This window comes from Hakea prostrata, unplaced genomic scaffold (assembly GCF_041222555.1).
Source record: "Hakea prostrata isolate BN-2017 unplaced genomic scaffold, UWA_Hpros_2 contig_22, whole genome shotgun sequence".
Classification (NCBI taxonomy): Eukaryota; Viridiplantae; Streptophyta; class Magnoliopsida; order Proteales; family Proteaceae; genus Hakea; species Hakea prostrata.
The window spans coordinates 128139-200227 of NW_028291141.1; the positions used below are offsets into that span (position 1 = coordinate 128139).

At 40.1% G+C, this 72089-nt stretch overlaps 3 protein-coding genes across 6 annotated transcripts; all 3 read right to left on the reverse strand.

The window, feature by feature from the left end:
* Positions 1-4988: 4988 nt before the first annotated feature.
* On the reverse strand, positions 4989-22760 carry LOC148999226 (ATP phosphoribosyltransferase 2, chloroplastic-like). Of its 4 annotated transcripts, none has more exons than XM_089141355.1 (13): positions 22540-22760; positions 22231-22341; positions 15752-16020; positions 15592-15651; positions 14285-14398; positions 9609-9674; positions 9342-9449; positions 9126-9209; positions 6429-6530; positions 6173-6286; positions 6013-6093; positions 5639-5758; positions 4989-5252 (listed from the first exon to the last, which is right to left on the reverse strand). In XM_089141355.1, the coding sequence occupies exons 3-13, from the start codon at positions 15986-15988 to the stop codon at positions 5157-5159; spliced, it is 1182 nt and encodes a 393-aa protein (XP_088997481.1). In that variant the 5' UTR covers positions 15989-16020; positions 22231-22341; positions 22540-22760; the 3' UTR covers positions 4989-5156. The 4 variants fall into 4 exon arrangements, with proteins under 4 accessions (XP_088997481.1, XP_088997480.1, XP_088997483.1 ...); XM_089141354.1 differs by having other exon boundaries at positions 15752-16027; XM_089141357.1 differs by having other exon boundaries at positions 22211-22341.
* Positions 22761-54336: 31576 nt separating this feature from the next.
* LOC148999227 (uncharacterized) lies at positions 54337-54852 on the reverse strand. Its single transcript, XM_089141369.1, has one exon. The coding sequence runs from the start codon at positions 54850-54852 to the stop codon at positions 54337-54339; it is 516 nt and encodes a 171-aa protein (XP_088997495.1).
* Positions 54853-56930: 2078 nt separating this feature from the next.
* LOC148999228 (uncharacterized) lies at positions 56931-57951 on the reverse strand. Its single transcript, XM_089141370.1, has 2 exons — positions 57769-57951; positions 56931-57704 (listed from the first exon to the last, which is right to left on the reverse strand). Exons 1-2 carry the CDS (start codon positions 57949-57951, stop codon positions 56931-56933), a joined length of 957 nt encoding a protein of 318 aa, XP_088997496.1.
* Between the last annotated feature and the right edge of the window lie 14138 nt (positions 57952-72089).

Sequence of the window (72089 nt, forward strand, 5' to 3'; positions counted from 1 at the left end):
TTTTTCTTGGACCGAGATTATTAGCTATACAGTGGTATCTTTTGTCTACAGATTGCAGATTGGGCTGTTATTTTTTGGAGATCTTCAGTAATGAACTTTTTTCAAGCTCTCGTCCAACCATTTCCCTCCACCATAGCTTTGCCGTCCCGGCACATGTATACAGTAGACTCATTTTCGTATTTACCCCCTCATGCATCTTCTTTTAAGGCGACACTCTTTTTTCGTCCCAATAACATCTGGAGAAATGGGTCCCCGAGAGAAATGAAGTTTGTCTTGGATTACCAAGTATGGGTCACATGGCTCAAGACACCTTAGAAATTCTGAAGGTACTATTTTTATTGTCTCGATTTGACTTTCGGCGATTGTTTCTCTGGTTTTACTAGATGGCTCTCATTCATTCTTCTAACATTACTTTGTTTTGAAAAGGATTTCCAACTCTCTGTCAGGCAGGTAAATCCTCGACAATATGTTGAAGCAATTCCGCAGGTGCATACATAGGTCCAAATAGAATGGTAAAGCAAAAGAATAATGTCCTATGTATGCACTGCCGGAATTGCTACACATACATTGTTAGGAGAGCACATAATGCTCCCCGTTCAAGGAGATAATCCACACTCGGCTTTTTATTGGGTCTTGCTTGGGTCCTACACATTAAATGCGTAGGACCATCAAGCCACACATTTCGGCGGTTGGATTGGAATTTCTAACTAAATTTCGGCTTGACGTTAATGCGCATGACCCAAGCTTTTTCTAATTTTTTATTTGATGGAAATAGGGATATTGTATAATATAAGATAGGTTTTGCCTCTGGCCTGTTGGCCCTGAGAAAATTTGAACTCTGACCTCTTACTCAAAGTTATTTGCTTTTTTCCAAAACCAACCCTAGGATTAAAAGAGATGGATTTTACCCGTTTTATATGCGTCACTCCTCGGTTGGAACCCTTGTAGACCATCGTATATAAAATATTCATCGTGGTTTAATAGAAACCAACCGTAGAGATTTGAAATCAGAACACAAGATTCACTACTTAGCGGGATATAAGCAACGACTTCTAGATGTGCTCAGTTGGTTTTCTAGCTTTTCCTCCTCAAGATTCTTTAATAGATGATATGCGGATTTACACGAGAAAAGTCCATTCTTTGCTGCCCCCCACACCAACTGATCATCTTGATGGAATATGCTCAGCCTAATTCCTTGAATTGCCTTACTTTCCTCGAGAGAAAAGAGTGAATTGAGTAGATCAATCTTCCAACATCTGTGATCTTGGTCAATCAGTTCTGAGACACGTTCAATTGAACACCCTGATGACCGCTTGATCTCCAAAGAAACTCTCCTCCCTTCCACTGGTATCCATGGGTCTTCCCACACCTTTATATTGACCCCATCTCCCACTCTCCATCTGAGACCTTTTAATAGCATGTTTTTTGCTTGGATAATCCCTCTCCACGCCCATGAAGGGTTTCCCCCAACCTTGCAGATAAAAAATCTAAATTTGGATAGTAAATCCCTTTCATCAACTTAGACCAGTAAGATTCCGGATTTTGAAAAATATTTGAAAATGTTGTATGGAAAAATATTTGGAGCTGCCAGACACTTCCAAAGATTAGATATTTCCTATGGAGAGCGTGTGCACGGGGTGTAGCAACGGGTGAAGAGCTGGTTAGAAGGCAGATTCAAATTGATCCTTCATGTTCGTATCGTGGGTGCAGTCTGGAAACTATGGATCACATTGTTTTTGAATGTCCGATTGCAAAACAGGTATGGTTTGGTAGCTCACTTACATACATTCCACCTGAGGAAGCCCCATTACTAACAGAATGGATTAAAAGTTGGTCCGCTATAAAAGGGATCGGAAAGGAGGTAACCAAATCAATACTCAACCTATGTTCCTTTATTGTTTGGCATCTTTGGATTGCAAGAAATAACATGATTTTTGGGAGAAAACAAACTACCCCAAAAGAAATTATTGAGGCAGCCCAAAAAGAACATGCTGAATTTGAGGCAATCAAGACAACAGGAGGTGGGGAAGTGATAAATAATATTCAACTGGATGAGAATCAACAGCAATGGGAACCTCCGCCTCAAGGTAAATTAAAGTTGAATTCAGACGTGTCTTGGTGTAAAGGAAGTGGCAAAGGTGGTGTCGGCTATGTTCTGCGAAATCATAAAGGAGAAATTTTACAGGCAGGCTCTAAACCGGTGCTATGCAACTCAGTGGTGGAAGGGGAAGCTCTAGCTATGAGAGCTGGATTGATGTTTGCACTTTCAGAAGATTGTAATCATCTTCTGGTAGAATCTGATTGTAAAATACTGGTCCAATACATAAACAGTGCTTCTAGCTCCCCTCCCCTATGCTTAGCTCCTCTGGTGGAGGATATTAGGGAGTTAAGCTCATCTTTCCTCTCATGCTCATTTTGTTTTATTCCAAGAGCGATAAACGCAGTTGCGGATGCTCTTGCAAGGAAGGCCCTGTCGATCCCGTGTACGACAGTTTAACCTATTTCCACTCCTTGGCTTCAGGAGTTATGCTCTCCAGTTGCCTAAGGCTGTTTCGCGGGTTGTTTTTTTTTCTTTCTTTCAGTTAATGGAAATTTCTTACCAAAAAAAAAAAAAAGACAAAAATAGGCACAACAGACCATGTATGGAGAAATGTGTTGGAGTAGGTGAGGTGTTTGACAAATTGGCTGGAAGAGATTTTCAATCAACGCACTTTAACTGAAAGGCACAATTGACTTATCTCATCCTCTCCTAATCTTGCCTTCCAACTTTCTCATTTTTTGTTACCTCTTTTGTCCTCTTCTATAAGACTATGAGGAAGAGGACCCAAGTCAAGCAGACAATTGCAGGGAAGCTTCCTATGGATATATAGACGGGAATTGGCAAATAAAGAAGATCTTGTGATTTTATTACAAAAAAAAGGCAGCAGATGAATATGTCAACAAAATTCTTCTCCCATCCCCTAGCACTCTTGATTCTCTCCACTTCTGCTCACCTTCTCTTCATCCTTATAACTTGCCCTGCAAGGACAATCGGGACCCCAACTCCTATTAGGTACCACCTTACATCCACCATTTTGTCGATCGAAGCTAAAAGCTAAAAACCCTTAAAAACCATCTGCAAAAGCTGATAGGAAGTTAATATTTTACTGATACACTACGAGCAAAAACCCAAAACCCTCTCTCTGTCTAAAAACCATAGATAACAGTAGAAATTCGGGTTTATCATTAAACAAACGAAATGAAAAAAAAAACAAAAAACAAAAAGCCCAAAACCCTCTGTATCTCAAAATCAAACGTAACAGTAGAAATTCGGGTTTATCATTGAAAAAACGAAATGAAAAGAAAACAAAAAGGATATGCTCGATCGAACTTGATCGAAGAAACAAGATTTACCTGATGGAGTTTTTTTTTTGCTTCCCGAGGTTTAGCCGAGGAAGTCAAAACGAGATTACAAAAATTATAGTCAAAATCCAGTAGGTTCAAGGAAGATAATTTCGCGAGATGTCGCATTTCGCCGGTTGCCGAAACTGGTGAATTGGGCAGATTTCGCCGTGCATTATTGTTCTGCCTTCTGAGATGTACTGTACACGGTTATAAAAGTATTATTAATTATTTCCATTCACGTAAGAATGTAGCAAACACATACATCTCTCTTCATTAATTGCTTTACTTTATCATTTTTTTTTTCTTTTTCAAGTTTGTCAATTGTCTTACACTCTTACCACACAACCACGTGTGTGGTTAAGAAAGTTGAACTTAGTGTTTTTTTTTTTTTGGTTGATACAACAGAAAATAATTACAGAGCAAATGTATTTGATTCAATCTTTCATTTTAATTTCAAAAACTAATCAGTTTTAGATTCAATCTTTCATTTTTTTTTTCATTTCTTCCCGCAGGCAGAATGCGGTGTTTTGTTTTTCTGTTTCAGACGACCTGCTTCTGTGATCGGAGCCATCGTCATCAAACGACCATCGCTGTCGCCGTCGCCATCTCCGGCAACTGTAAAGTGTGAAATAGCGTTTTCTTCAAGCCTGTCTGCTCAACCATTCAACGAGCTCTTCTCAGTCTCTCTCACTTCTTTTCTCTCTTTATTGTCTGTTTTGATTTCTCTCTATCACTTTTTCTCTGTAAATATGGTAAGGAATTCAATTGATTTGAGGATTCGGTCAAAAACGAGAGACACCGGTGACATTCTGGGGTAATTTTCGGTATATTTTCTAATTCACCGTAAATCGCGGCAATTTTTGGAAAATATCGATTTCACCGGCCATTTCGGTTCGCCATTCACCGAAATGGCTCGACGAAATTTTGCCGAAATTATCTTCCATGCTCTGGTTTACAAAAAATACAAATTAATTTGTATAGTTCGAATGTGCTTTCCACAGAACAAAGCCCAACGGTACCATGATTGTTGAACAATTATGGGGATCACTTGACCAAGTATCCATGAACGCTCTGGTTAGCTAATCTCGAACAGTGAAAACTCAGGCTTCAACGAGGAAAAATTAGCAATACTACCAGCCTGTCGGGCCATTTCTATGGTCAACATAAATGCTCTTTCGAATTCCAAGGAGGGAAACCTGTCTTCAGGTGACATGGAGTTATGTCGCTATGGGAAGCTTACCCACAACACTTAACACAAGATAACCTTCAAAAAAACCCAGTGGGCTTCTACACTTACATTGAATCAGGCTACAGGGAATTCCTGCATCTGCCATTCAATTCAAAAATCAAAACCCATTATGTATATCATAGACAAACTAAGGTTACAGTATGTGTTCGGATTCACAAGTTTCAAGCTAAGCCCTAGTACCAAACAAAGCAGATTCAAGCACATTGGGCAATAATGAAAGCCCTCCAGTAAGCACAAGGGAGACAACCGTCCCCTCCAACCTTAACCAACCGGACCCCTCAGGTCCCCCACCCACCCGAAGGAAACCCTTTCTGAAACAAGAGAAATTAAGAGAAAGGGATATGATGCAGAGAAGTATAAAACCTCTGGCTACCAATAATAGCGATGTCCAACCCGTACAAATGGGATAAATAAAATGTCTCTAATGAACTGTTGGTCATCCTCCAAAGCATTCAACTGAAAACACTTAGCACTAAAACTAAAATAGAATGTGCATCTACAGCAGTAGCACATCTCCTAGAGATCAAAGCCCAAGCTTTGTAAGAAGTGCACGCCACCTTGGAGGTTCTTCATCAAAAATATAAGTCAGAGGAGAAACCAAAACTCCACTGCCTCCAACCTACACAAGTGAGGCCAGGGGATGCAACTGAATCAAGAAGCTTGAAAAATTCCTTCAAAAATGAGACAAGAATGTGAAACTTAAACTGACGACTCCGACACAGACACGATTACTGATGTATGACACAAGACATAAGGACTAGTATTGTTCCCTCCATTATGTGATCCAGGTTAACAAACAGCTATAAAAATAGTAAGTAGATATTTTTTTTTTTGGGTACAAAGGGGCTTCATTTTTGTTTTTATTAATACTGGGGATATTAATATGCCTTAGCACGAGTTGAACCCACAACCACTTCACTAAGAGGTGTTGGTTTCACCACTAGAACAGCTCTGCATTGGCAAATAGTAAGTAGATATATTAAAAGTAAAATGAGTCTCTCTTACGGTTCTCAGCTGCTGAACGGCTTTGTAGAGTTCCTTCTTTGGAACACAAATGACGATCGCATAATAGTCTACAACAACTTTACCATCACGTTTACAAAAGACTGGACTTATGGTAGGTCCCTGCATATATGTATTACATCAGAGAAACAAAGTCATAATAGACAAAGGACATCTAGACAATTATTAGTTTTTGTCCTCAATTTTGTCATAAGAGTAGATTCAAAAGCACATAAAGAAGCATCTCTTGAATAATTAATGCTGCCCTCCAAGTAGGACAAACAGACTAGACCAAAAATGTAAGTGTGAACAACTGAAGGGTAAGGGGAGAAAGGAGGGGTGGAGCATGTTTAGTATCTTCAATTTTGAAACCTCACCTGCAACCCAGTTAATGATGTCTGGTTTACAATTCTTTTAGCCACTTCCTCTTCACTAGTTCCCCTCATGTTAGCAACTACCTGCCATTAAAAGCATAAGCAAACACAGAAAATTGCAACGGAGAAAATTAAATTATCTTGAGTGGCAAAAGCTACCCACAGTGAATTGACCAGCTGCTCTCAAATGAGCCTCCAGTCTTTCAAGCACTTCATGAGTAATGTCTAAAACACCTTTACGGTGAGTCAGAGATTTCTTGCTCGCAATAAGAACAGCCTGGAGAACAGCCGTACACATTCTAGTCGTGAGTGTGAATTGTTACAACATTAAAAATGAATATATACAATACTAGATTTCAGGTGCTTTCTTGTATGTTTGACTCTACCACTACATGGGTTCCAAGGATTAGAGAATATACCTGGCTTTCTAAAACAACTCCACCTTCAATTTCTTTTAGATTATTTTCACGCAGTGTTGTTCCACTGCTCACAAGATCCAAAATAGCATCTGCTATCCCCATCTAGGACCAAAAGAATCACAAATGAACAAAAAGTCATGAAAATCGTTCTCTTGGGTAAGAAAACATGAAGTGAAAAGAAGGCATGCACAAACTTGGGTTTTGCCAAATTGAATCACCTTCTCCTTGGGGTGTGGAATTGGATAACTGAAGGGAAAGGGTGACCCATCTTTTTTACTTGGGGTGAATTTTTTATGTAACTTAGGCCATGAATTCATTATTATGTTTCCCTTTCACACCCTCTTGAAATATTCTAATCATAGTTAAAATAGCAAAGATTTCTCTATAAACAGTAAGCCTAGAGGTTTTCTACAGCCTGGCACCAAGATTTGCTACTTGGAAGGGTGGTAAGGAAATTTGATAAAATGAATATCTAGAGCATGGTTAGACTGGTCAAATGTTAAATTTCCATGTGTTTCCATTTTTGGGGGGTATTCTCCATGGTTGTCAAGCTGATAAGGCGACCAAAGAGGTTGGGGAAGGTGACAATATGGCAACCAAGGCGTTTTCGTATACATTTTTTTAATACAAGTACTTTATGTGGCACAAGTAGTATACTAAAAATTGATCTAGTTTTATTCTAAAAAGAACCATAATTATGAAAGATTATCATAAAAAGACAAATATAAGTTCATATCATCACAATACATATACAATAGCAATTAACAACATGATCCTCCCATTGGTATTTGCAACTATTGAGTCTACAACAACAATTGAAAGGAAAATTGTAGTTAGTACTCGGAGGTGTAACAAGAAAAAAAAATCAGTATACCCCATAATCCATATACAAAATTAAGAATACAAAACAAAGGGGGAAAAAATAGCATAACATATTCCAAAAACAGAGAGTATAATAGATTAACAATAAAGAAGAACAAGAATAATAGATTAACAATACAGAAGAACAAGAATAATAGATTAACAACAAAGAATAACAAGAAAAGACGAAAAAGTATTACTTGGGTGTGCAATACAGGAAGAAGAGGAAAGCATGTATATCTGAATTTAAGAAAAATAACAGGTTAACATTACATTACGTGAAGGAGGAAGTACAAAAGAACACCAGCCTACCCCACCACCACCACCACCACCCCCCCCCCCAAAAAAAAAAAAAAAAAAAAGAGGGGCGGGGGGGGAGGGCGGGCGGAAGAAGAGGGCCTAAAGTCTTAAACAATACCTTGGCTTGTTGAGTACAGAACAGAGGAAAGAGGAGCAGTTGAGTCATAGTTTTCTCATACAAGTGTAGAACAGAGCTGCAGCTGCAATCACAAGGGTTGGAGAATGAAGCAAGTGAAAAAAAGATGCAGCTGCTATCGTAACGGCTGAGGGCTACTATTGCAAGGGTTGCTGCCGCTCCATTGAATGAGTGAACCGAGAAGAAGAGTCGATTGAATGAGTGTATTGGGAAGAAGAGTTGATTATAAGTTTGTGATCTGGACTTTTGGAAAAGCCACTTTCAATTAGGCTTTGGTAACTCCCCCCCCACCCCCCCCCCCCCCAAAACAAAACCCCAAAAAGAAGAAGAGATCTCAATACTTTTTAGTGCATGGGATCATTACCGACATTATATTACTTAATTTTATTGCTTTTATACCAAAATTATATTTTCATGACTGTTTTTACCATGATCAGTATTAGCTCCATTCATACCCCAAAAAAGGGTCTTTTTGCTGCATTCGATACGCATCTCTGACATAAAACAACATGTCTCCATAAATTACTTAACTGCATACGATACTCAATTCTGATATTTTAAAGTTCAAACCTTGACTTACCTTTACCTATATATTACACATAGTTATTTAATTGTTTGAGTAATTATTTAAGGAACAAAATGTCAAAAAGTGACTGATTTAGTGCTTAGGCAGCAATATTGCACACAAGGTGGCAGCACCTAAGCAATAAAGCAGCCAAAATCTTGCATGTTAAAAAAAGTCTCAGCACCTAGGGGTCAAAAACCCGCCTAGACATCTTGGCCAATGCCTTGATAACCATGGTATTTTCAACTGCCCCTTCTTTTAAGAAAAAATTTAGTTGTTCACTTGATTTCTACAACTTTATTTTGCCGCCTAGGAAACCCTGCTTTCTTTATAACTTGACTACTATAGAACCCTAGTGTCTACCTATCAACAAAATTTCAGCCCCACCCAATATGTACCAAATATTTGTGCCAGTCTAAGAAACCCCCTACTTGGGAGACTATAAAATTTTCCTGAAATGACATAATAAAGAAAACTTGCGAATCAAAATAATGTAGATGGAAATCTACCTTGAAAGAGCAACCAAGGCAGAATGCAAGTCCTATGATGGTCAAGTGAAGAACCATAGTGTTTTTTGGGTACAAATGCTAAAAGGCAGAATATTTAAAAGAGCTTCAATACTTTAACAATCTAAAAAGAAAGGACAAAAAAAACTACTATTGAGCGAAATTAAAAGGAGACTAAATGCTGCAACCTTTTTAATTGAAAACTGCTTGCAAACTCTTCGAGATGGTTCCTAGACTACTAGTATGAAATGATTAAATAAAAGGCAGCATAATAATAAAGAACATCACAGGATAACACATGAATAGAGCAAAGCCAAAAGAAGTCTCACCGCAGGCGCTGCTTCCAAAGCTCCATCTGCACTTGAAAAAGTGACATGCTTCACTCCCTTCTCCTTCATGAACTTAGGACCCAGCTGTGCAGGCATGGGAAAAGATCAGATCACAGAGCACCAACCAACTTGAGATTAATATGCAAGTGTATTTATAAATCAAAATACAACAAATAGATAATTAAAAACAATAATAGAGTCATCAATATAACATACATAAGTAAAACCCGTAACAACTCGCAAAGGCTTCTCATGAGTCCATTGAGACATTTGGGCTAGCTCGCTCAATGAATTTATATCCTCAAAAATTCCATACTTAGGAATCTGAAAAATGATGACACAACTAACAGGCTTAAATTCATTACCCAACAAAAAAAAAATAATAATTAAAAATATATTAGACTTTTACAGTAGAAACTAGATTGCTATAGGTAGGATTCAGTGCCACTTCTTGTAAACCACAATAGCAATTAAGTTACTCACTGCAACAGATAAACGGCATTCCCCATACTCAAGTGCATCATGAACTATGATCAAATCTTCATTCCCCTGCTCAAGTAGTTAGAAAAAAAAAATGTTAGTGACAATATATATTATGATGATCAACCTAAGCACAGAACTACCATACATCCTCAGTCTAGAAATCAAAAGAAGACTAATGAGAACTTTCTTGGGAATTTTCTGAAACATACTTAGTTACTACTTTTAGGTTCTGGGCATGCATCCATCTCAACATCTTTATTGCTTCTGCATGATCCTCAATCCCTATGAAGACCATTATTTTGGTTACGGGTTTCTAACTACCATAATGTAATCTAGACTTTAGGGTTTTGAGATATGCAATTATTTCCCTAAAATTAGGGTCACTCCAAGATCCTGTCCTAACATGAACCAGAAAATTAAAAAAATAAAAACCTGGGAATTAATGGGATGGGTTTGAGTGTGAAATTTGGGATGGTTAGGGTTTTGGCAGAAGTTCAGTTAACAAGACGTAAATGGGCTGGGGAAAAATTGGATCCATGATGTTAGGGTTATAACCAAGGTACGAAAGTTCGACAACTTTCGCCAGTTCGCTCCTCGGCGAACCTAGTGAACCAGCGAAAGTTTGCCGAGATTTCGTCAATATGGAGACAAAATTCGCTGACATAAAAGAGAAATTAAATGGGTTTCTTGAGTAAGATGATATGATTAATAGGGATTAGGTAGGGAGCTCGTCAGCCTAGATTTTGAGATATGGCCATATGGGCTGCTTACTCGGCTCCCAACGCAGAAAAAATCATTAAATATTTGTGTGAACAGGACTTGTGTGTCATTTTCCTAGCCATGCACTTGTGTTGTTTCATTGTTTGTCATTTTCTAAGCCATTAAATGTTTGCTCATAAACGTCTGCCTTATCTATTCAAGATTGACTAAACAATCAATCTTGCTTGAGTGAAGCATTGAAACTTCGAGACTCCATGGATGAAGATTGAAGAAGGTCTGGCGTAAGATGCATCAACGGCGTTTACCCTTGTTGAAGATGACAAAGGTGAATACGAAGAACTTTGAAGTCCGCCGTGTTCCTCTTTCTCTTCTCCTCTTCTCGTCTTCTGTTCTTCTCTTCTCTTCTTGCCTATCTTTGGAGCATAGAGTTTTTTTTTTCTTTTTTTCTTTCTTGTTTTGTGCTTTGGAGTTAAGAAATGGCATCATGGACTGAAAATCCCACCATTGCCAAAGAAGAGAAGAAGCAGTTTTAGCAAAATATCCAGGAAGCATATTTTGGTGTCAGCGAATATCTCTAGATTTCGGCGATATCATGCTGAAAAGTCGCCGAAATTGCGAGATATTTGGCAAATTTCGCCCGAATTTCAGCAAAAGGTATAGCGTGGTTATAACAAAGAATCATGGGATGTTAGAGATACCCAGACTTACCCTATGATGAAAAGAGAAGCCTGCGGTTGGGCCTAGGGAGGGTTAGGGGTGACCTGGGATGTGAACCAGGGTGACCCCCTGGCTGAAACCCTGGTTTGGGTTATCAAGGCCTCACCAAGGTGGTGCATCTAGGGATGGCTGAACCCTAAAAGGGATAACTTTGGTCTATTTCAGCCCTAAATATTTGCTGGAATTCAATTTTTGGAGTCCAGTCTTATCTAAAAGTCTTAGTTGATTTGTTAGTCGAGTTCTTGAGTTCTTAGGAGTCTTTTCTTTCAAGTAGGACTCTTATAAATAAGTAAGTCTTCTATTTCATGAAGAGTTCTTTTAATTACTCTCATGATACAGCACCAGAAGATAAATCTGCTCTTGCAACCTTTAAACCCAGTCATAGTTCTTCTGAAGGACAAGGAACAAGAAAGAATGCTAGTACTGATAATTCAAGGCCAACCAAAACCTGCCATCCTTGTGGAAAACCTGAACACATTCAGCATTTCTGTTTGAAGTTGCATAGAAATCCATCTGAGTCATAGATTGCTAAAGTACTGCATTGGACAGTTAAGATATCAAAGGCAGACAACCTACAATTTACTCAGTTTCAGGCAGCTCAGTCACAGACCCACATTCATCCATGCCTACTTTTGTCCAAACAAGTAATGCCACAGCATGTCTTTCATCCACAACCTACCCTTTGGTTATTGATTCAGGAATATCTAACCATATGACAGGTAGTTTCAGTACCTTCTCTTCTTTCCATCCATCTTCATGCATTGTCACCCTCGCCAATGGGTCCCATGCCAACGTCACAGGCACAAGAACTGTCACCCTTACCCCCTCCTTGTTATTATCATCAATTCTGTATTCACCTGACTGAGAATTTAACTTATTATCTATTCATAAATTTATTATGACTTACAATTGTTCTATCACCTTTTTCCCTAGCTATTGCCTGTTTCAAGATCTTTTGATGAAGCAGATGTTTGGTAGAGACCGAGCATTTGGGGGACTATATTTGTTTAAAGACTTCAACTCTGTGGCTTGTTCGGGCATCTCCAACCCACATCAAATTCATTGTCATTTAGGACATCCTACACTAGAAAATACAAAATTTCTAGATGAAGGTTTTTGTTCTATTTCTACTTTACCTTGTGAAGCCTATCAATTTGGAAGCTCCATTGTGTGAGCTATCTCCCACGCCTTAATAATGAATCTAATCAACTTTTTTCTTTGGTCCATTATACTTGGGGACCATGTCCTATTTTATCCACCTTAGGTTTTTCATATTTTGTTACATTAGTGGACAATTATCCCAAGGTCACCTGGCATTATCTAATGAAATTGTGTTCAAATTATTTAATATTTTCTATGGTTTTGTTGCTGAAATGCTTACCTAGTTTGGGATTATGGTTAAAGTTCTTCGCAGTGATAATGCGAAAGAATATTTTGCAGCACCTTTAGACTTCTCATGGAATTCTGTACCAATCTTCTTATGCTGGCACCCCTCAACAAAGTGGCATGTCAGAAGGGAAGAATTGCCATTTAATGGAGGTTACTCACTCTTTATTATCTAAAATGTGAGTGCCAAAACCTTTTTGGGGTGGCGTAGTGTTAAAATAGGGTGGATGAAGTGGAGAGGTGCATCCAGGGTCTTGTGTGATCCACGTATTCCATTAAAGCTTAAAGAAAAATTTTATAAGACCGTTGTCCGACCAGTTATGATGTACAATGCAAAGTATTGGGTTGTTAAAAAGAATCAAAATAGATAAACTCAGTGTAACAGAAATGAGGATGCTAAGATGGATGAGTGGCAAAACCAGGAAGGATAGAATAAGGAATGATCATATTAGAATTGGTTTGGAAGTTGCTCCCATAAGTGATAAGCTTTGAGAAAGTTGTTTAAGGTGGCACGGCCACGTTCAACGGAGACCTATAAATGACCCTATATGGAGAAGTGACATAATCCAGATTGAAGGGACTAGGAGAGCTAGGGGTAGACCTAAAATAATCCTAAGAGAAGTGGTGAGGAAGGATATGCATAGCTTAGGCCTTGTATCTAGCATGGCCTCAAACAAAACTGATTAGAAGGCAAGAATCCATGTAGCCCCATTTAGTTGGGACAAGGCTTATTGTTGTTGTTGTTCTTGTTGCAGTGTTTAACTGAATGTTACCTAATTAACGGACAGCCTTCATCTGTCCTAAAGGGAAGTATTTCTTACTGCATGTTATTTCCTTCTAGACCGCTTTTGTGTTGCCACCTCATGTTGTTTGTTGTGTTCGCTTTATTTGTGACCATTCTGTAACCAAAAAGGATACTAAGAAAAACCATTAGAAAGGGAATCATTATCCAAAATTTGTAAGGTCGACTTTGGCTGATTTTGAAACTGAAGTGGGTTCCCTCATAAATCAGCCACCAACTGACAAATATTATCTTTACGAACTCACAGAAATTTGAGCTTCATCTCTCTATCTGAGAGGGATACTTTGGTGCAGTAATTAAAAACCATGAGGTATGGGTTGCCTAGTAATTTAACAATCATATACTTATCCAAATCAGGAGAAGTGATCTACTCCAGATTGAAGGAATTCAAAGAACTAGGAGGAATACCTAAGATAACCTTCGGAGAAGAAGTGGTGAGAAAGGATATGGATGCTTAGGCTTTGTATATACCATGGCCTCCAATAGAGCTGATGGGAAGGCAAGGATCCACATAGCCAACTCCATTTAGTTGGCACAAGGCATGTGGTGGTGGTTGTTGTGGTGCAAGGATCCATGTAGCTGACTCCATTTAGTTGGGTTTATTCATCCAAATCAGGGAGTTTGCATAACAATTTCCCCAACACACATAATGCTGCAGACACACAGAAAGCTAACCCAGACTCTTTTATGAGGGATTACATGGAATTCAAGTGATTACAGTGGTGGTTCATCAAATACAGTCTAAATTAGGGGGTTGCATGTAAGAAACTTTATATAAAATGATCTATAAGTGTGGAAGTAAAGAAACAAAATCAACCAGGAAGAATGCAAGAAGCCCTATTTTTCGCATCCACATTTATCATTTTATATATAGTTTTTCAATGGGGTGATGAAATGTGGTCCAAAATTAGGTGGTGCACGTATAACATTCCATATAAAATGATTTACAAGTGTCGAAGAAAAAATGCCATATCAGCAAGGAAGAAGGTCAAAACCTCTTTTGTCTACGAAACTAGCTTGGTAAGTAACATATCAAAACATTAATGCTTACCTGTCCATATTCACTTAGTATATCTAGACCCACAATACCAAGGTCTAAATCACCTGACAGCAATTTGCGCACAATATCCTTGGGTCGTTGAAACCAGACTTCTAAATTTGCAAGCTGCACAAACCTTAAACAAATAAATATTGAAAAATCTAAGCATATTGACGTCAATTGCATTACACACATGCATGAAGATGGTAGTTACAACTGCTTACAACACTCAATACATGCTTATCATTTAAAATATTTAATGTGTCAAAAAATTAAGTAATTTACTTCAACTCTTGTTTAAACTCTCATATGCAAATATGAATATAATATTGCTTTTGAAAAATCTAAGCATATTGACGTCAATTGCATTATACACATGCATGAAGATGGTAATTACAACTGCTTACAACACTCAATACACGCTTATCATTTAAAATATTTAATGGGTCAAAAAATTGAGTAATTTACTTCAACTCTTGTTTAAACTCTCATATGCAAATATGAATATAATATTGCCTCTAGTTTAAGAAGAATCCTAATTGTTGCACAAATTAGGGGTTAAAAAATGGTTTTCATGCAGTGCCCACATGGGTCACATGGTCTAGATAGACAAGACAGTGTCAAAGTGCGAAACACTTTGTTTAATGTTAAAAGCGTATATGAGAATCTGCCAAGGATGGCATAGCAATCTTTTCATCAAATACAAATGCCACACATTGAGAATGACATTACACATCAGCTGAATCCAGCTAACCTGAAAAAAGTTGACCAGAAGATGCCCCAGTCATAGACAGACAGAATACAAAATGGATTATAACAACATGAATAAAAAGAATCAAATCACGTCAGTGCAGTCAAAGCCTACCAACACTGAACATATTGGCAGGTGCCACCAAAGCTGCAAAAGGGTTGGTTAACATAATGGAATCCTAACAAGGACCAATAACATACACCCAAAGCATATTAGTACATATTCAAAAGGGAGTTGATCACACAACAACATTCACAGTGTCATCTCCAACATATACTATATAACATAGGTGAAACGTACTTCTAAGAAAACATCATACAAAAGCAAAAGGAATGCACATAAGGACCCACCCCATCATAAATTTGACAGTAGATTATCACAGCAGAAGTGAGTTGCAGATGCCACAAACAAATAGACACACTCAAACATGAACGCACTAAGCCTCCACCACCACACCACACACAAAAACAATTAAGAAAAAAGTACAAGCATACAGAGTATTTTATTGGAAAAAAAAAGCATCACAAATAGAATGGTAAACCAAAAGAATAATGACCTATGTACGCACCTGCGGAATTGCTGCAACATATTGTCGAGGATTCACCTGCCTGACTGAGAGTTGGCAATCCTTTTCAAAACAAACTAATGTTAGAAGAATGAAAAAGCGCCATCTAGTAAAACCAAAGAAACAATCGCCGAAAGTCAAATCGAGACAATAAAAATAGTACCTTGAGAAGATCTAAGGTGTCTTGAGCCATGCGACCTTTACTTGGTAATCCAAGACGAACTTCATTCCTCTCGGGGACCATTTTCTCCAGATGTTGTTGGGACGAAGAAAAGAGTGTCGTCTTAACAGAAGACGCATGAGGGGGTAAATACGAAAATGAGTCTACCGTATACATGTGTAAAGACGGCAAAGCTATGGTGGAGGGAAATGGTTGGACGAGAGCTTGAAACAAATTCATTGCTGAAGATCTCCAAGAAATAACACCCCAATCTGCAATCTGCAAACAAAATATGTCAATTTATAGCTATAATCTCGGTCCAAGAAAAGAACTTTGGAGAAATTTGTCACAACCCCAGTTTTCACAAGCTTGGTGGGGCCCACATTATGGACATTTAACTAGGGCACGTGACAGTTCATTCCTTTATCAACCTGTTTATAACTACTAAAACAAAATGCTAAACTAAACATTCTCAAGAACAAACAGACAACTTGTTTGACAGTTTGACTCATAAACATATGCACACAGTCTAAAGTCCTGTCATGTTTACATTTGACCTTTCCACAACGTCTAGTATAGTACATACAGTCTCAAAGAAATATATACATTTACAGTTCAGTTAAACCACATCAGTTGCAACAAAAGAAAAAGGTTTCCATCTTCAACTTTAAAAGGTACTGTCAGGTGGCAGCACCTTTTCCTTTATCACGTATCTGAGGACCTGTCAACATTTTCAATAGTGAGCTTTGCGGCCCAGTAAACAATATAGACAACCATGTAAGTAAGTCAAGCAATGCATCATGTATCAATCATCACATCACTGTCATATAACATCATGTATTCCAATTTCCTTTTCATTTTCCTTTTTCCTTTTCATTATTAAACCAGACCTAAGCGCTACCTGTAGAGAGAGCACCATCAGTCTAAACCACACAAGTGGCATTAGTCTCAATCTCAGTCTTAGAGGTTCTCATGAAGAGATTTTCTTTCAGTCTTTAGGCACCAGGCCAAGTGTTCTCTACAGAAGGCCATCATCAGTCTAGTAAATCTTTCCACTTTTCAGTCTCGCTTCATGCCCTCCCATTTGGGTACATAAGTACCAGAACTTACAGAAGCCATTAACATTTTATTCTTTTCACTTTTCAGTCTCGCTTCATGCCCTCCCATTTGGGTACATTAAGTACCAGGACTTACAGAAGCCATTACATTTTCTTTCTTTCTTTATTCTTATTATTTCCTTTCTTTTCTTTCCACTTTTCAGTCTTGCTTCATGCCCTCCCATTTGGGTACATAAGTACCAGGACTTACAGAAGCCTTTAACATTTTATTTCTTTTTCTTTTACTCTTTTTATATTCAATTTCAGTAGCATTACCATGCTCTGTCTATTTCAATGTACATTTTTCATTTCAATCATCATTCAGTCTCATCTGAACACTGTTCATGCAATTCAATCATTTAAATATGAGAGCATAATAATTCCACATCTGATAAGCATAAAAATCATTTCAAATTCATAATTAACAGTTCGAGAATACTATCAGCATTCCAATTCAAGCAGTTCAATCAAGTCATTAATCTGTCATCCAATATCATGCATTTTTGTTCAATACACAAAGGCATATATCACGCACTTTCCATAAATTGCATCAACAAATAAACAAAACAGATTTCATGCTATTATATAAATGCTACATGTCTAATAAAGGGAATCACCCACTTAACATACATAGGTTGATCAATATCACTTACATATCTCTGTTCCATGTGTGTGTTTTGACCTTGGTTCAGTTAAAAATCCGCTCTCCCTCCTGTACTCCGAACAATTACTGGCTATTTTAAATACGAGAGAACCAACAGGAGATTTTCCTCCTTTTTTTATTATTTTCTCTCTCCTCCCCACGGTTTTCTTCTTTCTGCTCTCTTGTCTTTCTCTTCTCTCTCTCCACTCCTCTCTCCTCTTCTCTTCTCTCCACTCCTCTCCTCTCTTCTATTCTTCTTCTCTCTCTTCCTTTAATATTCTGCAAACACACGGTTATTCTCTTTCTCTTTCTTTTCTCTTTTTCAATTCTCTCTCCTCAAGGCCTTTAATGGCTTCTTCTCCTTCTCTTACTTCTCCACTTCTTCTCTCTCCTCCCTAATCCTCTTCTCTTTTCTCTCCACTCTCTGTTCTCTCACTTACCTCTCTCTGTTTCCCCGCAAATATCACTTTTCCCTTCATTCTCTCTTCCCTCTCATACCTTAAAACCTAACATATGATATATGATTAACACCTCATGCATGCCCCCTTTTGTGAGAATAGTACCACGTAGGTGGGAGAGAGAGGGAGGGGAGAGAGAGAAGGAGAGGATGACACCTCCCTCTCTCTCTCAGTTAAATTATGCTAATTTTTTCCTTTCTTCGTTGTCTTCCTTTCTCATCTATGCTATTTCTCTGAAATAAGATTAAGACTTTTAAGCCAAAAATTTCATGGCTTTAGAAGGCTAATCTTTCATTCTTCACGGCAATCAACATTTTTACACCTTATGAATCACCCACCACCAAGTATTTACCTTTTCCCTTCATTATTAAAGACTTGGAACAGAGAAATTGAAAACAAACAGTAGACGCAAGAGAAGTGTATTAGGAGGAAGACAATAGGTTGAAGAAAGCAAAAACAGGGTTTGAGCTGTCTAGGAACAGAGAAATTGAAAACAAAAAGTAGAGGCAAGAGAAGATTATTAGTAGGAAGACAATAGGTTGAAGAAAGCAAAAATAAGGTTTGAGCTGATGAAGTAGTTGACAAGAGCATTTAAAGATGGTAAGAGCTGAAAATTGCATGTTTTGCAAGACAATTTTTATGTCGTTTTCTTCATTTTTTTTCCTTCCTCAGTCAGATTCAAGGGGATTTCAAGAAGACGATATGTTTAAGAAAATAAAAACAAGATTTGCGAGTTGCAAGGCTAAGGCAATTTGAAGGGAAGGAGCTCATAGAACTCCCAAAACCCTTCTTCCAAACTAAGAAGAGAAACCAATACCTCTATTTTTGTTGTAATCTTTCATGTTCCTTTCTCTTTCAGATCTTCTAACACTACTAGCAGACGCGAGAAAGAAAGAAGACGAAAGACTAAGGCGAGGGTTGGAAGACAGAAGGGAGAGAAAATCAAGAAGACGATATGTTTAAGAAAATAAAAACAAGATTTGTGGGTTGCAAGGCTAAGGCGATTTGAAGGGAAGGAGTTCAGAGAACTCTCAAAACCCTTATTCCAAACTAAGAAGAGAAACCAAGACCTCTATTTTTGTTGCAATCTTTAATGTTCCTTTCTCTTTCAGGTCTTCTAACACTACTAGCAGACGCGAGAAAGAAAGAAGACAAAAGACTCAAGGCGAGGTTGGAAGACAGAAGAGAGAAAATTATGACAACGGTAACCTTGGTTAGAAAGGGTTAAGTGGGTAATTAAATTTCTACCATACGATTAAAATAACACACGCGTAAAAAATCCAAGGGCCCACTCTGAGGAATTAAAATTTCAGAGTGGGCCTTGAGTCTTTCGTCTTCTTTCTTTCTTGCGTCTGCTAGTAGTGTTAGAAGACCTGAAAGAGAAAGGAACATTAAAGATTGCAACAAAAATAGAGGTCTTGGTTTCTCTTCTTAGTTTGGAATAAGGGTTTTGAGAGTTCTCTGAACTCCTTCCCTTCAAATCGCCTTAGCCTTGCAACCCGCAAATCTTGTTTTTATTTTCTTAAACATATCGTCTTCTTGATTTTCTCTTTCTTCTGTCTTCCAACCCTCGTTTTAGTCTTTCGTCTTCTTTCTTTCTCGCGTCTGCTAGTAGTGTTAGAAGATCTGAAAGAGAAAGGAACATGAAAAATTACAACAAAAATAGAGGTATTGGTTTCTCTTCTTAGTTTGGAAGAAGGGTTTTGGGAGTTCTATGAGCTCCTTCCCTTCAAATCGCCTTAGCCTGCACCCGCAAATCTTGTTTTTATTTTCTTAAACATATCGTCTTCTTGAAATCCCCTTGAATCTGACTGAGGAAGGAAAAAAAATGAAGAAAACGACATAAAAATTGTCTTGCAAAACATGCAATTTTCAGGTCTTACCATCTTTAAATGCTCTTGTCAACTACTTCATCAGCTCAAACCCTATTTTTGCTTTCTTCAACCTATTGTCTTCCTACTAATAATCTTCTCTTGCCTCTACTTTTTGTTTTCAATTTCTCTGTTCCTAGACAGCTCAAACCCTGTTTTTGCTTTCTTCAACCTATTGTCTTCCTCCTAATACACTTCTCTTGCGTCTACTGTTTGTTTTCAATTTCTCTGTTCCAAGTCTTTAATAATGAAAGGAAAAGGTAAATACTTGGTGGTGGGTGATTCATAAGGTGTAAAAATGTTGATTGCCGTGAAGAATGAAAGATTAGCCTTCTAAAGCCATGAAATTTTTGGCTTAAAAGTTTTAATCTTATTTCAGAGAAATAGCATAGATGAGAAAGGAAGACAACGAAGAAAGGAAAAAATTAGCATAATAAACAACTAAGGGTGTCAATTGGTATGGTTTCAGTAATTCGGTACGTTTTCGGTATGGTACCAACTTTGAATACCGAAAACAGAACCGTACCGTACCGTACCGAATTTAAACGGTACGGTACGGTTTTGGTATTTGGCAAAATAGTCCGGTACGGTTTTGTTACAAAATCAATTTCACGCACCAATCAAAATAACTACTGAGTACTAACTATAAGTATTGAGTCACCAAATGACCAGACTAACAAACTCATGGTTATTTGATTTAAGTCACTCACCACAGATAACTACATGTAAATAAAAAACATGAAACTGTAAGTCTGGTCATTTGAAACTCAAATGAAATTTCTTTTTCAACCCATGAGATTGAGAAACTGTTAAATTCAAGTATTGTAAACAAGGACGAAGATAACAAAAGAAGCAGACAAACCTGAAATGAAATTACAATTTACAAGAAATAAGGTTCAGCCACTGATCTAACATTGAAGTTGAACCAACCCAAGACACGGGTTTTGCTGATAGGAGGAGAATCTTTTGTAAGAGAAGAGAACTAAAGATGAGCCATTGAAGTTGACGATGATGGGCTTCCTTGGTGAGTTCCAGCTTACATTTTACATAACAACCCAGAAAAGGAAGAGCAGGGAAGAATTCAAAAGGGAGAATACCAAATACCAATTAACAAGAAAATACGATTAGAGGGAGAAAAAAGGAGGCAAAAAAGAGAAAATAAACCCAATGATTTCAGACATAGGCAAACAAAACCACATGAGAATACATCAATATTTAACTCAATTAACAAGACAATATTTACAATATCCCCCTCAGGAAGCATAGAACAAAATTCCATCGAAACTTGCGAAATTTCCACCGAAATTTCCCATTTTGGAAAATGCGAAACGAAACTCATGAGGACCAAAAAAAGTCCTCAATTTCGATCGAAACTGTCGAAATTCCGTCGAAACTTGTCGAAACCTCGAAACCTGTCAAAACTTGGTTCAACCCAGTTGGACCAGCTGGTTCATGAGGAACAAAATTCCCAAATTTCGTGGGAAACTTGGGAAATTTCGTGGAAACCTAGGAAATTTCATGGAAACCTGGGAAATTTCGGGGAAACTCGGGACTTTTTCCTGTAAATTTTGTAGCTTTCCCAAATTTTCAATTTTTTTGTTTATTTCATGTTTCCCCAAATACCATGACAAATACCCCCTCCATCAGGACTTCCCTATCCAAAGTGCGTATTCCCTCAAGTTGGTTATTTTAAGCATATTGATGACCAAACTCATAAAGTTACAGTTGTCGATTAACTTGACAACCATATGCATAAAATGTCAAGGGATGTCTATGTTCGTTGGTTGGAGGAGAGGATGTTACAAGCATAGTACTACTCAGCTCACAAGATGAATCCACTCTTGGCACTCCTCTTAACACTAAGTTGTATTTCCCTTTTATTGTCAACTATTTTGAAGTTAGAAATTATATATTGAATGTTATGAGCTTAAGTAGTTAAGTTTATAATGTACTTTTTGGACAACTCTACATTGATGTTATGTACATTGAATGACATATCTACATTGATTTTTTTAGCAAAATACTACAAATGTATTCTTTATACTCTAATTAGCTTAAATACAGGATCCCACCCCAAAATACTCTTTAAAACCTGTCGAAACTTGTACGGAAAAGTCCTCGGTTTCCTCGAAATTTCCCAGTTTCCACCTAAGTTTCCCATTTTCACCTGGTCGAAACTTGAGTTTCCCTCGAATTTTTTATCATGTCAGGAAGTAACATACAACTATAGACAGGACCTTGATAAAACCAAGAACAGCAATTGTTTATCAGAAATAAAACTAGCGAATTCTTTTCTATAATTAGATTGGCCAAAATTTGCAACTATGTTTTCAAAAGCCTGTTTATTCTGGCTGCTACAGGTCATTGCTGTTACTGGCAATTTCTTGACTTACTGTACAATTGGGTTGCTCACCGTTAACCTGCAATCTCAGCTGTCTGTAGTCTCACAAACTCTGTAACCGCAGCCCTTCGCCGAGAATCTGATTGCAATTGAAGCCTTACTGCATAATTCTTCACAAAGGAACTGTATATCACATTCAAGAAAATTCTATAATTTGTAAGAGCCCAATATCTTCCTCGAACAATTTGGGATCAACAACGCGTCAAGAGATTAATCAGAGAAACAAATTCGAAATCAAGAAAAGGATAGATTAACACTTAACAGAGATCTTGAGAAATTTATCAAAAAAAAAAAAAAAAAGAGAGATCTTGAGAAACTTACCCCGAAATTCGTTTAGAAACTCTGGACCGGAGCTTCTCCTTCTTATCTCGCTGGATTCAAATTTGTGGATTTGAATTCGAATCTGAGATGAAGAGTACTACATCTACTGAGTGAGAGTGAGACGAAGAGAATAAGAGAATGAGAGATGAGTGAAGGCACTGAAGTGTGACTCAAGAGTCTGAAGAGTAAGGCAGTGAATGAGAGATTGGGAAAGAATCGCAGGTAGGGCAAACTAAACTGAACGAACAAAATCACAAATTACAATATTAACCATGAATTTCCGTACGGGAATCGGTACCAGCGGTGCATACCGCCAGTACACGAATTTGGTACGGTTCCAGCCTTTACCGTCGGTATGTGCAGCTGAAACCGGTACCAGACCGAACCGAATTTCCAAATTCGGTTTCGGTCCGTACTGTACTGAATTTTAAAGGTCCAGTTCGGTCTGATACTAGGCGGCACGATCGAATCCGGATCATCACCCCCGACAAGAGCACTTTGTGCTCTCCGATGGTTTTTCCACCACAAAAAATGGTGGGCCCCACCTGAAAAATATTAAAAAAAAAAAAGAAAGAAAAACCCTCCCATCACCACCCCTGGCCCCCCCTGTTTTTTGTGGTGGTAAGCTGTCGAGCAGCACAAAGTGCTCCCCGACGGGATTGCAGATCCAGACTCAGCACGATCAGTATAGTTATATGGTACCGGTCCATAGTTGACACCCTTAGAAAAAACGACAAGAGAGGAGAGAAAATTATGGCAGTGTAAAGAGTAATTTTTTTCTTCTTCAATATACCTGAGTAGGAAGACAGTAACCTTGGTTAAAGTCGATAAGAGATAGTTGAAGTTTTACCTTACGATTAGAATAATACATGGGTCAAAGATCTAAAGGCTTACAGGAGGAAACTGGAGCCTGACAAAACTGGAGCTGATAAAAATCCATTAAAATTAGCCTAAAAAAAAAACACCCAAAACTCACTCGTGAGGTATATTCTACTCCAGTTCCTTCGTCTCTCTCCACACATGGTCTGTTGTGCCCTTTTTGTCTTTCTTTACTTATATCCCACTGAGTAGTGAATCTTGTGTTTGGATTTCAAATCTCTACGGTTGGTTTCTATTAAACCACAATGAGCATTTTATATAGGATGGTCTACAAGGGTTCCAACTGAGGAGTGATGCTTATAAGACGAGTAAATTCTATCTTTTCTTAATCCCTAGGGGTGGTTTTGGAAGAAAAAAAAAAAACTTTGAGTAAGAGGTCAGAGTTCAAATTTTCTTAGGGCCAGCGGGCCAGAGACAAAACCTATCTTATATTATATAATATCTCTATCTCCATTATATAAAAAATCAGAAAAAGCTTATGTCATGCGCATTAACGTCAAGCCGAAATTTCGATCTAACCACCCGAAATGTGTGGCTTGATGGTCCTGCGCATTTAATGCGCACGACCCAAACAAGACCCTAGAAAAACCCGAGTGTGGATTATCTCCCGGAACGGGGAGCATTATGTTCTCTCCTAACAATGTATGAGCAGCAATTCCGCAAGTGCATACATAGGTCATTGTTCTTTTGGTTTACCATTCTATTTGTGACCTATGTATTGTTGCGTCTAGAACTTCTTCGAGGGCCGGATATTGAGATGACCTCCTTAAGAGCTCTTCAGCCAAGTCGGAATAGCCAAGATGCCTGCACTCACAAAGAAAACAGGAACGGTCCGGCAAAGTTTTGGTCGGGAACCGCCTCCGACGCCCAAGTCAGCCTAGGCAACAATAAGAGTTCTTGAGAGAGTTCTCAAGAACGTAATGAATAATTTATCAGATGATTTCTCGTACCTTTCCCCATGTAGGAGGTGGGTTTATATAGAGGTTACCTAGAGGCGGCGCTTCCTTGAGTTTCGGATCGACAGTTGAGGAGTGAGTGGAATATCTGGAACAACGGCTCCTTCTTTGTTGGACCAGATAGAGCCGTTATCTGATGACTCATCTCCCCAATTCTCGGAACGACCTTACTGAGTAGTTATCTGTAACTAACTCTCTTTGACATAGTCCAGAAGGTCTTCTGGAACTTGCTTCGAGCGTGGCTTTCCAACGAAGAGATACACCAGCCCAAGTGGCGTGTGTATCTCTCTCGAGGGGGGAACTTGGGACCTTTATGAAGGAAGAGATACACCAGCCAGAATGGGGTGTGTATCTCTCCCGAGGGGGGGGGGCACTCGGGACCTTTATGAAGGAAGAGATACACCAAGCCAGAGTGGGGTGTGTATCTCTCCCGAGGGGGTCACTTGGGACTCTTGTTCTCCACGACAGAGCCCCCCATTCCGTGCGATTGACTTCTCGAACATATGGAATGTTATTCTCAGGCTTTTTAGAAAGTCTTCTTCTTCTGGAGAAATTTCAAAGCGTCGTCTTGAATGATTGCCATCATTTCTCTAAAGTCTTCTTAAAAGTTGTGGTTTGTAACTCCCAACCATTGTATTAATTCACCTTTATTGCAGCTCCTGATATGCCAACGGTTACACAATCTCAGCCATTGAGATACCCGATCGTAGACCGTTCGATTGAGATCTTGAGCCTTCTCAATCTCAACCGTTGTGTCTGTTCATCGCAGGTCGTTGGATCGTGACCTTTCATATACCAAATCTCAACCGTTGCGTTGCTTGATTTCTAACCGTTGGATGTGTCTCTTCATCTTCCTCCTCCTCACTATAAATAGAGGTTCAATTCTCATTTTCATTTTTTTTGCTTGCAAATTCTCTCTGGAGTCTCCTTCATCGTTGCTAGCTCATTGCTTTCTTCAACTTGCTATTCCAACTCTTCAACCAGTAAGTTATCTCTAACTTTTCTCAATTTCTTTCCTTTGTCATTTCTGTATTATGGATAAGTTAAGAAAAGGCAAGGGATTAGCCCGAACTACCTCCCGACTGGAGGTCCCGACCACTGAAGTCTCTAATCCTGAGGCATCCTCCCGTACTCAGTCTATGTTTTATTCTAGTTAAGATGACCTCTCTGATTATTCTAATTCTCATATTGTGAGGGCAGCGGCCAACTTAGCTAGGGATGATCCTCTTGATCAAGAACCCCTGTGTTCTGACTTAAGGCCTGACTTAGTTGATTTTGGGCCTTCCATGGATTCTTTTCCTGAGCAAGAAGTTGATATTGTTAGTCAATCTCTTCCTGCTCAATTTCGAGTTGTTAGTCAGAGGCATTATTCGCCTCGTCCGCCCCTTTCTCGTCCTCAAGACTGCCGAAATCGTTGGCCACCATTTCTCCATACAGAGTTGCTTTCTAAAGAGGCTACTCTTGAAGAAAGGAATAAGCCAAAAACCCCATCTCACATTGATTATGACCTTAAGCTCTTGGGTCCCGAATTCTATCCCGGAGATCTTAACCAAAACCATCTTAAGCGTTTGAGAGATTTCTGTGAGATTCCAAAGGATTATTCCTTCTTGCTCCCGTCTTAGTCCAGTCAGGTTGGAGAGCCCCCTGAAGGGGCCTTCTCCCTTTATTATGATGCCTTCTTAGGGGGTCTTCGCCTTCCCGTCCAGAAAATTATTGAAGACCTTCTAACGCATTATGGAATTTCTCCTTCCAACCTTATTCCAAATAGTTGGAGAAATGTCACCTGTTTTGTTGGTTTCTGTTATAATGTTGGAGTCAAACCAACATTCCCCCTTCTTCAACGTTTCTTCGAAGTTAAGAGTCAGTCCAAGGGGGGTTGGCTCTCTCTTCATCGTCGGGCAACTGACGCGGTTGATTGGTTGGGCAACATCATTTTGCCGGGATCTATGCCTACGTCCACCAAGGGGTGGAGACATCACTTTCTTTTCTGCAAGCCCCCAGTCCCACCACCATTCCCGACCACATTTGTGAAGAAAACTAACTCAGATCTTGAAGAACCCAATAATCTTATTGAGTTGTCCGCCGCCGAAGAAGTGGCTTTAGAAAAGATTATCCAGGTTGAAGGAGATTCAGCCGCAGTTCACGGATACTCGTCTGAGTATCCTTCTATTCTTCAGTTGTGGGGCTTCTCTCCGGGTGAGCCCCTTATTCATTGACGTTCTTCAGTTTTGTGGATTTTCTTATCTTGCATCTTCTAATCTTCTTCGTTTGTTGTCGCAGTGGCTAACAAATTGGACATAAATGCTCTTCGGGCTATTACAAGCGGGAACACCAAGGAAGCTTTTGCCCGAAAGCCAGTGAAGAAAGGCGGAGCCAAAGAGACTGGTCCCGTCATCCAAGCCCTCAATGCTCCTGACTCGTCCAAGCCTTCGGGCTATTTGAAGAAGACTGCTAGGAAGAGTTCTTCAGCTGGAGGAGGTCCTCCCGAGATAGCGTCCCTCAGGCGTCCCCGTCCAGCCGCTCGGGTAGACCTTCCAAGAGGCTTCGGGATGGCGAGGATGCTGCCAAGGGGGACTCCCGAAAGTCGCCAAGGTTTGTTCCCAGGTGGGATTTAACTTCAAGTGATACGGTTCTGGGGGATCCTAACGCTGCCGGAACTTGGCTTCGAAGGGATGATCCCATCAGCTCGTCAACGTTTGAAAGATCTCCCGGATGACAAGTTATATGCCTATGCTTATAGGTAATTCTCTTTCCTTAGTCCTTTGTAGCTCTCTAAGTAACTTATGTAATATGGTATTCCAAATTTTCTTCAGGTATTTCTCGGGAGGGCAACATTATATGGGAGAATGCATGATTCGTTCTAAGCATCTGACTAATCAGCTTCGGGAGGCTGAGGAGGCTCATGGACGATGCACTGCTGAGCTTTCTGAATCAATCAAAAAGGTTGATTCTCTGAAGAAACGGGATGAAGAAAAGAGTCTAAAACTGAAGGAGGTGTCCAAGAGAAAGTCAGCCCTTAAAGAAGAGCTTTCTCAGACGAAGAATGACTTGGATGAGGCCCTTAAAGATAAGGAAAAACTGGCACGCGAGAAGGCTGAGATGGAGTCTATTGCCTTTGAGCTTCATTCTGAAGTTCGGGCAAGGAAACTTTGCGTTAGTGCCGACGAGGTCCCCGACGTCGTCTAGAAGGAAATCATCGCTTCTTACCTTGGCACTCCTCAGTTCAAGAAACTTCAATTGGCTCTCTCTGCTTCGACCTACCGCCTTGGCCTCAATGATGCTTTCACTGAAGTTCTTCGACGGGTTGATATTCCTAACCCGAAGGAATTGGCTGGGATGCTGGACGGTAGAATTTATGAGACTCTCGAAAGAGCTGTGCCTGAAGGTATTGAGTGCAAGGAACCATTTAGCCCTCCTGATCCTCTTCTCTATATTGATGAAGATGAAGAAGTGGGCTCTGGAGAGAGTCTCGAGAAAGAGCGTCTGGATGAAGAGCTTCCCGAAGGAGAGGATCCTCCTGAGAACTAAAAACTTAACTTTTCTTTGCTTCTGTAACTGAGAAACTTGAATGCTTGAATTTTTGCTTCTTGCTTTTGTCACTTGGAATTTTTATAAGTACTGTTGACTTTGCTTTTTCTGTAATATTGGTCCTCGTGGAAAAGTATTTTGAATAGTAACTTGTAATTGTTTGCTTCCAACTGAGGCATTGTGCTTCTTTGATTAGTCCCGAGTATCTACCCGAGTCACTCCCTTAGCGGAATGCCTTAGAGGTTATGATGCGCTGAGTACTCCTGGCTCTTTATTCCAGATGGTCTGCTCGAATAAGGTCTCGAGCATGAGGCCTTCGAATAGAAGGAAACGCCTTGATTTTCTCCTGACGTTTACCTGAGTGAAGTCCCGAGACGAATGCATTGGAGATGACTTGTCTTATGAGTGCCTTTTTTAAACTTTCATAAGAGGTAGAGAAATTCTCCCAAGTGGCTACTCGAGTGAGTTCCCGAGTGTGACGCCTCTAAGAAATTTCATCTCATGAGAGTCTTCTTTAAACTTTTATGAGAAGTGGAGAAATTCTCCCGAGTGGCTACCCGAGTGAGTTCCCGAGTGTGACGCCTCTGAGAAATTTCATCTCATGAGAGCCTTCCTTAGACTTTCATGAGAAGTGGAGAAATTCTCCCGAGTAGCTACCCGAGTGAGTTCCCGAGTGTGACGCCTCTGAGAAATTTCATCTCATGAGAGCCTTCCTTAGACTTTTATGAGAAGTGGAGAAATTCTCCTGAGTGGCTACCCGAGTGAGTTCCCGAGTGTGATGCCTCTGAGAAATTTCATCTCATGAGAGCCTTCCTTAGACTTTTATGAGAAGTGGAGAAATTCTCCCGAGTGAGTTCCCGAGTGTGACGCCTTTGAGAAATTTCATCTCGTGAGAGCCTTCCTTAGACTTTCATAAGAAGTGGAGAAATTCTCCCGAGTGGCTACCCGAGAGCGGACCCGAGTGTGACGCCTTTGAGAAATTTCTACCTTTTGTGGATCCTTGGTTAGGTTGCTTTGAAGGGCGCTCCTGGGTTCTTAAACTTATTAAGAACTCTCCTGGGCTCTTCTTAAGAACGCTCTCGGGTTCTTGAACTTGTCAAGAACTCTCTTGGGCTCTTTGTTGCTCTGAAGGGCGCTCCTGGGTTCTTAAACTTGTTAAGAACTTTCTTGGGCTCTTCTTAAGAACGCTTTCGGGTTCTTGAACTTGTCAAGAACTCTCTTGGGTTCGTTTTTGCTTTGAAGGGCGCTCCTGGGTTCTTAAACGTGTTAAGAACTCTCTTGGGCTCTTCTTAAGAACGCTCTCGGGTTCTTGAACTTGTCAAGAACTCTCTTGGGTTCTTTTTTGATTTGAAGAAGTACTTGTGCATTTTTGAGAAAAAGGATATAAAAAACGTAGACGTAGATTTTATTGAAAATCAAATGGTCTTTCGACTTGCTTGCAAGTGCTACATATCTTGACTAATTCTACTGATAGAATTTTTGAAGATTCATGGAATTCCAAGTTCGGTCTATCGTCTCGCCTGTGGCTAAGCTTTTTAGCTTGTAAGTCCCTGGTTTTGTCTCTTGCTCGACGAGATATGGCCCTTCCCATGTAGGTGAGAGCTTGCCTTGGTTTCTTGGGTCTGATGCCGCAACTTTGCGGAGCACTAAATCACCCACACGATGTCTTCTATTTTTTACCCGAGCATTGAAGTATCCAGCTACTCGGTTTTGATATCTTTGATTTCGGTATTCCGACATGCTCCGCACTTCGTCTATTAGATCAAGGTTGCTCTTCAAGCCTTCTTCGTTTGCTTCTTCATTAAAGTCTGTATATCTTTTTGACTCTGCTAATACCTCCACCGGGACAAGTGCTTCTGTGCCGTAGGCTAGCCGAAAAGGTGTTTCTCCCGTAGGAGTTCTGGCCGTGGTTCAATATGACCAAAGGACGCTTGGTAGTTCTTCTACCCACTTGGCCCAACTTGTCTCCAGACGCTTTTTTATTCCATCCAAAAGCGTTCGATTGGTTATTTCAACTTGCCCATTGCTCTGCGGATACACCACGGATGACGTTCTATGCTCGATATGATATCTTTCACAAAAATTCTTGAAGTCGGCTCCGACAAATTGTTTTCCATTGTCGGTCACAAGGATCTTTGGAATTTCGAATCTGTAGATTATCCTTTCTTGAAAGAACTTCTGCATTTGTTTCTCAGTAATGGATGAGACAGGTTCGGCTTCCACCCACTTAGTGAAATAGTCGATTGCCACGATCAAATATTCTCTATTGTTGGCGGCCTTAGGGAGCTTTCCCACCAGATCCATTCCCCACATGGCGAAAGGGATTGGACTAGAGACAGATGTAAGAGGGACAGCCGGAGTCTTCGGAACAGATGCATGAAGTTGACATTGCTTGCATTTTCTGACATAATCCACGACGTCTTTCTGAATAGTTGGCCAATAAAGGCCTTGGCGTATTATTTTGTGGGCCAAAGCTCGACCTCCCATATGTGCTCCGCATATTCCTTCGTGTACTTCGGCTAAGGCATATTGAGCTTGAGAAGGGCCAACACACTTTAGGAGAGGCTGTGTGACTGATCATTTGTAAAGTTGATCTTCTATGATGGTGAACTTCACAACTTGATTTTTAATTGCCCTAGCCTCCTTGACGTCTTCTGGAAGGATATCATTCTTCAAATATGTTATAATCGGGTTCATCCAACTTGGCTCTTCTTCAATATCCATTGCCTCGGCTTCCCGAATGCTAGGAATTTCCAACTGTTCAATATAAACGGCTGAGCCTAAGGTTGAGTACTTGGATAAAGCTAGCTTGGATAACTCATCTGCTACTTCATTTTCCTTTCTCGGAATTTGCTTTATTTTGAGATGATCGAAATAATGGCGACAATCATCAATTTTGGCTAAGTAATTTGCCATTCTTGTTTCTTTTGCCTTGTACACGCCGCGAACTTGATTCACGATTAACTGAGAGTCACTTCAGACTTCCAATTCTCGGACTCTTAGGGCTCGGGCAAGTCTTAGTCCTGCCAGAAGGGCTTCATACTCGGCCTCATTATTGGAGGCTTTGAAATTGAATCTTAAAGCATAATGAATAGTAAATCCATCCGGGCTGATTAGCATTAGCCCTGCTCCACTCCTCGAAGAGTTGCTCGAGCCGTCGACATACAAAGTCCATAACTCCCGATCGGGTGGAATTTCTACTCCCGAATTGGACATGCTATTCTCAAGAACAAAGTCAACCAATACTTGTCCTTTTATAGCCGGACGAGTTCTGTACTCGATTTGGTATTCGCTTAACTCGATGGCCCATGTTACCATTCTTCCTGCTAAATCTGGTTTCTGTAGTATCTTCTTCAACGGGAAGTTGGTCAAGACTACTATTGGGTGTGCTTGGAAGTATGGCCTGAGTTTCCGAGATGCAATTACAAGGGCTAAAGCTTGTTTGTCCACATCCGGATATTGCGTCTCGGCATCTACTAGAACATGACTTATGAAATAGATAGGGTTTTGCGAAATACATTCTTCTTTCACTAATACCGCGCTTACTGCTGATGGAGAAATGGCTAAGTATGTGAATAGTTGTTCTCCTATTGAAGGTCGGGCTAAGAGAGGTGGTGACCCGAGCTTCTCCTTCAACTTCTCAAACGCTTTCTGACATTCATCGTTCCAGAGGGTATCCTTTGTCTTTCCGAGGTCTTTAAGAGCCTGGAAGAAAAGCAAACATTTTTCACCGATCTCGAAATGAATCAGTTTAAGGCAGCTACTCTTCCGGTCAGGCATTGAATATCCCTAACCGTTTTTGGTGACTCCATCTCGAGCAAGGCTTTGATTTTTTCTGGATTGGCCTCAAATTCCTCGCTGGGATACCATAAATCCAAGGAATTTTCCGGAAGAAACTCCGAACGCACACTTCTCTGGATTTAGCCTCATCTGATATGTTCTCAAAGTATCAAAGATTTCTTCAAGATCTTCCAGATGACTTCTTCGGACAATACTCTTGATGAGCATATCATCCACGTATACTTCCATATTTCTTCCAATTTGGTCTTTGAAGACCTTATTTACCATTCTTTGATAAGTGGCCCCAGCGTTCTTTAACCTGAAGGGCATTACCTTGTAGAAGTAACTTTCTCGATCTGTCATGAAGGCCGTATCCCGCTCATCCTTGGGATTCATCATAATCTGATTGTATCCCGAGTAAGTGTCCATGAAGCTCAAAACCTCGTGTCCCACTGTGGCGTCGATCAAAAGGTCGATGTAGCCACTCCATAATGCATTGTACGCCACCGTATCATCCAAATCTTCTACCTCGATAGCTACTTTATCGAATCTTAGAAGATAGTCTCGAACAGACTCATTCAGTTTCTGCCTAATGGCAAAAAGGCTATCTGCTGTCTTCTTACTCCCGATGCAACTTCGGAATCGGGCAATAAATTTTCTCCCGAGCTCTCAGAAGTTTCGGATGGATCTTGGCTGTAGGTAAGGGTGTCAACTATGGACCGGAACCGTCAAACCGTACCAGACCGCGCCGCCTAATACCGGACCGTACCGGACCGTTTAAAATTTGGTCCGGTCCGGACCAAAACCGAATTTGAAAATTAGGTTCGGTCCGGTTTCGGTTTCAGCTGCAAATACCGACGGTACAGAACCGAACCGGACCAAATTTCTAGGTATTATTTTAATTTACATTCCAGTTAAGTTTGCCCTTGGTGCGATGATTTCTCATTGTCTGTGACTTTGTCATTCACTCTTCCTCTCGGCGTCTTCGCCTCTTCAGAGTCTCAGACTCTTCAAGTTCGAGTCTTCAGGTTCAGACGTTCAGTCTTCTGTCTAAGTCTAACTTTACAGTTCACTCATCTCTCTGAGACTCTGATTCTCTCATCTCACATCTCTCAATCTCTCATCGTCATCGAGTCATCGTCTTCGTGAGGCATTTTGAGGCTAAAGAGCAGAGATCATGAGGCTGAAGAGCAGAGGAGTTTTGATTTCTTGAGCCGGAACCTGAAGTCGTGAGCTTGAAGGCCCTGAACCAGATCGTAGGTTCGTATGATTTCTTCTTGCTGCTTCTGTTCTTCTTCTTCTTGAGGCTAGATGATTCTACGGTTTCTACCATTTCTGCCTGTTGCAATTTCATAGATTGCAAATTAATAAACTTCATTGAAAACCCAAGGAAGCCTGAATGATTCATGCGATTGATAATAACATGTGGAGAGATTACTCAAATCAAAAGCGGGTAGTTATAACTTCATTTTTATTCTTCTGTATTTAAGTGGGGAATTCTAGCTTTAAACTTCATATATAACATACCTTTGCTTCTTGGTCATCTTCTCTTCTTCTTTTTAATTCCTGCTGAGTGTTGATGGGGGTTTCCTGCTGAGTGCTGATGGGGGTTGGGTTGGATCGTTTTCACAAGTATATAAATGAAGAACGATTATAAATTTAGCAGTTAGGTTTTCTATTTGGACTTTTAGAAGTTCTCTATTTATCTTGTTGTTTCATAATTGAAATGATTTAGTTCTCATTGCAGAACCCAATTTGACTGAAGCGGTAAGGCAATTGGAACCCTTGTTGCCTTGCAAGAGTATTTGGACCACAGAGAGCATAATCAAGTAAGGAGGAATTCGGTCAACCCTGTCAAGTTCATTACTTCATTTTTTCGGTCAAGCAGCTCATATATTGTTTATTTGTTTACAATGTTCAGAATCTTCAGATCATTGCTGGGAAAACATAAACAAAAAGCCTTATTCGGTTATTCCCAATTCCCTGCGGAAGTCAAAACAAATTTCAAGTAAGTTTCTCAAGTCAAGATCTCTGTTAAGTGTTAAGAGATGAAAAATTAAGATTTAAGAGTGTTCTGGTTTCTCTTTTAGGGTTAAATTGAATTAAGATTTAGTTTTCCTATATGTATCTTGTCAAATTGAATTTTTGAATATCATGTATCAATGTATGTACTAGCTTGAACAGGAGAATTTTTTCTTTTTTCTATTTGTGTGCCTTGATTAGGGGAATTTTTTCTTTTTCTTTTTCTATTTTTGTGCCTTTTTGTCATAGTTGTTTTAAATTGTTGGTATTGGTGTTGGATGATTGGATCTTGGTTTAATATATTAGTAATACAATGTTACATTTATGATTTTTTTGTGTGTTTTAATGACTATTGTTTTTGTTACTCCAACAAGGCACAAGATGAAAAGGGGTGCGTCTGAGGTTGTCAGGTCTCATAATGTTTCTATCTCAAGTCCTTTTGAACCTTCAAGCCCTGAGACCGAAATACCTACTGAGCCACCTAATTTCCATGAGCCTGAAGGAACCCAGGATGATGTTAGACATGCTTCAGAAGTAGAACCAAATCAATCATGCAAAAGGGCCAAGACTAAAACAGCCCTATGTTGGACAAGTAATTGGTTCAAAATGATTGATCCAGATAATGAGAAATGTTCGGATGGAAAGCCTAGAGCAGAATGCACAAAATGTGGGCAATTATTTATGGCTGACCCCCAAAAAAATGGGACTAGTGGTCTTAATAAGCACATGACAAGGTGTCCTAAGGCAAATAATAAGGACATTAATCAAATGATATTGCAACAAAATGGTGGGAATTTGGGGATGAGAAGCTTGAAAATTGATTCTCCTGTAGTGCGTGATATGGTCTTGGTATTGATAGTCAAGAACGAACTCCCTCTCAGATTCATAGAGTATCCAGATTTTAGGAAATTGATGCTATATATCTATCCTGATTATACTCCTATTTGTAGGAATACTCTCTTGAGTGATATTCATAGAATCTTTAAGAGGGAGAAAGTTTCTATTAGAGAGATAGTGAAGAACTCATCTGGAAGAGTGTCAATCACAACAGATTTATGGACTTCAATAGCTAATGATGGGTACATGACACTCACTGCTCATTATATTGATAGGTCATGGGTTTTGCATAAGAAGTTGATCAAATTTTCTATATTGATACCTCCACATTCAGGTGCAAATATATGTGAGGCTGTTCATAAGATTCTAATTGAATGGGGAATTGAACAAAAGTTATTTTCAGTGACAGTTGACAATGCAAGTTCTAATGATTTGGGGGTTAAGTATCTGAAGACCACATTGAATGCAAAGAATGCATTGATATGTAAGGGGGATTTTTTTCATGTCCGATGCTGTGCCCATATTTTGAACCTTATAGTTCAGGATGGCATCAAATTCATTGATGCATCTGTTCAAAAGATTCGAGATAGTATTAAATATGTTAAGAGCTCCCAAGCTAGGAAGATAAAATTTCAAGAATGTTGTGAGCGCTTAGGACTTCGTACCAGTAGGGGCTTGCATGGAGATGTAACTACACGATGGAATTCAACATTCCAAATGCTTAGTGATGCTTCATTTTATAGGCCAGCATTTGAGACTTTGGGACTTTCAGATCCGAGTTACTCATTGAACCCTAGCTTAGAGGAATGGGAAAGGATTGCAAAAATTTTAATATTGTTGAAGCCATTTGATAATGTCACAAAGGTATTGTCGGGTTCATTGTATCCTACTTCAAATCTTTACTTTGCTCATGTGGTGGAAATTTATACAGTTTTGAATGATGGATCACTGTTAGAAGAGTTTATGGGAGATATGTTAAATGCCATGAGACAAAAGTTCAACAAATATTGGAAAAACTACTCCTTGATTTTGTCAGTTGCTATCGTTCTGGATCCCCGATACAAGCTGAGTATTGTTGAGCTTTCATATGAATCAGTTCATTGTGGAGACTCTTTTTTAGTGGAGGATGAGGTTCAGCGTGTGAAGGGAGCTTTGGAAAAATTGTATGGAGAGTATGCAAGCATGCCAAAAGATCTAGAGTCTTCTCCTGCTTCTTCTTCTTCTTCTTCTTCTGTTGTGACCGATGAGACCTCATGTAAAATTGTCAAGGTATATTATTATTTATTATGCACTTCTTTGAATTTTTGTCATTGTAGGATATTATTGATATTCATTAGTTTTTATGTTATTTAATGCCTTCTATGTAAATTTTGTAGAAATTTCTTATGCGTAATGCAGTGGAAAAAATTTCAAATGGGAAGTCTGAATTGGAACAATATCTTGATGAGCCACGTAAAGAATGGGTTGCCGATTTTGACATTCTTGCGTATTGGAAGGGAGTTGAAAAGCAGATGCCCCTGATTTGGCACGAATGGCCCGTGATATATTGGCAATTCCTGTGTCAACAGTTGCATCTGAGTCGGCATTCAGTGCAGGGGGTAGGGTAATCGATAGATATCGAAGTAAGTTGCTCCCTAGTAATGTTGAGGCCTTGGTATGCCTTCGGGATTGGATGTATGATGTGAATTTTGGAGGTAATACTTTTTTTCTTCTTATAATCACCAATTCACCATGCTTATCTCATTAGATTTTTTTCATTCCAATTTATTATTCTTACTATTGCTTCTGTCATTTTATAGCTGAACCGGATCCAGATCAAGATACCGAAGAATTATCTGAAGCATTGCAAAATGTTTTTACCATGTATCCAATTCCAACTTCTCTTGAATCGTCCACAATTCCTAGCAACCCAAGTGTAAGTTTTTCATTTTAGAAATTTTCTTTATTTAAGCAATTATCCCTTTGACCTTTCTTTATTTGTTACATTTTCTTGCCCTCTTGCTTATTTGGTGGATTGTCTGTCTAAGGAATGTATAAGATCCATTGGCAACTAGCAATGAGTTTATTCTATGTGAATTGTCTGATTGGTTTCTTTTGTTTTTTCTAGGTAGCATAGAAGAATACTGAGGAAGGCAAGATGCTGTCTGATTGGTTTCTTTTGGTTGTGGCTTTGAAAGTGTTATGTAGACGGGTAGTAAATTGATGGCTGAACCTTATTTCTTGTTAATTGTAATTTCATTTTAGGTTTGTCTGCTTTTTTGTTATCATCATGACTTCATGTCTTTCTTTATCTAATTCTAGGCTGTGATTTGACAGGCTCTTAAGTGAACTTCAATTCCTTTAGCATGAAGTCAATTTGCAAGACCTTCCAGACCATCAGAGTACCTTGGTGGGTGACACCAGTTAGCCATGTTGCAGCTTCAAAGTCTACTCAGATGTGGCGTGTAAACATGTTAGCAGGAGTTATATCATTTTCCTTAGGGTTTTCAATGCTCATTATGGAACTTGAAGCACTTATAAATGCTTGTTTTAGATTGCTTGCGGCCGTTTGCCCGATTGGCCAAGTTGTGGTTTAGTTCAAGACTAGTTTTCTGCTAGTACCAAATTTTAGATTGCTTTCTGGTTTCTGTTGGTTTGCAATTTGTTAGTTTTCAATTTATCAGCAGACCTAGTAATTCTCATGGTGCAAAAAATATTCAATTTATCAGCAGATCTTTTAACGCATGGTGCAAAAAATATTCATGCATAGTACGGTCTGGTGGCTCTCCACTTACGGTTCTGTAAACAGTAACGTTACTACTATTAATTTGATTATAATTGTATAACGAAACCGTACCGGACCGCGCTAAAAACCGTTTTTTTATACCGATTTTATACCGAAACCGTACCGGACCGATTTTGTAAATACCAAAACCGTACCGTACCGTTTAAATTCGGTACGGTACGGTTCTGGTTCTAGGTATTCAATATTGGTACCGTACCGAAACCGTACCGAATTACCGAAACCGTACCGATTGACACCCTTAGCTGTAGGCTAGAAAACCACTTTATCGCTGGGCCTTTGAGAGATGCCGGGAAAGTTCGGCATAATAGCTCATCCTCTCGGCCAATCACAGCCATGAGAGATTTGAAATAACTAATATGTTCTCGAGGATTAGACTTACCTTCGTAGGGAGTAAACGTCGGCATGATAAAGTTAGGTGGAAGAGGTGCTCTCATGACTTCTTCTGAGAAGGGTTCTCTGTCAACCACGTCATAGTCGTCGTCAAGGTCCCGATCATCAAGCCTTCTCTCCATGTCATCTAATCTTCTCCCGAGACCATGTGCCTCTTGACATTCTTGCGGAGACCGAACACTTCCAAGATCAGAATATTGGGAAGTTGGTCCATGAGAAGATCCATCCTGACTAACCGATCCTCTCGGGTCATCAGATCTGGAATGGCCTCTTCCGTGGCTTTCGCCCTCTTGTTCCCAAACTCTTTCATTTCATCGCTCCCTCCTTGGTAAATCTTGAGTTTGTTTGAGCCCAGCCAAACGGTTGAACACACTTCCCCTCGTCCGATCTCCTCGGGGAAGTGGTTCTTCAATATGAACTTCTTGAGATCTTTCTCCAACTCGTTCGGCTGGTCGTCTTGGTATTTTGGGATTTCGCCTTTCTTCATTCACCGGACGTTGCCTATCCCGAGTCTGTCGGACAGCTTCACGCCTTCGTCCTTCTTGGGAATTTCTGGCAGGTCCGGGTGGTATCCTGACTTGATGGACTAAGCCACGAACTACTCCTTGGAGTTCCAACATTTGTTGTTGGACTTCTCTTTGCATATTTTGCAAATCGGCCACTGTCGCTGGAATTGGAGGTTGATTCGAACCTCCTTCTCCAAATGGAGTTGGAATAGTTAACGGGGGATTCTCTGGAATCCCTTCTTGAACTTCCTCTAGAATCGGAATTTGTGGATCAGGAGAAGGGAGAGTTTGTTCTTCAACACATCCATTTTCTATCTCCCTTTCTCTTGCTCGAGTAAGAATTTGATGAGAACTCATCACCTGAGGAGTGGTACGTCTCGTCATGACTTTCTGTGACGATTCCCACAGACGACGCCAAATTGTTGCGTCTAGAACTTCTTCGAGGGCCGGATATTGAGATGACCTCCTTAAGAGCTCTTCAGCCAAGTCGGAATAGCCAAGATGCCTGCACTCACAAAGAAAACAGGAACGGTCCGGCCAAGTTTTTTGCCGGGGAACCGCCTCCGACGCCCAAGTCAACCTAGGCAACAATAAGAGTCCTTGAGAGAGTTGTCAAGAACGTAATGAATAATTTATCAGATGATTTCTCGTACCTTTCCCCATGTAGGAGGTGGGTTTATATAGAGGTTACCTGGAGGCGGCGCTTCCTTGAGTTTCGGATCGACAGTTGAGGAGTGAGTGGAATATCTGGAATAACGGCTCCTTCTTTGTTGGACCAGATAGAGCCGTTATCTGATGACTCATCTCCCCAATTCTCGGAACGACCTTACTGAGTAGTTATCTGTAACTAACTCTCTTTGACATAGTCCAGAAGGTCTTATGGAACTTGCTTCGAGCGTGGCTTTCCAAGGAAGAGAACACCAGCCCAAGTGGGGTGTGTATCTCTCCCGAGGGGGGAACTCGGGACCTTTATGAAGGAAGAGATACACCAGCCAGAATGGGGTGTGTATCTCTCCTGAGGGGGGGGGCACTCGGGACCTTTATGAAGGAAGAGATACACCAGCTAGAGTGGGGTGTGTATCTCTCCCGAGGGGGTCACTCGGGACTCTTGTTCTCCACAACAGTATGCACATGCGTAATTTGTTGCAACATATTGTCGAGGATTCACCTGCCTCACAGAGAGTTGGCAATCCATTTCAAAACAAACTAATGTTAGAAGAATGAAAGAGCGCCATCTAGTAAAACCAAAGAAACAATCACCGAAAGTCAAATCAAGACAATAAAAATAGTACCTTGAGAAGATTTAAGGTGTCTTGAGCCATGCGACCTTTACTTGGTAATCCAAGACGAACTTCATTCCTCTCGGGGACCCTTTTCTCCAGATGTTGTTGGGATGAAGAAGAGAGTGTCATCTTAACATAAGATGCATGAGGGGGTAAATACAAAAATGAGTCTACTGTATACATGTGTAGAGACGACAAAGCTATGGTGGAGGGAAATGGTTGGCCGAGAGCTAGAAAACAGTTCATTACTGAAGATCTCCAAAAAATAACACCCCAATCTGCAATTTATAAACAAAACATGCCAATGTATAGCTAATAATCTAGGTCCAAGAAAAGAACTTTGAAGAAACTACCATGTGTCTAGGGTTTCTACAACTTCGCCGTCAACGTTGGGACTCCTTGCTTCTTTCAATCGTCGGTAAGAGCCTGCCTATGAATATTCTGAATATACAGAGATTAAAATTAGCCTAAAAAAAAAACCCAAAACTCACTCGTGAAGTACATTCTACCTAAGTTCCTTCGTCTCTCTCCACACATGGTCTGTTGTGCCCTTTTTGTCTTTCTTTGCTGATATCCCATTGAGGAGTGAATCTTGTGTTCTGATTTCAAATCTCTATGGTTGGTTACTATTAAACCACGATGAACATTTTATATAGGATGGTCTACAAGGGTTCCAACTGAGGAGTGATGCTTATAAGACGGGTAAAATCCATCTTTTTTAATCCCTAGGGGTGGTTTTGAAAAAAAACAAATAACTTTGAGTAAGAGATCAGAGTTGAAATTTTCTTAGGGCCAGCGGGCAAGAGGCAAAACCTATTTTAATTATATAATATCACAATCTCCATCATATAAAAAATAAAAAAAAACTTGTGTCATGCGCATCAACGTCAAGCCAAAATTTTGACCAAAATTCCAATCCAACCGCCCGAAATGTGTGGCTTGATGGTCCTACGCATTTAATGCACATGACCCAAGCAAGACCCCATAAAAAGTTGAGTGTGGATTATCTTCCAGAACGGGGAGCATTATGTGCTCTCCGAGAGTGTAAGAGCAACAATTCCGCAGGTGCATGCATAGGTCATTATTCTATTGGTTTACCAATCTATTTGTGACCTATGTATGCACCTGCAGAATTGCTGCAACATACTGTCGAGGATTCACCAGCCTGACTGAGAGTTGGCAATCCTTTTCAAAACAAACTAATGTTAGAAGAATGAAAGAGCGCCATCTAGTAAAACCAAAGAAACAATCGCCGAAAGTCAAATCGAGACAATAAAATAGTACCTTGAGAAGATCTAAGGTGTCTTGAGCCCTGCGACCTTTACTTGGTAATCCAAGACAAACTTCATTCCTCTCGAGGACCCTTTTCTCCAGATGTTGTTGGGATGAAGAAGAGAGTATCGTCTTAACATATGACGCATGAGGCGGTAAATACGAAAATGAGTCTACTGTATACATATGTAGAGACGTCAAAACTACGGTGGAGGGAAATGGCTGGACGAGAGCTTGAAAACAAGTTCATTGATGAAGATCTCCAAAAAATAACACCCCAATCTGCAATTTGTAAACAAAAGATGCTAATGCATAGCTAATAATCTAGGTCCAAGAAAAGAACTTTGGAAAAACTACAATGTGTCTAGGGTTTCTATAGCTTCGTCGTCAACGTTGGGACTCCCTGCTTCTTTCAATTGTCGGTAAGAGCTTGCCTATGAATATTCTGAATATACAGAGATTAAAATTAGCTTCCAAAAAAGACCCAAAACTCACTCGTGAGGTATATTCTACCCTAGTTCCTTCGTCTCTCTCCACACATTGTCTGTTGTGCCCTTTTTGTCTTTCTTTGTGTATATCCCATTGAGTAGTGAATCTTGTGTTCTGATTTCAAATCTCTATGGTTGGTTTCTATTAACCCACGGTGAGCATTTTATATAGGATGGTCTACAAGGGTTCCAATTGACGAGTGATGCTTATAAGACGGGTAATATCCATCTTTTTTAATCCCTAGGGGTGGTTTTGAAAAAAACAAATAACTTCGAGTAAGAGGTCAGAGTTTAAATTTTCTCAGGGCTAGCGGGCCAGAGGCAAAACCTATCTTATATTATATAATATCTCTATCTCCATCATATAAAAAATCGGAAAAAGCTTTTGTCATGCGCAATAACATCAAGCCAAAATTTCGATACAACCGCCCGAAATGTGTGGCTTGATGGTCCTGTAGACCTTAGAAAAACCCAAGGGTGGATTATCTCCCGGAACGGGGAGCATTATGTGTTCTCCGGACAGTGTATGCGCAGCAATTCCGCAGGTGCATACATAGGTCATTATTCTTTAGGTTTACCATTCTATTTGTGACCTATGTATGCACCTGCGGAATTGCTGCAAAATATTGTCGAGGATTCACCCGCCTGACAGAGAGTTGGCAATCCTTTTCAAAATAAACTAATGTTAGAAGAATGAAAGAGCGCCATTTAGTAAAACCAGAGAAACAATCCCCGAAAGTCAAATCATCACAATAAAATTAGAACCTTGAGAAGATCTAAGGCGTCTTGAGCCATGCGACCTTTACTTGATAATCCATGAGGAACTTCATTCCCCTGGGGGACCCTTTTCTCCAGATGTTGTTGGGACGAAGAAGAGAGTGTCGTCTTAACAAAAGATGCACGAGGGGATAAATACGAAAATGAGTCCATTGTATACGTATGCAGAGATGACAAACTTATGGTGGACGGGAAATGGCTGGACGAGAGCTTAAGACACGTTCATTGCTAAAGATCTCCAAAAAATAACACCCTAATCTGCAATCTGTAAACAAAAAATGTCAATGTATAGCTAATAATCTCGGTCCAAGAAAAGAACTTTGGAGAAACTACCCTGTGTCTAGGGTTTCTACAGCTTCGCCATCAACGTTGGGGCTCCCTGCTTCTTTCAATCGTCGGAAGAGCCTTGCCTATGAATATTCTGAATATACAGAGATTAAAATTGGCTCAAGCTTTGGGTCTTGAGAACAAGTCAGAGCAAAATAATCTAATCCATCTTGGACCATTCTTGATTAATTTGCTATGATTCCATCCGACACAAAATCAACTTGCAAAGAGATTGATAAATGACTCGTTGTCCAAATGTTACTTTGTTTTCCAATTAATTTGTTATCTATATTTGTATTTTCTTCTAGGTTCAGACGATTGTTTTTCTTATATTACATTTAACAAGGCCAGAGGACTAAGAATATGGTCAATTAGGAACAATTAGGGTGGGACTAGGCTTTGCTTGGTCCATCAAACTTCAGGATAAGGGATGAGAATTTTAGACTTTGAGTCAAGGTCCAGCCGAGAATAAGCTTAATTAAACGCATTCAGATCTAGAATTAGATTTTGAAAAGCTCGATTCAATTCCTCCTTGTTGCCCTAGCTCAAACCGATCCGCCTACTTGGCTTATCATATTTGAAGTGATTCATTCACATTTTCACTTACCAATGAAGCAACATCATGAATTTTCAATTAATTCGACCTTTCAAGTTTATTGAAACAAGAAATGGGATTGAGCCTTACTCTACTATTGGGCTTGGATAAGATTCAAACTTCGGCCCATATATTACACAATGAAGGTGATCCTGTGGCAATGTGAAAAAGAGATGATGATCACTTGAGTAATTAAAAGCTTAACTTAACATGGAGAGTTATAAACTTATAATGCTTGAAACTCAAAGGGAAATTCTCAATCACAAACGAAATCCATTTGGTTTATAATTTTTTTTAATTAAAATGAATTCTTCAAAACCAAGAGTACCCTAGACACTTTTGATAAGCCAAAAATTTATTCCATATCTTTTGCTTTTTCAAGAAGCAAAGACATTTATTTTTCAATTTTCACAAAAAAAAAAAAAAAATTTCATCAAACCCTTTTGAAAACATAAGTGTAAATTATTCATATTTATGGCCTAGGCCACGAAGCATTGTGAGAATAATATCAGCATCAAAAACTGAGTGAGCAGCGGCGGCAAGGTGATTAACAATAGATTTAATCTTCTGAACATACTTGGCCATAGAAGACTGGCCTTTGCGAATTTGCAAGAGTTGGTGTTTCAATTGCATTATGCGTGCTTGAGATTGGGAGGCATAAGTCCGTTCAAGGGAATTCCAAGCAGTGTGAGAAGTGGTGAAACCAACGACTTGAGAAAGACCACTTTCAGTAAGGGAGGAGATGATCCAAGTTAAGATCATCTGGTCTTGCTTGCACCATTGAGAATATGCAAGGTTAGGAATGGAGGTTGATGTGGGTGATGTGGTGGAGGGATTGAGTATGGTTTGAGGAGGAGCTAGATTGGTTCCATCGACATAGCCATAAAGGTCATGTGCATGAAGTAGAGGAAGAAATTGCGACTTCCAGAGGAGATAGTTGCTTTGATCAAGCTTTACAGGTAGGAGAGAAACGATGTTGGTAGGTGAAATCAAAGGAGAAGCCATGTAAATCTACTGTAATCATCCACGAAATAAATATAATAACTATAACCTTGCGTAGATTGTGACGGAGAGGGGGCCAAATATCATAGTGCAATAATTGGAATGGAGATACTGCCCATGATTTATTTAACTTGAAAGACAATTTATGCGATTTTTCCATCTGGCATGGGACACACAAAACTGGTGAAGCAAATGAAGGTTGGTGCAAGCCAGAACTACGAAAGAAAGAGTCCAAAGTTCTCTTCGACGAATGCCCTAATCGGTCATGCCACACTTCTTGAGACACACATTCGCTGAGATGAACAAAGGGAGATGCGGATGGTGGATGGAAGCAATAGAGGTCAGCTTCAATTGATCCTTGAAGTAGAACAGTCCCCGTTTTGAGATCCTTCACAAAGCAAGAACTTGGATGAAATTCCACATAAACATCATTATCATGTAAATTTACTCACAGAGAGCAAATTTTTAGTAATAGAAGGCACATGTAACACTTTAGATAAAGTAAGAATTTTTGAAAGGGTTGATAGAGAAGCACTTCCACTATTTCTTTATGCAAACCTGAGCTATTGCCAATGTGAAGTTGATCAGTACCATGGTAAGGCATTGTTGTATCCATGTGGGTTACATTGGACGTAACATGATGAGTGGCACCTAAGACAGGGTACCAAGAAGGATCAAATGAAGCCATGGGTGCTGCCAAGAAAGCTTCTGGAGAAGAATTCAACTTGGAGGCATTGTCACCTGGTGCATTGCAAAAATAACATTGCACCGTTGTATGATTAGTTTTGTTGCAAATCTAACAAGCAACCATAGGGGTAGGGAGGAGAGGTGAAAGATGTTTTGCATGGCTGCAAATATATTAAGCCTATGGATCCTAAAGTGACAGCAAGAAATTATCTAATTTACTTGAAAGAGAACTGATATCAACTTCAGAAGATGGTAGGGATCACCACCAGTTCGGAAACACTATTAAACTAGAAATTAATAAAACCATAACTGTGAAGTACAATGACTTCCAAGAATACTAATAATTGTTTGAGAAAGAAAATGCTTAATCCGATACAAGTGAAATATGTATCATTAGCAGTGATCTCTTGCAGGTCAAGATTCCTAGTCAGCTCCAGGAAGGAGTTGAGAAATGGGGATGGCTTGAAGAAATTACTCAATTTGTATTATTGCTTAATGACTTCGTTGAAATCTCCCAAGATGCTGAAAGAGTTATTGAGGGAAGAAGAGTAAGAAAGGATTTTGTTCCCAAAAGCTTTTTCTTTCCTGGTAGTTGGGTGGGGCATAAATGAAAATGGTTACCCAATCTTTCTTTAGAGAGGAAATTGGATGGCAATGAAAAAGGGGTCAATGTGCAAGAGGGTATGGAGTATTGAGGGTTTGGCTAGCACATACACCCCTCCTTTCAGCCCTCGGGTTCCTGAGCTATTGAAGAAAGTAGATACTCCAGATTTCTAAACCTATTAGGTAAGAAATTGAGGTGATCCAAGCATTTAGTTTCACAAAGAAAGGACATCTGGGTCATGTTTTTTGACTACTTTCCTAATGCATTTCAAAGTAAACTTTCCATTCAGGCCTCTTACTTTCCAAGAAATAAACCTCATGGTTACTGATAAGAAGATTCTATGATAAAGAAAGCCGTTTCACTGTTTCAGCTTCCTCCCTTTGGTCAATTAACTCAAAAACAGCTCATGACAAAAACTGTCATACCCCACCCGCCGGTCTCGGTTACCTGCCTGACAACCCGTGGCAGCGATCCATCACAAGATCCACGGTTTTAGTCTATCAACAATAATAAATACAAATAAAGACAATCAAGATTAAGAATAGTTCAATTAATAAATCAAAGGATTACAGGAGTCCAAATACTCCAATAAAATAATCAATGAAAGAATAATAAATCAAAAGAATACAAGTTCAGCGGAAGCAATTTAAAAAGAGTTAAATTATTTTCTTTCCAGTTTCCTTTTCTAAAGCTAAGTAATGTTTTTCATGAATCTCTAGAAAGGGAGTCCTCCAGTTCTTCTCCATTTTTGAGCGAACTGCCTGGCAACTTGTCTCCTGTGCCCATCAATGGGTGTGATAAGCGCATTCCATGCACTCATAGGAGCTCCCGCACATGCTATCTCCATTTCTCATTGTCGGTGCCACATCTTCTTCATACGGGAATGTTCCTTCATAGGAAACCAATCCATCTTCCGACACATTTCTTCCATCTGCGCAGACTAATAAAACATATACAAATAAAGGAGTGAGTTCTGGAGAACTCAGTAAGAACAATACCAATTCCCATCCATATGTCCAACAAATTAGTAATGCATATATGATATGTATGAGTGCAAAGTATGAATGCTATTAGATCTAACTATGCAAGTCTCTAACAGTTGACATGCTTTAAGATATAACACCAGCCCTCCTCTGGGTAGGTCTAGTCACCCTGATCCAGCAAGGACTGGTTACCTTTGTAGGGATCCTGGGCAAAATGGAAAGTCCACACCTGGCTCTCAAACCATGGCTGGGGTTAAGTCAACACTCTCTCACCACGACCATTGGCAATGAGTACTGGCGCATGTCGGGGTTTCTAATCCAATGCAAGGTCATACAGGTAACATACTACATGAAGTCCATATACATCCCCTATGGCACCAACCAACTCGGTTCAATATCCTTCGCAACCTAGGAATGAGAATCCTCACGGACTGGCTACCGCTATTGGACTTCATTCCATAACCCTATGGTCATCCACATATTATTGGGGCGGAATACTCTCATGACTCCTCACGACACCCGATCCGTTCTTTGGACGTCCATGAGCCCAACCCTAACATATGCAACCCTACCATTTATATGACTAACAGTGGACCAACGTCACATCACTGTCATCACGGGTCATCTGGTTTCAATTCCCCTACCGAAAGGGTAGTAGCATGTGGGGTACCTAGCCATGCAACTCTAGACTCTACCTAAGTATGTCATCCAGTAGTTATGACAGTGCTGGAGACATCAGTAGGCATGTATCCCATACCAAAGCCTTCTGATACCCAAGCTAAGATATCCAAATAGAATACCTATTCCATCAAAACCACGTACTATCAACCAACATCATATCACATTCATAATTGACAAAGTGCATGTATAAACAATACAAACAGCAGTCATATAACAAGATCAACATGTGAAACATGATTACAGCAGCATATAAAATGAAAGATTAATACTAACAGACACTGGACTAGCATGTTCAAGTCAATTCATAAAGATAGGATTTTATGCCCTTACCTGCATATAAGTAATCCGTAAACAACTATAAAACTCTCTCTTCAAACAGAGGACACCTATACACAGGGTTACAATAAGGTATAAGTTAAATGAATCAAATTGGATCAAAACCAAAAGTCATTTGGTCACTGGAAATCAGCCGGTCGCTCGTGTCGGTCGCTTAAGTTGAGCGACCGCCACTAGTGGCCGCCCCAAAAACAGAGAGTTTCAATCCGAAACTCAAGCTTTTGATCATTCGTTTTCAATCTAAATTTTGGATGACCATAGTTCGAATCTCAAATCTATTACTCCCATAACCACTGGTGATACTAAACCTAAACAAAGACATCAAATTGATTATTCAGAAACCTCCCTCTTGATTAGATCAGCCCTTTTTACGAAAGTAGGGTTTCGTTTTCGGATCTGATCTCACCAAGATTAACAAAAAGGTAGGCGATGCAATAGAAGGATCAAGAACAAACAAAGAGGAGTACAAATCTACTTTTATCATAGCAAGTGGTGAAGCATAAGTGAACAGGGAATCACTTACCTCAACTAGATTGACTATGGATGACAGTAGAGCCTTCTGGGACTCTAACAACACTTTAGATATGCTTTCAGCACTTCTCCATAGCAGTCTAACCTCCAAAAACGGTAACCACAAATAAAATATTCATAAAAGGTGAGGGTTACTATTTATAGGAGTCAGGGGGCAAAATAGGGCCAAATCCCGCAACCAGAACCAGGCGGTCGCTTGGTTCAATCGACCGCCACTAGCAACCGCCCCCATGTATTTTGCTATACAAGGGTGCTTTGCTAGGGGGGTTGATGTCCAAGTACAACCTAGCCCTAAAGAAGACATGGGGGAGATCTTACCTTCATTTCGGACATCTCCAGACATCACTTGCCTTTCAGAAGTCCAACTACCAAGCAAGGCAGGCTCTTCAACTAGAGAATCCAGATCCATGGGTTCAGGGTATGGATCATGGACTTCTATACGGACACTCCACAAATTTACCCGACTAGACCTTCGGGTTCTCGGACTTGCAATACAGATCCCGGGTTAGAAATACGGGGGTTGTTACAAAAACTCTTTAGATGCACCGTAAAATCAGGGGCGGACCCAGGATTCAATATTGGGGGGGGGGGGAGAATGAAAGCCAAATAACATTCTCGTTGGGGAAGCATTAATGCTGTTTAGCCACACATATTGTGTGGGGCCTTATAAGACCCATTGAAGGTTCCACCTCTAAATTATTTTATTATATTAAGGAATAGGTCCACATATATTTTGTGGGGCCCACACATATTTAAAAGAAAAAGTAAATTATTGATAATGATATTTTTTCCGACAAAATATAGGTAAATTAAAGCAAAAATACAAATATATATATATACACACACATGACTTCAACCCTAAAAAGTTAGATGGAAGCCAAAATTTTATTTGGTAGGAGGTGTAAACCAAATTTTTTTTTTAGGTAAGAGATGCAAACCAATGGTAATTAATTACCTTTGATGCGTATCAGTTGTATTGATGTTGCACCCGACTGAGCCCCCTTCAAGCCAAAGACGATGAGTCCTGCAAAAAGAGTTAGACGCGGGCCGGCTAGAGTACTGGGCAACCGCCTCCAATGGCTAAGTCAGACAGTGAACTGACTAAGATCTCGTGCCAGAATTACACAAGACTATGCTCAGAATGATTGGATGCTTACCGGAGGGGTATGTCCCTCTTCTTATACCGTTAATGTTACCTTTTATGCATTTGGTAAGTCTACCCGACGGAGGCTGTTGTTTCTCTTGAGATCACTTCTTACTGTCGTCAATCCCGCTCGATCAATGACGGAGTTGACTTTCCTCATTGAGAATGGTTGCTATATTAGTCGAGTGTGCATCGCACCTTGATCAAGCCAGTTGACTCTTATCCCGACTGAGTGTGTGGAGCCCTAGCCGGGTTTGACCCAATCTGGTAGGAAACTTCCGTATCATAAGCCCCCTATCCCGATCATTGTTTACAACGTGTGGGATAGCAAGGAAGTTAAGCTGTCAGGTGCATTTACCTTTCCCGACTCCTAATCTTAATGGGTCCTCTTCATACAATACCACTTCACAATCTGCCAAGTTTCTGAGAGAGCTACAGTTTCCATCATTCTCGACTAAGAATTGCTCCTGACTAAGCTCCCAAGATCCTTCAAGTCTTTAAGCAGTAAGTTATTTTCTTCCTTTCTATGGCCCCAAAGAGACCTAGAGTGACTTTGAGAGGTTTTAGACATCAGCCTAAGGTTCCTGTCCCCATATATCGGGAAAAGAAAAGTCGTCGGGCCGAAGGATATGCGAGTGAAGGTGATAGCGATCAGACAAGGAGGTTTAACTTGACCGGGGATCGCTTGAAGGACCTTCATGAGCAGTCCTCAAACGATGAAAGCTCTCATACTTCTAGTGATAGTCCTTTCGATGATGACCCTAGGGTTCTTGAGGAGATAAGGGAGATGAATCGTAAGGATAGGAAATATCAAGCCGCTCGAGCTCAAGCTGCTCAGGCTCAAGTTCATGAAGTTCCTAGTGTTGATTCCCAGGATGAGGAACATCAGGATGATCCCGAGTCTTCTGCTGCTTCTGATTCTGCTACCCCTTCTGCCCGGAGTGCCTTGAGGCCAGAATCTACGGCCACCTCTTGTGATCCTTCAGCTTCTTCTCCCCAAGTTTTCTTGAGGCCTAACACTTCGACCTCGTCCCGAGTTTCTTTAACTAGAAAAGCCCCACCCCGTCCGCCGTTCCAGCGTCCTAGTGGTTTTCGGGGAGCCATTCCTCGTAAGCCAGATAGGAAAACCTTTGATCGGGATGCCTTGGCGTTGGAAAAATCCCAGCCTTTAACTCCTTGGCACATCGATTTCGTTCAATCTTCCTCGGGATCTGAGTTTTACCTTTGCTCTCTTTTTTCTGATGACTTAGATAGGTTTAAGTCAAGCTTTGGTATACTTGAGGGGTAACAAGTTATCCTCCCGACTGATGATCAAAGGGTGAATAATCCCCTGAGGGGCTTCTATCCCCTATATTATGATGCTTTCGTCGGGGGCCTGCGTCTTCCTTTGCATTATCTTTTTGTGGATCTTTTAGAACACTATGAGCTTAGCCCGTCTAACTTGAGCCCGAACAGTTGGCGCATCATGATCGGTTTTGTCGGTTTTTGCAGAGCCTTAGGAGTTTTCCCGACCTTTGGCATGTTTCATCACTTTTATTCTTTGCACCCTCATACCTAGCGTGGCTGGTTTTTCTTATCAAAGAGGGTGTCTTCTTCTTTTCAAGGGAATTTCATCTTGAAAGATTCCCTCCTGTCCACAACCAAGAAGTGGAGGGAATTTTTTCTTTGTTCTTCAAACCTTCTGCTCTCGAGCCTTTCCTTACACAATTTCAGGAGAGATCCAAGGAAGATATTGATCTCCTGAACACCCCTGTCGACTTGAATCCCGACGAAGAAGAAAGGGTCAGGTTCATTAACCAAGTGGAAGGGGATGAGTTTGTAGTCCATGGTTATTCCATGGAATATATTCAGTACTTCAACTGTGGGGCTTCTCCCGGGTAAGCTTATGTTTCTATTGCCTTTACTTTGTATTCCCTGTTCTAACCTGATTATATCTCTCTGTCTTGCAGTGGCCAAAAACATCTCTAATGAGGATCTGATGGTCACAGCGCTCGGGGGAATGGATGAGGCCCGGAGAAGGAAGCCTGTCACTAAGACGAAGGCTTCAGCTTCTGGGGTTCTGAAGACAAAGACCCCCGCCCAGGGTTCCGTCCCAGTTAAAACTTCTGTGGCCAAAGGCCAGTCTTCTGCTACGGCTGCCTTAATTGGGATTGAAAAGAGTCCAAAGAAGAAAGCGCCTTCTTTGGGAGGTGAGAAAAGAAAAGTGGAGGTGGCTCCTTGTCCTCCCCCAAAGAAGGTTCGTATCTACGAACCCGAACACGATGTTGGGCCTTCGACTTCCACTGGCATTCCCGAGTTTAGCTCGGTTTTTGTTGACTTGGGTCATGCCGAGCAATGGCTAAGGAATGCCACTGAAGACGCTGATTGGGAGTACTTGAAGAATCTCCCCAACAAAGAATTTTTTGCAGAAGGATACAGGTAACGTTCCTCCCGTTCGATCTTTTTCTTCTTCCTCTTTTTGTTACAATTCGTCTAATGTTTCTTCTTCAGGTATGTGGCCGAGGCTGTCCACATCTTCGCCATGTCTCTAAGTAGAGCTCTAAACCAGTCTGATCAATTGGCGCTGGCTGAGCAGCTGCATCAACAAGCTAACGTTCTGGCTGGTCAAGCGAAGAAAGAACTGGAGGAGGCTTAGGGAAAGTTGGCCAAGCTGAAAAAGGAGAGGGACAACCTTTCCAAGAGCAAAGGCAAATATAAGGGAAAGCTCAATGATCTTGACAAGAAACTCGGGAAGGTTGCTGAAGACTTGAAGACTTCTGAGACTCTCCTGGCTGAGGAGAGAGAGAATATTGTTCAACTGAGGAAGGAGCTGGGGGAGCTGAAGGCCTCGGGGGCACAAATTTTCAGGCGGGAGGTACTTTTCCACCAAGGAGTTTAAGGATTTGTCTATAGCTATTTCTACTCCTGCCTTCAAGTTGACCCTTCAGTAAACGCAGCTTCCCCATCCCGAGAGATTGCAGGAGCTTTTGGATCCCACACTATATGATGAACTCAAGCTTCCTCGGCTCGAAGATCTTCCCCAAACTTCCTGAAACCCTATATCCTGATGCTACGGACTACATCAATCCTCCTCCTCAGAATCAACCCGAGGAAGAAGCTGAGGAGGAAGATGAAGAAGAAGAAGTAGAGGGCGAAGACGAGGTTGAAGGAGGGTCTAAGGAAGAGGCTGAGGATGATGGCCCGGAGAAGTCATTTGCTGAAGAAGAAACCAGGGGGTCCTCGACTGACACCGTTGTTGACACTAATGTGTCCAATGATGGTTTGGTCGGGCCTTCTGCTGAAGAGAAAGCTTCCTCGAGCCCCTCCTTGAGGATTGACTGAAATTTCTGGGACAGGATGCATGTGACAATCCATGATGGGCGTCAACTCGTTGGTAAGTTCATGGCTTTTAATCAGCACATGAATCTTGCTCTCGGCGACTGCAAAGAGTTCAAAGATGCTTCGGTATATCAATTGTAATGAAGCATCTCTTTGCCGGTGTGATCTTGGTATTTTTTGTGTCCCGAGTCCTGTATCTTTTTGTTCCCGAGTCATGTAATCCAGTGTTCGAGTTATCTCTGTAACTAGCATGCATTGTTCAATTCTTTGTTCTTGAGTCATGTAATCTCTTATCTTGAATGAAATTTGACCAAGTGTTTTTCAACTATAGTATTTTTTGACTTGTACGGGATAAAGGAAATATAAGTCATTAGCAAAGGTGCAAAGTAGACCAGGAAGGACCCGCATCAGTTTAACCTTAAAAAAGATGCAAGTCCTTAATAAAGGTACAAATGTAGTCGAGAAGGACTCGAATCAAATTAGTCTTAAAACAGTACAAGTCCTCAACAAAGGTGCAAAGTTAACCGGGAAGGACCCAAATCGATATAGCCTTAAGAAAGTGCAAGTGCTTAATAAAGGTGCAAAATAGTCGGGTAGGACCCGAATTGATATAGCCTTAGGAAAGTGCAAGTCCTTGATAAAGGTGCAAGATGACCAGGATGGACCCGAATCAATTTTTATTGCCTTAAAAAGTGCAAGATGATCAGGAAGGACCCGAATCAACTTTTTGAAAAAGATACAAAACTACTGATAGAACTTTCTCAAGTTGGTGGAGTTCCATGATCGATCAATCGGCTTTCAAGTCTTTGAGTCTTTCAGTCGGTATGCTCCCGATTTTGTTTCTTTGTCAACCATATAGGGCCCTTCCCATGTTGGAGTTAGTTTTCCTTGGTTCTTTGGGCCGGAAGCCCCAGTTCTTCTCAGCACCAGATCTGCTGATCTGTATCTTCGGCTTTTAACCTAGGAGTTGTAATGTCGCGCCATTCTTTTCTGATACAATTGATTTCTTTGCTAGGCCTTCTCTCGGGTTTCCTATAAGAGGTCCAAGTTTTCCCTTAGGCCTCGGTCGTTTTGCTTCTCATCGAAGGTGTTGTAACGAAATGACCCGGCTAGTACTTCCACGGGAGCCAGAGCTTCGGTTCCATATGCAAGGCAGAATGGAGTTTCTCCAGTCGGAGTTTGAGCAGTTGTCTTGTATGACCACAGTACACTTAGGAGTTCCTCGACCCATAGTGTCCGACTTTCCTCCAATCTCTTTTTGATCCCGTCCAATAGTGTCCTATTGGTGACCTCCACCTGTCCATTGCTTTGGGGGTAAGCAACTGAGGCGAATTGATGCTCAATGTGATATCTTTTGCAGAAAGATTTGAATCTTGCCCCTTCAAATTGTTTTCCATTATCTGTTATGAGGATTCGGGGTATCCCGAACCTGTAGATAACTTTTTCTTCAAAAAACTTCTCCATTTGCTTTTTTGTAATGGAAGCTAATGGTTTTGCCTCGACCCATTTTGTAAAGTAGTCTATGGTGACCACAAGATACTCCCGGTTTCTTGAAGCCTTCGGTAATTTCCCGATCAGATCCATACCCCACATTGCGAAAGGAGTCGGGCTAGAGACAGGCATCATGGGGACTACAAGCACTTTTGGAACATTGGCATGCTTTTGACACTGTTCGCATTTGCGACATATTCAATAGCATCTTTTTGCACAGTTGGCCAGTATATACCTGAGCGCAATACTTTTTGTGCCAAAGCTTTTCCACCCATGTGTGCACCGCAAAATCCTTCGTGGATTTCTGCTAAAGCATAGCTGGCTCGGGAAGGTCCAACACATCTCAAAAGTGGTTCGGTGAAGGATCTTCTGTATAACTGGTCATCTACGATGGTGATCGTGTAGCTTGATTCTTAATCTTCTTGGCTTCCTTGGGTTCGGTTGGGAGCCTGCTTTCCTTTAGGTAAGCTACCAAAGGTGTGGTCCAGTTGGGATTGCTAGTGATATCAAAAACTTCTGTTTCTTGTGTACTCGAGAAATCTAATTCTTCAATATAGACTGCCAAGTCTAGGTTTTTGTAGTTGGCTGAAGATAGTCAAGATAGTTCAGCTGCCCGTTCATTCTCTTTTATGGGTATTTGATGGAATGATACCAGGTCAAAGAGTGTTTGGAGTTGCTCAACCTTGGCAAAGTATTTGGCCATTCTTTCATCTTTCGCATTATACTCCCCCTTTATTTGATTCACAACGTGTTGGGAGTCACTTCTCACTTCTAACTCTCGAACTCTGAGTGCTCGGGCAACTCTCAAGCCTGCTATGACAGCCTCATACTCGGCCTCGTTATTTGAGGCCGGGAAGTTGAATCTTAATGCATAGCTAACTGTGAAGTTCTCGGGACTTTTGAGTGTCAACCCTGGTCCTGATCTAGAAATGCTACTCGAGCCATCAACATGCAGAATCCACAAGTCTGATGTCTCGGGAGTTGCTGCGTGATTCTCGTTTTGTGGTAGGCTGCTTTCCACAATAAAAGCAGCCAAAACTTGAGCTTTTATGGCTGTCCTCGGTTTGAACTCGATCTGGTACTCGCTAAGCTCCACTGCCCACTCGACCATCCTTCCAGCTACATCAGGTCTTTGGAGTATTTTCTTGAGTGGGAAGTTGGTCGGGACTATTATTGGGTGTGCTTGGAAATAAGGCCTTAGCTTCCGTGAGGCTACAAGAGTGCTAGAGCTTGCTTATCAACATCCGGGTACCTTGTCTCAGCATCAATAAGTACATGACTCACATAGTAGACCGGGTTCTGGATTGTCTCTCCTTTTACCAATACAGCACTGACTGTAGTGGGTGAGATGGCGAGATAAACAATTAGAGACTCCCCGGTTACTGGTTGGGCTAAGACAGATGTTGTCTCGAGTGATATCTTCAATTGTTCAAATGCCTGCTGGCATTCTGTTGTCCAAGTGATTCCTCCCGAGCTCGGTGTAGCCTTCAACGCTTTGAAAAAAGAGTTGCATTTTTTCCCCACTTGGGATATAAACCGATTCAGGGCCGCCACCCTTCCTATCAAACATTGGATTTCCTTTACAGTAGCGGGCGGTTGCATTCCGATCAGTGCTTGGATCTTCTCTGGGTTAGCTTCGATTCCCCTTTGAGAGACCATGAAACCGAGGAACTTCCAAGAGGAAACTCCGAAAGCACACTTCTCTTGATTCAGATGCATTTGATATGTTCTCAACACGTCAAAAGTTTCTTCAAGGTCTGCCAAGTGTTTGACCCGAACAAGACTCTTCACAAGCATGTCATCTACATATACTTCTATATTTCTCCTGATCTGGTGTTGGAAAATTTTGTTGACAACCCTTTGATAAGTAGCCCCCGCATTCTTCAACCCGAATGGCATTACTCAGTAGTAGTAACTTTCCCGATCGGTCATGAAAGATGTATGTTTTTCATCTTCCCGACTCATCAAGATTTGGTTATACCCCAAGTAAGCATCCATAAAGCTAAGAACTTCATGTCCTGCAGTTGCGTCAATCAAAAGATCAATCCTTGGGAGAGGGTAACAGTCCTTCGGGCAAGCTTTGTTCAGATCCGTGTAATCGGTACACATTCTCCACTTCCCGTTCACCTTTTTGACCATTACCACATTGGCCAACCAGGTGGGACATTCAATTGGTTCAATGAAGTCTGATTTCTCAAGTTTTTCAACTTTGATTCTGATTGCCTCATGCTTTTCGATTGTGAAATTTCTTCGCCTTTGAATGACCGGGGTAGCATCTTTCTGGATCTAGAGCTTATGTTCTGCCACCCGCCTGTCTATCCCAGGCACGTCGCTTGCAGACCACGCAAAGATATCAGTGTTGTCACACAAGAACTTTGTGAGCTCCTTCTTGAATTCATCTGGTTGCTCTGATCCAATGAATGTCCCTCGATCGAGTAGAGACTGGCTGAGTTGAATTCTCTCCAGTTTCTCTACCGGCTCCGCTCTTTGCATGTTTTCTTCATCCCGATCGTCACGAACTTCAATGATCAATGCGCTTCCCGAACTTTCTGACCTCCGTTTTTTTTCTTCAAGTTATTGACATAGCATTGCCGGGAGGTAGATTGATCGGAACAGCATTCCCCAACCCCTGCATCAGTCGGAAACTTCAGTTTCATGTATCGGGGAGACACAACTGCCTCAAGTGCATTGAGTGTTGGTCATCGCAGGATCACGTTGTACGCTGACAGATCTTTCACGACCATGAAGTTGACCCGAACCAGAGTGTCTCGGGGTGACTTCCCGATCTTTAGATCCAAATAGATCGTTCCTTCAACTATCGCCGAGGATCCTGCAAAACCATACAGGGGAGTTGACGAAGGGGTCAGTATATCGTCAGCTATCTTGAGCCTTTTGAAAGCCTCATAAGATATTAGATCAACGGATGATCCTGTATCAATCAGGACTCGGTGGACCTCTCGATTTGCAATTTTGACTTTGATGATGATTGCACCATCACGCGGTGCTAGAACTCCACTTAGATCTTCATCTGTAAAGGTTATGGGCTCCGAGCATGCCGGTTTGGCCTCTTTTTTGGTAGATGCACAGCTCCCACGAACCGTGCTTTTTGCTTCGCCTTCCTGATTGATTCTACGGTCGGGCCTCCCATGATAACATAGACTGGTGTCTCCTCCCGATCTTCTTTTTCTTTTACCTTATCAGCCTTTTTAGCAGCTTCTTTCGGGCTCTCTTTTTCGGTTCGGGTGAACTGTCACGGGGCTTCCCTGATCTCCGAACATATTGACCAAGTTTGCCTTCTTGGATCAACTTCTCGATCTCTGATTTCAGGATTCGACAACTATCCGTGTGGTGTCCATAATCTTTATGGAAACGACAATATTTTGTCATGTCCCGATCCTCCGGAAGAGAATGCAACTTCCCGGGCCACTTTAAAGATTTCTTGTCCAGGATGTTTATCAGAATCTCTGATGGCTTTGCATTAAGGGGAGTGTAATGTTCCCGTCTTTGATCACGCTTCCATTTATTTCTTGATCCCTGATTTCTGTCGTTCGGGGAATTCTTCTCTGTGTCCCGATCGGATCTTCTGTCTCGATCGGCTTTCACCCGAGCGTTTATTACTTCATAAACACTAGCTTGCTTTTGGCACTTTCGTAACAGTGTCCCGTATGTCTTGGGTTTATCTGTTAGTAAGATTTCCAAAAGCCTCTGGTGAGTAATACCACTCCAAAGTGCGTTGTATGCCACCTGATCATCGAGATCTTCGATCTCCATGGCCACTTCGTCGAAGCGCTTCAGGAAATCCCACATGGATTCGCTTCTTCCTTGCCTGATAGCAAATAAGCTATCAGATGTCTTCTTGCTCCCGATCGCACTTCTAAATCGGGCTATGAACTTACGAGCAAGTTCTCTGAAATTATTGATGGATCCCAGCCTGCAAGCTGCTGAACCATTTAATGGCTGGCCCTTTGAGGGAAACTGGGAACGTTCTGCAAAGCAACTCGTCCTCCCGTCCGAGTACAGTCATTACCGATTTGAAGTAGCTTATATGCTCCTTCGGGTTCGTCTTTCCCTCGAACGGGGTGAAGGTTGGCATGATGAAATTTTGAGGAAGGGGCATGTTCATAATTTCATCAGAGAAAGGTTCCCGATCAACCACGTCCAGATCCTTGTCATGATCCCAATCCTCAAGTTTACGCTCCATTTCTGCCATCCTCTTACGAAGGCGATTTTGCCTTGCTTCACCTCCATCGGATTCGTCGGTATCTTCCCTTCTTAAGCGCGTTCGAGCAATTGATATCCTTGATCGGGTTGGTTGAGGATGACTTTCTCCCTGGTTCTCTATCTCCTCCCGATGACTTCTTTAGGGTAAGGACTTCGTCTTAGATGGTACCGAAATACGATCTAAGGCACTGATCCTAGTCCCATTTGGTGTTTGCTGACGATTGCTACGTTCGGCATGGATTGGTCTCTGACCCTCGGTTTGTCTGCCTCTCAGGACACCCCTTCTTTGTTGGGATCCTCTAACAGTCTGGAAGGCTTTCAGCAACCTTCCCGCTTGAGTATTGCGTCTTGGTCCTTGTTCGACTCCAATTTGATGGACCAAGTTACGCAACACTCCCTGCATCTCGAGCATGCCCTTTCGAAGTTCATCTACATCCGTTGTAGTGGCGTGCCCTTGGGGACCTTTAGATGTTCCCTCTCCATGTAGATTTTGTGGAATCAGGTTGTCCTCGGGAGGATCCTGTTCCACTCGAGGCGAGCGTTCGACCTCTTCTTCATGACGTGTTTGATCGTCCTGGTGATGGTCATCCCCGGTAGTTTCTTGCCGAGTACGTCCATTGTTTGCTCGTCTCACCATGACTTAGAAAATTGTCTTTCCCATAGACGGCACCAAATTGATGCGTATCAGTTATATTGATGCTACACCCGACTGAGCCCCCTTCAAGCCAAAGACGATGAGTCCTACAAAAAGAGTTATTAGACGAGGGCCGGCTAGAGTACCGGGCAACAGCCTCCGATGGCTAAGTCAGACAGTGAACAGACTAAGATCTTGTGCCAGAATTATACAAGACTATGCTCAGAATGTATTGGATGCTTACCGGAGAGGTATGTCCCTCTTTTTATACCGTTAATGTTACGTTTTATGCATTTGGTAAGTCTACTCGATGGAGGCTGTTGTTTCTCCTGAGATTAGGCCTTCCTATCTTCGATCCCGCTGGATCAGTGATATGGAGAAAATATGATCGAACTTGGTTCATTCATGGTTCGACCTTCGACTCCGGTCGAGGCGAAGGGAATCGACTCGTTTTCAAACGAGTTGGGTTTAGGAGGTAGCTTGCTGAGGAAGAAAACTAAATCAGCTACAGGCACACCCTAATCTAATACTTATGGAGGAGGTTAATTAACCTAATGACGGCAGTCAGAATTGGGCGGCTGTCACTTATCACTTTCAGAAGGATAATCATCAGATAAATGATCGGATTATCCTAGGAGTCCTCTACTAGTCCAAACTAGTAGAAGTCTATCACTCAACGGATCTATCTGTTGAGATCCAACGGCAATCCGAAGAAGGCTCATATTCATCCAATGAAGGAGATTCGAAGGTACATTCTATATAAACATCGCCTCCCCACAAGGGAAGGGGATCTAAATACACACACTTGAACGTGAACACTCAGATGCTTACTATCTGAATCGTATTCCAGTTATTCATTCCTTAGCTCTGTGTTCTAGCAGAGCCGTTTGTGATTAAGTTCATCAACTGACTTAGCCTTCGGAGGTGGACTCCCGACCCCAGCGGTTGGGCCACATCTGACGCTTTGATTTGCAGGTCATTCTCAGGAGATCTAAGGGCTGAGCAGATTTTGGACGCATCATTTGGCGCCGTCTGTGGGAAACGTTTCAAAAAGCTATGGTGACTAGATCAGCGGCAGCAACAGCCGTTGCTACACAGCGGGATGCTGGTATCCAAATTCCTGGAGTAAACAATCCAGATATTCCTCAGGGAAGTAGTCGGCCGCTCAAGGTAGATGGCGGTCAAGGAGGTAATAATCCTCCAAAGACACTCCAGCATCAACTGGATCAACTAAAACTCCAGATGCTGGACGTCAGTCAGGCACTCCGTGCACTGACCAGACAAGTGGTGATACCACAAGAACCCGATCGTCGTGATACGGGAAGGCGCGCATCGCAACGGCAAATAATCGACGAACAAAATGTCGGTCAAAACTTCTGTGAAGAAGATTGAATACCTAGGAGAACTGAAAATCTCCCTAGACGTGATGATCGGTTCGACGAACCACAAGGGAGTACTACAGATTCAAATACAAGGTTGGTTACCAGAGTGAGAACTCACTCACCAACTATGAGACACGTTGTTCGTGATGAATGAGCTATTCGTGATGAACGAGCTGTTCGTGATGATCGAGCTGTTCGTGATGATCGAGCTGTTCGTGATGATCGAGCTATTCGTGATGATCGAGCTATTCGTGATGAATCATGCAGTTCGGGATGATCTAGCTGTTCGTGATGATCGAGCTGTTCGAGATGATTGTGTTGTTCGAGATAATGATTATGTTGTTCGGGTCGTAATCGTGTTGCTAAAGATAGATCGACGCACATTGGTCAGGAACTGGCTAATATCAATTAGAAGTTTGGGTAATTGGCGAAAGGTAGGATAACTGATGATATCTATTCAGTTATTTGAAAAACTTCATTTGCCGAGCCCATTGCCAGATTCCAGTTTCCTCACAACTTCTGTCTGCCAACTTTTTCTACGTTCGACGCTCCGGAGATCCTATGGCCCACATCGGTTATTATCAACAAACTATGGCAGTTGCAGGTAATTCTGATGAAATTCTCTACAGGGTCTTTGGTTCATCTTTAACTAGAGTGGCACAGAAATGGTTCTCGAACCTTCCATCAGGAAGGATCGTGAATTTCGACGAGTTGGCACGCAAATTCATAGGGCGTTTCCAGAGTGGAATTCAGATCAAGAAGACTGAAGAAACCTTGTTTACTATTAGACAAGGGAAGAATGAATCAATTCAGGAATATCTGAAAAGGTTCAACAGAGTAACAATGGAGATAGAGAATCTAGATGAGCAAGTAGCTAAAACTGCCTTGTTTACTGGACTCACTAATCGAAGACTCTTGGAGTTATTACTTCAAGACATGCCCACAACTTATGCTGAGTTGGTACAGAGATGCCAAAGGCAAGCGGAAGTCATGGAAATCTTGGACGCACGCCAGGGAGACAATAAAGTCTCCGCAAAAGAACAAAAGGCTCCTGAGAACAAGCAGAAGCCCAAGCAGAACATTCGTGATCGAGTTGGAAAGCCTTATCAGGTGTGGCGACAGAGATCTCCCGACAAAAGTGAGTAACTCCATTAAATACTCCTAACTGTATTATAAATAATATTAATTTATGGATGTCCATTACCCCAAAGAGATTGTACTTCCAATTGAAGATCTCAACTACCTTAGAATGCAATATTGGTGAAGATCACAACCATCTCATTATACAATGTTAACAGTTAATATTTCCATTCTATGCACCTTCTATCTTGGGTGGCGGCAATCTATTGTTCCATATCAAGATTATCTTATTGTGTGTGAGAATCATATATTGTATTTCTTTGTAGACTCTGATATTACCATATAAGAGAAGATGTCAGTTCCATTATAAATATGTAATGATTAACTCAATAGAAGTGCTGAATTTATCTTGTCTTTCTTCTTTGTATTCTATATTTTCTCTTTATTTTATAACAAACTGAAAACTAATGTTTTTTTTTTCAAAATTTGAAATAAGTTTCTGGAGAAGCACATCTGAAAGGAATTTGGAAAGAAAGATTCTGTACAAGAAAAGAGAAGAACAAAGCAGTCTTTATGCTTCTGAGCTAGTTCTGAGTAGTAGGTGAGTGATTGATGCATGTGCCTTGTTATTTATTTAACTAATGAACTCCTGATTTATGGAGCTTTTTTTTAAAAAAAATCATACAAAAACTTAGGAACTCCACACATGACCGAGTGGTCTTGAGCGGTTTCAGGTTTGAACCTACGTCTGTACACGTCTTCAATGGAGAGGAAGAACTCCCCTCAGTGACTGAGTGATTTCTGGTTTGAGCTACTGCCCTTATATGTTTTATCCTTCCCCTTCCCTGAATCTATGTGCTTTCGATACTTGTGATCTAAAATGCCCGTATACCAATGTAACTGGGATTTGAGTGTCTCATAAAATACTTGATACTTGATCATTAGGCGCTTGGGGGTGGGTAATGATGTACCCCTCAAATAAATATTTTGAATCTTTAATTAATTTGAAATCATTTTTAGTGAGAATTAAACCTAGTGCTGAAACCTTGTAATTAGCATCAAATATATGTGCGATTAGTTCCTCTTGATACACATATATGTGCGAGCCAATTACATGTCACACGCATGTACCTAAGTGGCTTTCATGATCACACATTGACATGTACCTAAGTGGCTTTCATGATCACACATACGATCACCTTCACATACATGTAGATAACACATTCTCTAACACATTCACATTGTAAGTAGGAAAGTATAACAAGAGATTGAAAAGAAAGGAAAGCGTAGTTGGCGTTGCCTCCAAACTTGCAAGGTTGTTTGGCTAACGATAGATAGATAGAGAGAGAGAGAGAGAGAGAGAGAGAGAGAGAGAGAGAGAGAGAGAGAGAGAGAGAGAGAGAGAGAGAGATGGTAGTTCATAGAGACTCATACAAGCTTGTTTGTTGAAGTGATTGAAAAATTATTACCAACCCTTGTGCCAAAATTATGGATTTCTTCATTGCATTTTGCTCGATCACAAAGAAATTGAACCCTGCCATAGGATTTGTTGAATCCATAATATCAATTTTCACCTAACAATGAAGTTTATTTAATAGATGTTAGGTTAAGGGCAGCACTATTAAGTAGGAGACATTATCAAACATGAGTTTTCAGTGAATGGGACAAGTGCAAACACATTCCGGGCCTTGTGGGGCTCCTCTTTGCTCGCAATATCCTCTCGCTTCTCTTCCACGATTCTCGTTGGTGCAGAAAAAGGTGCAACGACGATCAGTGCATCTAGGCATTATGGCACCTGAAAAGCAACCTTGTTGGCCCTCTCCAATAATGTTCCCTGTGACATAAAACAACAAATTCAAGGCACAAAATTAAAACCCATGAGCAGAAACTAGTTAATGTTTAAACAATGAAATTCAAATCAATCAAATTGATCAATGATCATATCAGTTCAACTGGTTCAGTTAATGAATGAAAGACTAATTTACCTTCAGAGAAAAGGAGGATAAGAACAAGAATGCAGGGAATGGAGAAAGAGAACTTCATGTTTTCCAACTCTGGCTATTACTTTGTGTAATGTGTTAGTGCAGTTCAAGCGTGGATCTAACTCCAATTCACTTGTTATTTAGAATGAAACTATAGTACTATATATAACTTTTTAGGTAGAAATTTGTTTTCTTCCCGAGTTGCTATATTTAGTTGATTCGTTCTTATCATCTCCATATACGCTGAAGTTGGTATTTGCATACTCTGTAAAACCAAAGCTTGAGTTTGAACTCTAATTATGTGAGGCTGTCAATTGGTTGGTTACCTTTGACATCAATCCAGAAAGGAGATCTAGGGTTTTATGTAACGTTTCCTTTTTCCTTTTTTCCTTATTGTTTTTAGGTAAGAAATAGTTTTTGCCGTTTCTTTTCATTGTGTCCAACTATTTTTGGGTGCTGAGGAGGAAAAAAAACATTTATGTAACAATTAAAAAAAAAAAAAAGAATGAAATAGAATCGTTCAGACGATGTTTTGGCACAATTTTTGCTGTTTGGTAAAACTTATGTTTTGAATGTTTGAAAACAGATACAAAATACAGGGATAATACTATTGACTCCCTATAATATTGCTTAATTACTACTTTTTTCTCTACACTTTTTGAAATTACTGATCAAATCTTAGACTTTTCTTGTAATCACTGATCCCCTTGCCGTTAAGTGTTGATGTAGTGTCTTTGATTTATCTAAAAGTTCAAAAATAACTTTAAAATTTTACTTATTTACACTTTATATTAAATTATAATACTACTCTTAGTAATTAGGAAAAAATTACCATAATTAAACAATCTTAATCACTCATCAAAATAAAGAGAGCAAGGAAAGAAGAAAAAAAAAAGATCTCATTTTCAAAATATAAGGAAATAAAAAAATGGCAATTCCTTAAATTTTACCTTTTACTTTCCCTTACTTATTTAAGATTTTTTGTTTATTTTGTTTATTTGTTTTTGTTTTTTGTGTGTGTGAATCCAAAACGAGAAGAATACAATTGTAAAATTGGTATGAAGGTACGTTTGTGAAAAAGAGAGGCCATAATACATATATAAAATAATCCAACAACGGAAAAAAAAATTGAAATCTAATGTACTAAATTATACTTTAATACCTAAAATACAAAAAAATAAAAAATAAAATAATTATTGTTGCTTCCTTGTACTATAACTTCACTAATAATACACTTTTACTTTTTATGAAATTACTATTTTCTCCTCATTCCTAACATAAGGGTCCTCCCCCGGGCCATCCCTCTTGGGAGCCAAATACGATTATGTGCATTTTGCCCTTCATTGGAATTAGGTATTAGAAAAATCATATTAAATACCAATTTTTTCTCTCTTTTATATATTTGTTATTATTTTTTTTTTGGTAAAGAAAACATTTATTGAAGAGTACTCGAGCTAGTACAAACATTGAATTCTTCATTGCACATCTGAAGAAGCCAAGGATTGGTGTTATGCCAAACAGTCGGTAGCTCAACCGAGAGGGCCACCTTAGCCAATGAATCTGCAATTAAGTTGCAAGACCTTGGAATGAAAACAAAAACACAAGATACAAACTATGTTTGAAGTTTATGTATATCATGATAGATCTGAAGAAAAGAGTTGGATCCCAATGAGATGAATAAATAGTAATAAACATTAGGGTTATTTGGAGTTTTTGAAAATACAAATATGCCAAACATCCGTTAACTAGCGGAGCATAATAGTAGGTGACATCAATAATTCCCAAACAAATTTGAGGTTAAATTAGTATTTTCAAAAACCACAGGGATGAGGTAATAATTAAGCTATAGGGATTTGGCTGTTACAAAAACATAAAAAATAAAATTGGGGATTTGACTTCGTTTTTCTTAGTTTTACCAACTACAAGAGCTTGGTCCAGAACCGGTAGTCAAATCAAGTCATATATCAGTTGACCAATTGATTTGCGAATGAATTGGGGGCTTGACCCCGAGCTCATGGGCTAGCTTGAAAAGATATCCATGCATTGGGCATGGACCTTGGAACACAATTCGAGTTCTAGCCAAAACCAAGAGGCTCATTAGAGAACTATAAGAATTAGTCTTTGGGAACACATGTAAATGACCCATTGTCTAGGGAATTCATATTTTCCTCGTACATCTTTAATATTTTACTGTGAAACGAAATTTAGGTCGAGCATAATTCTTTTTCGTTTCCGACATAATTGCTTGTTGATTTTGAGAACGACAAAACATGTCAATACTGTTTTGCAAAAAGCCTTCTCAAGCATGAAAATTGAACTGATTCGTTTCCTGATAACAATAGAACGACTTAATTTGCCAAACGTCAAGATTTCTGGTTCGGTTGAAGAAAAAGTGGGTGCAGAGACATAGCAAGAGCCATTCTTGATTGCCAAGAGCCCCCGGTTGCTTCAGATTCTCCAGTCACGTTCCCGATAATCATAAAAACAAGATTCAAGGGAGGCTAAAAAAGAATAAAAATGACAATTGCAAACTAATGTTTTTTCAAATTTTGAAATTGGTTTCTGGATGTTGTGGTGAAAATGTGCTCTCAGTTCCTTGGTTTGCTCTTGATATGGATTTGGTTCCTAAGACCAAAACAGTAGTGAGAAGTAGGCTGCCTCAGGGGATGGGAAGCCACCTCTAATGATTAAATCAGTTCAGGTTGGAGAATCAGAGACTCCCCTTGAGGAATAAACGCTCAAGGGAATGAAGAAGAGAATGTTCTTCAGGAGTTAATGCAGGAGAATAGTGGCTGGAGTATTCAAGTCTGCATGGCTTACCGATACTTGTGTGTAGGGCGATTATATATGCGACTGGTTCATACATAAATTGAGGATGGATTCATCATAGCCCTTCCATGAGGATGACTTAGATGAATGGTGGAGATGGCTTATTGACAAAGCTAGCACAACAAGTTGATACACATAGCTCCCAAGACAGCTGGTGATTCAGGTGAATCAAGGGGTTAGCGTTAAGTTGATCTTGACGTGGCACCATTTTCCAGTTGGGGGGACAAAACGATGGTACGCAGTACTCGAGGCAGGCTTTGGGCGAATGAGAAGCTTCTGGGCTTTCCGTGCGCATTTAATGAAACTCAGTGCATTCAATGTTGACATCTGGGCCAGGATGCGCCAAATTTTTTGCCAGCACTATTTTTGCCTAAAAGTCATATGATGACAGTTGTGTGTCATTGTGATGCATGATTCTTGACTTCTCAGCTGGCATCTCCTCTGAGAAGTGCCATGACCGAGATTCGTCAGTTGAACTATCTTGGACCAAGCTTGATCCCATGGTTTGGTTCAACTGGTCTGATCCGGTTCAAGGGTTTGAACTGTAATGACCATAACATTGGAGAAGTTCATGTGAAAGGAATTTGAAAAGAAAGATTATGTACCGAGAAAGAGAAGAACAAAGCAGTCTTCATGCTTCTGAGTAGTAGCTGAGTGATTGTTTTATGCACCTTGTTATTTATTTAAGTGAGAACTCCTTATTTATGGATTTTTTTTTTAATCATACAGAAACTTAGGAACTCCCCACAATGACCGAGTGGTTTTGAGCGGTTTCAAGTTTGAACCTCCGTCTGTAAATGTCTTCAATGGAGAGGAGGAACTCCCCTCAGTGACAGAGTGGTCTCTGGTTTGAGCCACCGCCCTTATACATTTTGTCCTTCCCCTTCCTTGAATCTATGTGCTTTCGATACTTGTGATCTAAAATGCCCGCATACAAATGGAACTGGGATTTTAGTGTCTCATAAAATACTCGACACTTGATCATTAGGCACTTGGGGGTGGGTAATGATGTGCCACTCAAATAAACAATTTGAGTCTTTAATTAATTTGAACCACTTTCAATGAGAATTAAACCTAGTGTTGAAACCTTGTACTTAGCATCGAAACTAAGATTATTTGAAGCTTTGTTCAATACCTTTCTTCATAGTTTTAGGATCAATTCTTCTTGATAAGCATATATGTGCGAGCCAATCACATGTCACACGAATGTACATAACTGGCTTTCATGATCACACATACGATCACCTTCACATACATGTAGATAACGCGTTCTCTAATGCATTCACATTGTAATTTGTAAGTAGGAAAATATAACAAGAGATCGAAAAGAAAGGAAAGCATAGTTGGCGTTGCCTCCAAACTTGCAAGGTTGTTTGGCTAACACAGAGAGAGAGAGAGATCTAGGTGGTAGTTCATAGAGACTCATACAAGCTTGTTTGTTGAAGTGATTGAAAAATTATTACCAACCCTTATGCCAAAATTATGGATTTCTTCATTGCATTTTGCTCGATCACAAAGAAATTGAACCTGCCATAGGATTTGTTGAATCCATAATATCAATTTTCACCTAACAATGAAGTTTATTTAATAGATGTTAGGTTAAGGGCAGCACTATTAAGTAGGAGACATTATCAAACATGAGTTTTCAGTGAATGGGACAAGTGCAAACACATTCCGGGCCTTGTGGGGCTCCTCTTTGCTCGCAATATCCTCTCGCTTCTCTTCCACGATTCTCGTTGGTGCAGAAAAAGGTGCAACGACGATCAGTGCATCTAGGCATTATGGCACCTGAAAAGCAACCTTGTTGGCCCTCTCCAATAATGTTCCCTGTGACATAAAACAACAAATTCAAGGCACAAAATTAAAACCCATGAGCAGAAACTAGTTAATGTTTAAACAATGAAATTCAAATCAATCAAATTGATCAATGATCATATCAGTTCAACTGGTTCAGTTAATGAATGAAAGACTAATTTACCTTCAGAGAAAAGGAGGATAAGAACAAGAATGCAGGGAATGGAGAAAGAGAACTTCATGTTTTCCAACTCTGGCTATTACTTTGTGTAATGTGTTAGTGCAGTTCAAGCGTGGATCTAACTCCAATTCACTTGTTATTTAGAATGAAACTATAGTACTATATATAACTTTTTAGGTAGAAATTTGTTTTCTTCCCAGAGTTGCTATATTTAGTTGATTCGTTCTTATCATCTCCATATACGCTGAAGTTGGTATTTGCATACTCTGTAAAACCAAAGCTTGAGTTTGAACTCTAATTATGTGAGGCTGTCAATTGGTTGGTTACCTTTGACATCAATCCAGAAAGGAGATCTAGGGTTTTATGTAACGTTTCCTTTTTCCTTTTTTCCTTATTGTTTTTAGGTAAGAAATAGTTTTTGCCGTTTCTTTTCATTGTGTCCAACTATTTTTGGGTGCTGAGGAGGAAAAAAAACATTTATGTAACAATTAAAAAAAAAAAAAAGAATGAAATAGAATCGTTCAGACGATGTTTTGGCACAATTTTTGCTGTTTGGTAAAACTTATGTTTTGAATGTTTGAAAACAGATACAAAATACAGGGATAATACTATTGACTCCCTATAATATTGCTTAATTACTACTTTTTTCTCTACACTTTTTGAAATTACTGATCAAATCTTAGACTTTTCTTGTAATCACTGATCCCCTTGCCGTTAAGTGTTGATGTAGTGTCTTTGATTTATCTAAAAGTTCAAAAATAACTTTAAAATTTTACTTATTTACACTTTATATTAAATTATAATACTACTCTTAGTAATTAGGAAAAAATTACCATAATTAAACAATCTTAATCACTCATCAAAATAAAGAGAGCAAGGAAAGAAGAAAAAAAAAAGATCTCATTTTCAAAATATAAGGAAATAAAAAAATGGCAATTCCTTAAATTTTACCTTTTACTTTCCCTTACTTATTTAAGATTTTTTGTTTATTTTGTTTATTTGTTTTTGTTTTTTGTGTGTGTGAATCCAAAACGAGAAGAATACAATTGTAAAATTGGTATGAAGGTACGTTTGTGAAAAAGAGAGGCCATAATACATATATAAAATAATCCAACAACGGAAAAAAATTGAAATCTAATGTACTAAATTATACTTTAATACCTAAAATACAAAAAAATAAAAAATAAAATAATTATTGTTGCTTCCTTGTACTATAACTTCACTAATAATACACTTTTACTTTTTATGAAATTACTATTTTCTCCTCATTCCTAACATAAGGGTCCTCCCCCGGGCCATCCCTCTTGGGAGCCAAATACAGTTATGTGCATTTTGCCCTTCATTGGAATTAGGTATTAGAAAAATCATATTAAATACCAATTTTTTCTCTCTTTTATATATTTGTTATTATTTTTTTTTTGGTAAAGAAAACATTTATTGAAGAGTACTCGAGCTAGTACAAACATTGAATTCTTCATTGCACATCTGAAGAAGCCAAGGATTGGTGTTATGCCAAACAGTCGGTAGCTCAACCGAGAGGGCCACCTTAGCCAATGAATCTGCAATTAAGTTGCAAGACCTTGGAATGAAAACAAAAACACAAGATACAAACTATGTTTGAAGTTTATGTATATCATGATAGATCTGAAGAAAAGAGTTGGATCCCAATGAGATGAATAAATAGTAATAAACATTAGGGTTATTTGGAGTTTTTGAAAATACAAATATGCCAAACATCCGTTAACTAGCGGAGCATAATAGTAGGTGACATCAATAATTCCCAAACAAATTTGAGGTTAAATTAGTATTTTCAAAAACCATAGGGATGAGGTAATAATTAAGCTATAGGGATTTGGCTGTTACAAAAACATAAAAAATAAAATTGGGGATTTGACTTCGTTTTTCTTAGTTTTACCAACTACAAGAGCTTGGTCCAGAACCGGTAGTCAAATCAAGTCATATATCAGTTGACCAATTGATTTGCGAATGAATTGGGGGCTTGACCCCGAGCTCATGGGCTAGCTTGAAAAGATATCCATGCATTGGGCATGGACCTTGGAACACAATTCGAGTTCTAGCCAAAACCAAGAGGCTCATTAGAGAACTATAAGAATTAGTCTTTGGGAACACATGTAAATGACCCATTGTCTAGGGAATTCATATTTTCCTCGTACATCTTTAATATTTTACTGTGAAACGAAATTTAGGTCGAGCATAATTCTTTTTCGTTTCCGACATAATTGCTTGTTGATTTTGAGAACGACAAAACATGTCAATACTGTTTTGCAAAAAGCCTTCTCAAGCATGAAAATTGAACTGATTCGTTTCCTGATAACAATAGAACGACTTAATTTGCCAAACGTCAAGATTTCTGGTTCGGTTGAAGAAAAAGTGGGTGCAGAGACATAGCAAGAGCCATTCTTGATTGCCAAGAGCCCCCGGTTGCTTCAGATTCTCCAGTCACGTTCCCGATAATCATAAAAACAAGATTCAAGGGAGGCTAAAAAAGAATAAAAATGACAATTGCAAACTAATGTTTTTTCAAATTTTGAAATTGGTTTCTGGATGTTGTGGTGAAAATGTGCTCTCAGTTCCTTGGTTTGCTCTTGATATGGATTTGGTTCCTAAGACCAAAACAGTAGTGAGAAGTAGGCTGCCTCAGGGGATGGGAAGCCACCTCTAATGATTAAATCAGTTCAGGTTGGAGAATCAGAGACTCCCCTTGAGGAATAAACGCTCAAGGGAATGAAGAAGAGAATGTTCTTCAGGAGTTAATGCAGGAGAATAGTGGCTGGAGTATTCAAGTCTGCATGGCTTACCGATACTTGTGTGTAGGGCGATTATATATGCGACTGGTTCATACATAAATTGAGGATGGATTCATCATAGCCCTTCCATGAGGATGACTTAGATGAATGGTGGAGATGGCTTATTGACAAAGCTAGCACAACAAGTTGATACACATAGCTCCCAAGACAGCTGGTGATTCAGGTGAATCAAGGGGTTAGCGTTAAGTTGATCTTGACGTGGCACCATTTTCCCCGGTTGGGGGGACAAAACGATGGTACGCAGTACTCGAGGCAGGCTTTGGGCGAATGAGAAGCTTCTGGGCTTTCCGTGCGCATTTAATGAAACTCAGTGCATTCAATGTTGACATCTGGGCCAGGATGCGCCAAATTTTTTGCCAGCACTATTTTTGCCTAAAAGTCATATGATGACAGTTGTGTGTCATTGTGATGCATGATTCTTGACTTCTCAGCTGGCATCTCCTCTGAGAAGTGCCATGACCGAGATTCGTCAGTTGAACTATCTTGGACCAAGCTTGATCCCATGGTTTGGTTCAACTGGTCTGATCCGGTTCAAGGGTTTGAACTGTAATGACCATAACATTGGAGAAGTTCATGTGAAAGGAATTTGAAAAGAAAGATTATGTACCGAGAAAGAGAAGAACAAAGCAGTCTTCATGCTTCTGAGTAGTAGCTGAGTGATTGTTTTATGCACCTTGTTATTTATTTAAGTGAGAACTCCTTATTTATGGATTTTTTTTTTAATCATACAGAAACTTAGGAACTCCCCACAATGACCGAGTGGTTTTGAGCGGTTTCAAGTTTGAACCTCCGTCTGTAAATGTCTTCAATGGAGAGGAGGAACTCCCCTCAGTGACAGAGTGGTCTCTGGTTTGAGCCACCGCCCTTATACATTTTGTCCTTCCCCTTCCTTGAATCTATGTGCTTTCGATACTTGTGATCTAAAATGCCCGCATACAAATGTAACTGGGATTTTAGTGTCTCATAAAATACTCGACACTTGATCATTAGGCACTTGGGGGTGGGTAATGATGTGCCACTCAAATAAACAATTTGAGTCTTTAATTAATTTGAACCACTTTCAATGAGAATTAAACCTAGTGTTGAAACCTTGTACTTAGCATCGAAACTAAGATTATTTGAAGCTTTGTTCAATACCTTTCTTCATAGTTTTAGGATCAATTCTTCTTGATAAGCATATATGTGCGAGCCAATCACATGTCACACGAATGTACATAACTGGCTTTCATGATCACACATACGATCACCTTCACATACATGTAGATAACGCGTTCTCTAATGCATTCACATTGTAATTTGTAAGTAGGAAAATATAACAAGAGATCGAAAAGAAAGGAAAGCATAGTTGGCGTTGCCTCCAAACTTGCAAGGTTGTTTGGCTAACACAGAGAGAGAGAGAGATCTAGGTGGTAGTTCA

What these genes read in the sequence shown, in the direction of transcription:
- LOC148999226 (XM_089141355.1), bottom strand. Translation starts at nt 15,988, where the DNA reads ATGAATTTGTTTCAAGCTCTCGTCCAACCATTTCCCTCCACCATAGCT. An exon ending in TACTAAGTGAATATGGACAG is followed by an intron (nt 9,675 to 14,284) that starts GTAAGCATTAAT and finishes CTACTTGAGCAG; the next exon opens with GGGAATGAAGATTTGATCAT. An exon ending in GAGCAGCTGGTCAATTCACT is followed by an intron (nt 6,094 to 6,172) that starts GTGGGTAGCTTT and finishes TTTTAATGGCAG; the next exon opens with GTAGTTGCTAACATGAGGGG.
- LOC148999227 (XM_089141369.1), bottom strand. Translation starts at nt 54,852, where the DNA reads ATGGTCGAGTGGGCAGTGGAGCTTAGCGAGTACCAGATCGAGTTCAAA.
- LOC148999228 (XM_089141370.1), bottom strand. Translation starts at nt 57,951, where the DNA reads ATGGCAGAAATGGAGCGTAAACTTGAGGATTGGGATCATGACAAGGAT. An exon ending in ATATAAGCTACTTCAAATCG is followed by an intron (nt 57,705 to 57,768) that starts GTAATGACTGTA and finishes TTTCCCTCAAAG; the next exon opens with GGCCAGCCATTAAATGGTTC.